Genomic DNA, 72089 nt, shown 5'->3' with positions numbered 1-72089 from the left:
TTTCCGCGTTATGAAGGGGTGGGCCGATATCCAAGGACATGGGTATACTTATTTTGTATTGTTCAATGTTGATGACAAAGAAGTTGAAATTGGAATCATGTCAGTCATTTGAAAATCTTCTAACGTAACGTGACAACCACCAAATTTTAGATGCCATTTTAGTAGACCCCAAAAGACTTATTACGGTGCCCCCGACAATGATCCCTTCATATTGTTGCCCATGTAAAATGATTCCTTCCCTCTTTCCCTTCACAGTGTTACCCATCAATTCATGGTTGAATTTGGAGCTCGTGGCTAATAGCAAGGTGAAATTCAAATATAGTTAGATTTGTAAGTGGTAATTGAAAAATAGTTACCGTTTCAAAAGTAATCGAAATTTAGTCACTTTTTATGTAAAGATAAATCTGAACGAAAACATTGTTCAAAATTTGAAAAATATTTTAGTATAATATACTGGAGTTCGAATTTTTTGCATGTGAACTTCCAGCATAATATACTGGAGTTCCAGCATAATATATTGGTCCAACATAATATGCTGGAAGTTCATACACAGGTGCTCCAATCTCCAGTATATTATGGTAGAACTTTCCGTGTGCTGGAGTTCCAGCATAATATGCTGGAAGTTCATACACAAGTGATCCAATCTCCAGTATATTATGCTGGAACTTTCCGTGTGTTGGAGTTTCAGCATAATATGCTATAAGTTCATACACAGGTGCACCAATCTCCAGTATATTATGCTGGAATTTTTCGTATTTCAGCAAAATAGTAGTTATTTTTCAATGAGTTTGCAAACACTGACTATTTTTTAACTACCAGTCTGAAAGCTGGCTAGCCCGTGCTATTTTCAGTAATAGCAGTTGCTGTTCTAACATTTTCAGTTGGGTCATGAGCTTGAAGACCATGTAAGGGAAAAGTGCACAAATAGTCACTTTTAGGACCCCTATTCAATACATAGCCAAAATTTGTAAAGTATTTAAAGTTTAGCCTTCTCAAAAAAACTTCAGATCACGGGTCTGAAGTTAGGCTTTAGCAGTTAAAAACTTCAAACATGTGGTATGAAGTTCAAAATGTCTCCAGTTTCTCCACCTTTCATTTATATGCATTTTACGCTTAATAATCAAACCTATGATCAATAAGTACTTACACTACTAAAGAAAAAGAAAAAATTAGAACTGAGAAACATTTATCAATTGACCTTCTTACGACAATCATATTAATAGTAGATAAGCAATATACCTCAACCATTGAACATGCATTAATCCATAAACTGTAAGCATCTAATAAACAAAAGACCTAACAATTCCAAACCACTAAGCACTTCTAAATATAGATTAATAAGAAGAAGAAGAAAAGGAGGAGGAGTAAGAAGTCGTAAGTTTGCCAAAACTGCCTAAACTTCAAATACCTTTGTATATGGTTAAAATCGAGCTCACTCAATTTTTCTATCTGAACGGGATCAGGGAGCTGCATCGAAGGTCGGCCCCGTAGTGGATCAGACTAAAGTACGAGGACAAGGTACCAAGTTCGGGATTTAAGGTACCTGTCTAGATCGATGACAGCAGCGATCGAGATCGAATGAAACATGCATCGAGCAAGATCGAAGATAACATAATAACAGAAAGGTGAAATATCCGTGACCGGTCGAAAATCATGGCGAAAATCTCGGAATGGATCAAATTAGGAACGGTTAATTAGCTAATCATGGGATTTCCTTATGTAATTAGAGTTATACTATAAGTAGAATTCCTCTACTATATAAAGGGGAGTATTAACCATTTGTAAGATATATTGTTCTCGCATAAAAAAGCCAATATAACGCTCTCTCTTTAGCTTATACTCTCTTGTTCATCAACTTGCTTTATTTTTAACTGTTTTGGTGTCAATCAGTTCGATGGCACCATAGCTCGAGGGTTGAATTCCGTTTCAACACTAGTTCGCTTTACTTTATAGTTCATTTCTGTTATTAATCTTCATATTTATCAATTGGTATTAGGTAAAATTACGTGTCCTTAAAATCACATAATAAGTTATAATTTTAAGGGTAAACAGTTTGGCGCCCACCGTGGGGCTAAGGATAATAGTGATTGCATAATACTGATTCCGATAACACACACTGATTTACATTTTTTCTTATAAGAATCTTTGTTTTCAAGATAAACATGTCAAACTCACAAGCAACGCCTATACATGGTGACAACGGCTTCGAATTTCACAGGAAAAATGACAATATAGCTGCCCCAGGGATCGAGGTGCCTCAGGCTGACCTCGAGGGAACACCAGCTGCAAATTTCGTCGATATTAGTTCACATGTCGCCCTAAATGCAAATTTGGGCGTTGATCCCGAAGGTAGCGTACGCAGGGAATTTCGATCAGGTGGTCGAGGTACGCAGGGCGAAGAAGATGGTGGAGTTAGCCTCCAATTGATATTCGAAATGTTACAGGCTCAACAAGCCGTTATAGCACAACTACAAAATCAGCATCGAACACCGAGTAGGATCGAACCAGAAGTCGTCCACAGGATCGAGCCTGTGCCGGAAAGGTCAAACGCCAACGAATCAGGGACTAACTCCGTCATTATGAAAATGCTCGAGGAGCTCACTAAACGGATTGAATCGGGAGAAAAGAAAATCGAGGCAAATAATAAAAAAGTAGAGACATACAATTCCCGGATTGACCAAATACCGGGGGCACCGCCGATTCTAAAGGGTATGGATTCAAAGAAATTCGTACAGAAGCCTTTTCCTCCAAGTGCGGCACCGAAACCCATTCCGAAGAAATTTTGAATGCCAGAAATTCCTAAGTACAATGAGACCACCGACCCTAATGAGCATGTCACTTCTTATACATGCGCATGGAACTACCATCGGTCACAAACGATTGGGCTGTTCAAGCCTTTACTCAAGGTTTGAATGAACGAAGTTTGGTGGCATCACGACAGCTAAAGCAGAATTTAATTGAATATCCAGTGGTAACCTGAGCCGATGTACATAATCGGTACCAGTCAAAGATTAGGGTCGAAGATGATCAATTGGAGACCCCTTCCGATTCCGTTTATCCAAACATGCCCGTCGGCAGAACTCAAAGGGATATCGACATAGAACCCCGGTCGAACATAGATCGGTATCAATGTAGATCGTAGAAACAACAGCCCATGACACAATCCCATTCGAAAGGGAGGATTATGGTATTGACTCTGATTATATGGTGGGATCAGGTTGCGCGCCACAATATATATTTAATTATTATTATTATTATTATTATTGATATTTACATGGTGGAATAAGGGAGGATAGTGTTGTACGGTGGGATCGGGTTGCACGCCGCAACATATATATATATTTATTGTTATTGATATTTACATGGTGGAATAAGGTAGGATAATATTATACGGTTGGATCGGGTTGCGCGCCGCAACAGTTTATGTATTTTATATTCCTTGTTGTATTGTGTTAGCTTTGGTTCTTTTGTACGAGACTTTGAGGATTGGTATTTCTGATTTTTTACTGTTTTCGAGGGTTGAGTTGGTTTTCATTAGTTTACTGCTTTGCCGTCATTTCCTGTTTTCCTTTCCTATTACTATTATTTTGGTGGATTGATTTTCAGGATGAATTTGCTACGCTGAGTCATTACCTCATACCCTGTTGAGTTGTTAGTAACACAATAATTTTAAATAAAATAATTAATAACATGCTTACCTTATGTGACTCTTAAGTTAAAAATCATCGTTTCATTCGGTACCTTACTATTTTTAATAGTCATCATATTTCACTTTAATCGATTTCTCAACTTAATCTCCTTACCCTATCTGATGTTTCTACTTTACTTAAAAAGGAATTGCTATTATGTTTTAATTTATTAAATTCTATATTCAAATCAGTAGTTTATTCGATACCTTATTTTATTTGAAAATGTTATTCTCTTCATCCAAATGTTTTCCAAATAAACTTATTTTCTCATTGATTTTCGGTTTGGTTCAAAAACTGTAATTTTACTTTATTATATATGAATAGATCCCTCGAATATTATTTATAGCATTTGACACGGATACTACGTATCTGGTAGCGCGTGAATTTTGCCGTGCGAAGTGATATGAAAAATGTGGGCACAAAGTGCCATGTGTGTTAAAGGTTTGGAAGTTGTGATTTATGATCCGAGATTACGAGAAGTGGGATTGTTAAAATTTGATATTAGGAATGGTTTGATTGGTTGAGTTGTCATCATTTTCCCTACTTGAACACATTCATACTTCATCCGTACCTCGACTATGTTGTTGCTTAATTACTTGGTTTTTTCTCGTTGCCATTCATGTTCTCCTTATCTTCACTGTTGATTGTAATTTGAATTCTTTCTGCTATTGGTCTTATATTGATAGTCCTTCCTTGTTAGCTTTATGTCATATCCGGCACATGTTTACATGTCTAGTAGGTGTCTTGACCTGGCCTCGTCACTACTCTACCAAGGTTAGGCTTGATACTTACTAGGTACCACTGTGGTGTACTCATGCTACGTTTCTGCATATTTTTGTATAGAACTAGGTACTTCGGATCGAGTTGGTTTTGAGACATATGCTTTGTGTGGCTAGAGACTTCAAGGTACACCTGCTGGACGTTCGCAAGCTCTGAAGTCACCTTCTGTTGTACTTATTTCTATTGTTTCTTATTATTCTGGAACAGTGATGTATTCATTATATGTAGTTACTCTTAGAAAGGCTTATGACTTGTACTACTGGTTTTGGGATACTGTATCATGTTGAGATTATTGGCTTATTTAGAAATTTTCGGTTTATGTTTAATAGCTGTTTAGTAGAACCTATTATCATTTCGGTATGTGTTAGGCTTACCTAATTTTAGAGACTAGATGCCATCACGACTTATTCGGAGGGATTTTGGGTCGTGACACCTACTCTCCAAAAAATGAGGGAACTATCTGTATACGGGTAAAATAGAGGATAGAGCATACCCCGATTTCCTGTTGAAAATAATGGAAGAAAGGCACGGACGCACGAGACAGAAATCGAGGCCGGGAACCTTTCGTATCGAGACCCACGAAGGAAGAACGATGTATTCATCACCGGGCATGATAAAGCAACGCTCCTCGGAACGAATTCTAAAGCATCGAAAAATACGGTAAACGATTACGCACGACGAATAAAGGGCTGTGATATTCGTACCTGGCCGGATATCACGGCACGGATCTTGCTCGATGTCGGTTATAGATCAGTAATTAATGGAAAAAGAAGATTTTTACCCTTTTTAGACTTGTACTAGAGATGAAATTCTCCTACTATATACAAGGAAGATTTTTTCTTTTGATGGACATTGTAACATGCAAACTAAGGTAATACAAATTTATTTTTCTGCTTTCTAGCTATTGCAAAGTTCTTACTTTACTGTTTGTTCTTCATTCACAATTGGCTTCGAACCAAGGGTCCGATCGAGGGTAAAACTATTGTTCAACCTAAGTTCAAGGTGGGCTGTAACATTATAATTGGTTTGATTATTCATTTTGTCTTTAACTCGTTTATCTAATATTCTTGATTATTGTGTTGAATCAATCCACATATCCTTAAAATTGCATACAAATTTAATTATTATTCGTTTTAAGGGTAAACAAATAGCACATACATTTTAGGAGAGAAAGAGTACTAAAATATAATTATAATTTGAAAATTAGCATTTCATTCAATTTGCAATCGCACTTTATCCCGGAGCGGGAAGCGTATCAATTTTAATTTGGAGCTTCTCTAGACCCCTCATCACTAAATATGTACTATAAAGTATTCTATTTTGAGAAAGATTGATCTTGACATATTTATTTTTGCCTCTTTAGGAAGGCATCATTATGTATTCGAAAATGAAACTTTACATGCCCATGGAAAGACAAAAGAGCGAAAAGATCGTATATCGTATACATTGTGTATACTAGTATATACTATACGTCCAAAAAAAGAAAAAGAGTTTTTCTTTAATTTTCTCTGATCAAATTATCATTATACTCATTTCTACTATATTATAAGTACCAAACTACAAATGATGGACATTCTACTACAGCTGAACTATTTGATTATATAGAATAAAATATTTGTTACAATCTATATATTGTGTCAACATTCATCTGATTTAATCAATTATTAAAAAATATTTACCTTAAAAACTTATATTTGTCCATGCAAGGGCAGGCTTATCTTCAGCATGTATAATGTATATTTGCTTTGAATGATTCTAGAAAGCTATCGAGGTCGCCAGACCTTCTGAGCGATGACGGCTATACCGGTCGGGGTCGGTTCCGATACCCCGAGTCTCGATCATAGCGTCCCAAGCGATTCGCTCGGGACCATGATAGTGAGTCATTTGCCTTCTCTTCCGACCTTTTCTGAGGAGGAGTTAAAGGAAGCTCGAGAATTGAAGACCCCCTGATATGGGCGGAGGCTCTAGTGTAGGGGACCCTTTTCGGGATTGCTTTACTGGAGTCGATGATACCTCCGGTATTAGTGATACTTCTCTTCTCCTAGAAGAGGCCCAACGTTTTATTTCTCGGGTAATGATTTTACTGCGCTTGGTTTCTTCGTTCTTTTCTAAACCTGACTTGTGTTTTTTCCATACTGTGTAGGCCATTAGCAAGTTTCGAGTCGACCTCAGCCAGTGTGAGGTCGAGCTTCAGAAGGTCTCGGGGGAGAGAGATGCTCTGCGGCTTCTTTGCAGCCAAAAGGACGAGGTTATAAAGGACCTCCAAGCAGATTTGGCTAAGGCTCGCGAAGAAGAGGCCGGACTAGATAAGCAGGTGAGCTTCGTTCTGTTAGAGTATGGGTTTGACCCAACTGTGGAAGCTAACCCTTCGTTATCTCAGCTGCAGCAAAAGGTTGAAAAAGATCGGGTTGCTTCGGGAAGAAGTCGATCAAATCAAGGCCGAATGTGACCGGTGGAAACAGACTATCGACCGCCTGGCTGCAGAGAAAGAAACCATCTTGGCCAAATTATTATCGGCCGATGTTCAGCTTCGAAGCATCAAGCAAAAAGGTTCGGCTCAGGCCAAGAGGATCAAGGAGCTTGAAACAAGGCTTGTTGAGGCTAAGGTGGAGATCGAGTCGTCGAAAGTCATGGAAGACAAGACCATTGCCGTGTATCGGGCCGATGCTGAGGCTGCTCAAATGGAGGCATGAGAGGCAGCAGATATTGCTGACACTCGAGCACATTGGGTTGCCGAACTTGCTAAGTGTCGGTCTCGGAGGGAGACCCTCGAGGAGATACACGCTCGAGGTTTCGACCTTGCTGAAGAGATAAAAAGGGCCAAAGAACTCGAAGCTGATGCTGAAGCCTTGGCTTCTGATGGCGATGATGATGATGACGGTAGCAAGAGCGGGTCTGAAAATGGGGGGGAGCCCGGTGGAGAAGAGACTGCTCTCGATGATAACCCAGAAGCTTAGCCCTTAGCTTCTTCTATGTTTCTTTTATTTATGTAAACCATCTTTGTATATCAATACAAATATCTTTTTCTTTTACTGACTTGCTTCGTGAAGATTTCATTCATGCCTTGCAGATGTTTTCATGAGGATTTAGGTGATTTCATTGAATTCAGCCTTCGTAGCCTTTATGGCCGAGTGAGTGTTTGCTCAAGCTCGAAATAAAAGTAGCCCACAGGCTTAGTGGTCGAGTGGGTGCTTGCCCGAACTTGAAAAATAAAAGTACCCTACAGTCTTAGTAGTTGAGTGAACATTTCGAGCTCGAAGTAACATAGCCCTTAGGCTTTGATAATTGAGTGAGTGATTATTTCGAACTCGAACTCAAAGTATATTAGCCCGTAGACTTTTATGATCGAGTGAGTGATTGCTCGAACTCGAAATAAAATAGCCCTCAGGCTTTAATAATTGAGTGAGTGATTGTTTTGAACTCGAACTCAAAATATCTTAGCCCGTAGGCTTTTTATGACCGAGTGAGCGATTGCTCAAACTCGAAGTAAGATAGCCCTTAGGCTTTAATAATTGAGTGAGTGATTGTTTCGAACTCGAACTCAAAATATCTTAGCTCGTAGGCTTTTTATGATCGAGTGAGTGATTGCTCGAACTCGAAATAAGATAGCCCTTAGTCTTTAATAATTGAGTGAGTGATTGTTTCAAACTCAAACTCAAAATATCTTAGCCCGTAGGCTTTTTATGACCGAGTGAGCGATTGCTCGAACTCGAAGTAAGATAGCCCTTAGGCTTTAATAATTGAGTGAGTGATTGTTTTCGAACTCGAACTCAAAGTATCTTAGCCCGTAGGCTCCTGTTTGAATCATGAAGCAGGAAGATCTTTTCAAAGTGTAAGATATCTGAGAAAAAAAAGAGTTCTCCTTTATAAGTCATTGTACATGTGTTTGTATCTTGTGCCAGAATTCGAGCCAAACTACGTGGGCATGGTTCGTCTTGACCATTTGGCCCTTAGACTTTTCTCTATCGAGACCTTGTTCGACATGAATTTTATATGAAACAACTTTCTTGTGCCAAACTTGATTTATTCCGATTGGTATCCCCCCAGTATTCGAGGATGATTATGAAGGAGCCTCGGATACTATTGATTTGTCCTCGGGTAGCACATAGTTGTTGTCTCGTTCAAAACTTTGCCGGAAAAATCCATTTGGGATAAAAGCCGAACTTAAGGGGAAAAGCGTACAATGCGTGCTTTGAAACCAGAGATTTGGATGTTTTTCATCGAATTCCTGCAATGAGTTAGTGTCGAATATACGTATATAGACGATAGAGAAGATAAAAGCATACCTTAACAGTAATATCGTTTGAGAAGTGATATGTTCCAATTATTTGGTAATGGTTTTCCATCCATTGCTCCAAGTTTATAAGACCCTTTCCCGATTATGTCGAGGACTTGATAGGGTCCTTCCCAATTTGGGCCGAGCTTCCCTTCATTAGGATCTCGAGTGTTGATGGTGACCTTCCTTAGGACCAAGTCCCCGGTCTTGAAATGGTGGAGGTTGGTTCTTCTGTTGTAGTTCCTTTCGATTCGTTATTTTTGTGCAGCCATTCAAACCAGTGCCGCTTCTCGTTTTTCATCTAATAATTCAAGGCTAGTATTCATTTCCTCGTAGTTCGATTCTTTCGATGTATGCCGGAACCTTGCGCTTAGTTCCTCGACTTTGACCGGAATTAAAGCTTCGGAGTCATACACTAAGAAAAATGGGGTCGCTCCTGTACTGGATTTAGATGTTTTCCGATATGCCCAAAGGACTTCGGGCAAAATTTCTCTCCACTTTCCTTTAGCTTCGTTCAATCTTTTCTTTATGTTTTGGATGATAATCTTGTTTGTTGATTCGACCTGTCCGTTCCCGCTAGGATGATATGGTGTAGACAATATTCATTTTATTTTATGGTCTTCGAGGAATTTTGTCACTTTACCGCCGATAAACTGTCTACCATTGTCGCATGTTATTTCTGCTGGTATCCCAAATTGACACACGATGTGGTCCCAGATGAAATCTATAACCTCTTTTTCTCTAACTTTTTTGAACGCCTATGCTTCAACCTATTTAGAGAAATAGTCAATCATAAACAAAATGAATTTAGCTTTACCTGGGGCCGATGGTAGAGGGCCGACGATATCCATTCCCCTTTTCATGAATGGCCATGGAGAAATAACCGAATGAAGCTGCTCTCCGGGTTGATGGATCATCGGTGCAAATCTTTGACATTTATCACATTTTCGAACGAACTCCTTAGTGTCCTTCTCCATGCTATCCCAGTAGTACCTTGCTCTGATGATTTTTTGAATTAATGGTTCAGCGCCAGAGTGGTTTCCACAAGTGCCTTCATGGACCTCTCGTAAAACATAATCGGTGTCTCCTAGTCCCAAACATACCGCCAGTGGTCCGTCGAACGTCCTTATATATAATGTTTCATCTTCAACCAGTGTGAATCGAGCAGCCTTGGTTCGTAGAACCCTCGATTCTTTAGGGTTCGATGGGAGTTTTTCGTTCTTTAAGTATTCAATATACTTATTCCTCCAATCCCAGGTTAAGCTCGTGGAATTTATTTCGGCATGTCCCTCCTCGATTACAGATCTCGAGAGTTAAACGACAGTCCCCGAGTTGATCTTATCTTCCTTGACCGACGACCCCAAATTTGCGAGTGCGTCGGCTTCACAATTTTGTTCTCGAGGCACATGTTGTAGGGTCCATTCTTTGAAACGATGTAGAGTTACCTGTAATTTGTCTAGATACCTTTGCATCCTATCTTCTTGAACCTTGAAAGTTTTGTTTACTTGGTTCACCACTAGTAAAGAGTCACATTTGGCTTCGATGACTTCTACTCCCAGGCTTTTAGCTAGCTCGAGACCTGCAATCATGGCCTCGTACTCGGCCTCATTGTTAGTTAATCTAGTGGTTTTGATGGATTTCCTAATAATGCCACACGTGGGAGGTTTCAGTATGATGCCAAGCCCGGACCCCTTCATAGTTGAAGCATCATCTGTGTAAAGGGTCCAAACCCCCCGACGACGTACCCGATTTTAACAAGAGTTCCTTTTCAACTTCGGGTACGAGGGTTGGCATGAAATCGGCCACGAAGTTCCTTAAAATTTGGGACTTGATGGTCGTATGGAGTTGATATTCGATATCGTACCCATTGAGTTCGACGACCCATTTGGCCAATCGACCCGATAATTCGGGCTTGTGCAAAATATTACGAAGTGGGTAAGTGGTTAAAACGTATATGGGGTGACATTAAAAGTATGGTCTTAACTTTCTAGAGACGCTTATTAGTGCAAGTGCTAATTTCTCTAAGTGAGGGTATCTAGTCTCTACTGCTCCTAAGGTTCGACTTACATAATAAACATAAAACTGTGTACCTTGCTCTTCTCGAATTAGGACGCCACTTAGAGCGATTTCCGATACCGCCAAGTATAAGTAAAACTTCTCATCTGTCCTCGGAGTGTGAAGTAGTGGTGGGCTCGATAGGTACCGCTTTAATTGTTCTAGTGCCTGTTGGCATTTCGGGGTCCAGGCGAAATTGTTCTTCCTTTTGAGTAGAGAGAAGAATTTGTGGCTTCGATCTGATGACCTCGAAATGAATCGGCCTAAGGCAGCTATCCGCCCGGTTAGCCTTTGCACTGCTTTCACTCTATCTACGACGGTGATGTCTTCGATGGCCTTAATTTTGTCGGGGTTGATCTCGATTCCCCGATTCGATACCATGAAACCAAGGAACTTGCCCGATCCAACCCCGAAAGCACATTTCTCGGGGTTGAGCTTCATGTTGTATTTCCTTAAGAACATGAACGTTTTCTGCAAATGAGTCAAATGGTCCTCTGCGCGCAGGGACTTAACTAACATGTCATCAATATAAACTTCCATCGACTTACCTATTTGTTCTTCGAATATTTTATTCACTAGGCGTTGGTAAGTAGATCCTGCGTTTTTTAGCCCGAATGGCATTACATTATAGCAATAGGTTCCGTACTTGGTGATAAATGAAGTCTTTTCCTGGTCCTCCAGGTTCATTCAAATTTGATTGTACCCGGAGTAGGCGTCGAGAAAAGTAAGGATCTCGTGGCCGGCTGTGGCATCGATCATGCGATCGATGCTAGGCAGTGGAAAAGAATCTTTGGGGCATGCGTTTTTTAGATCTTTATAATCTACGCACATTCTAAGTTTGTTCCTATTTTTAGGGACTACGACTACATTGGCTAATCACTCGGGATATTTTACTTCCCGAATTGACCCTATTTTGAGAAGTTTAGTTACCTCATCCTTTACAAATGCGTGTTTTACCTCGGACTGAGGTCTTCTTTTTTGCTTCACCGGTTTGAACCTAGGGTCCAAGCTTAGCTGGTGCATTGTTATCGATGGTGGGATTTCTGTCATGTCTAAATGGGACTAAGCAAAATCATCTATGTTATCAATAAAAATTTGAACAAATTTTTGCCGGAGATCGGGGGTCAGCCCCGTTCCCAGGTATACCTTTCTCTTGGGTAGATGTTCGATTAATATAACCTGCTCCAGTTCTTCGATCGTTGACTTGGTGCCGTCGGAGTCGTCAGGGATGATAAGAGCTCGAGGTGTCAAAAACTCTTCCTCGTCATCTTCTATTTCCAGCTTCACCGATTCGGTCGAGACTGGTTGCTGTGATTGCTACTTGGTTTCCCGCCTATCTTTTGTGCTTGACTTTTCTGAGGCCGATAACATTGGTATTGGTGTTATCTCATCAACCACAAATATTTCCTTCGCAGCATGTTGCTCCCCGTACACTATCTTCACGCTGTCCGACATAGGGAATTTTATCACTTGGTGTAAAGTCGAAGGCACTGCCCTCATATTGTGGATCCATGGTCTTCCGAGTAGGGCATTGTACCTCATATCGCCTTCGATTACGTGGAACTTGGTGTTTTGGATGGTTCCAGCTATATTTACGGGCAAAATAATTTCCCCTTTAGTTGTTTCACTGGCCATATTGAAGCCGTTTAAGACCCGAGCTGCGGGCATGACTTGATTCTGTAAACCGAGCTTCTCCACTACCCAAGATCGGATGATATTCATAGAGCTATCTAGATCCACTAAGACACGCTTAACTTGAACTTTATTTAATAGGATAGAAATTACCAGAGCATCGTAGTGAGGTTGAGAGATGCCCTCGGCTTCTTCAATTCCGAATGATAAAGTGCCCTCGGGTACATATCCTCGAGTTCATTTTTCCTCTGCGGCCGGTATCTTGCCATATTTGAGCACGGGTCCTTGTGGAGTATCGACCCCACCGATGATCATATGAATGATATGCAGAGGCTCCTCTTGTTTTTTTTTTGCTGGCGTCCCTTTCTCTGAAGTGATTCTTGGCTCGGTCACTGAGGAACTCTCGAAGGTGGCCCTCATTGAATAGACAGGCTACCTCTTCTCTCAATTGTCTGCAATCCTCGGTCCTGTGGCCATGCGTACCATGATACTTGCACATCGAATTCGGGTTCCTTTGTGAAGGGTCGATTTGCATAGGTCTGGGCCACCTAGTGTCTTTGATTCTTCTGATCGCCGATACAATGCCCGATGCGTCGACGCTGAAATTGTACTCCGATAGCCGAGGTGCTTCTATAGGATCGACATATTTATCAAATCCATTCTTGCTCATAAGCCCCCGAGAATTTTGTCCTTGATCATTCCTTCGATTGTTTCGAGCGGCATTAAGCGTTGAACTGTTGTTCATTCGATCTGCGACGTACGGTTGATATCAGTCTCTGTTCGACCTTTGCTCCCTATCGATGTCCCTCTGGTTTTTAATAGCTGTCCTGTTCTGATGCATGGATTCAGAAGGAGCTCCCAACTGGTCGTATTCGACCCTAATTTTTGACTGATATCGGTTGTGTACATCCGCCCAAGTTATCGCTGGATACTCGATTAAATTTTGCTTCAGCCGACATGATTCTACTGAACTTTGCTCATTCAACCCTTGGGTGAACGCTTGGACGGCCCTGTCGTCTGTGACCGATGGCAATTCCATGCGTTCCATTTGAAATCGGGACACGAACTCCCTCAGCATTTCATTACCCCTTTGCTTTACTTTGAAGAGGTCCAATTTTCTTGTTGCAACCTTTATGGCACCAGCATGTGCCTTTACAAACGAATCCGCTAACATGGCAAAAGAATCGATGGAATTTGGTGGCAGATTATGATACCAAATCATCGCTCCCTTCGAGAGGGTTTCTCCGAACTTTTTCAATAATACGGATTCGATCTCATCATCTTCCAAATCGTTATCCTTGATGGCACACGTGTAAGAGGTGACGTGTTCGTTGGGATCGGTCGTGCCATTACACTTGGGAATTTCGGGCATGCAGAATTTTTTGGGGATTGGTTTTGGGGCTGCGCTTGAGGGAAAAGGCTTTTGTACGAATATTTTCGAATCCAGCCCTTTTAAAATTGGTGGAGCTCCCGGGATTTGATCAACCCTGAAATTATATGTTTCTATTTTTTTATCGTTGGTTTCGACTCATTTTGTGAGTTCCTCGAGCAGTTTAGTAATTTTGGGAGTAGTCCCCGATTCTTGCTCGTTTGACTTCACTATGACTGGTTCCGTCCTGTGGGTGATTTCTCGAAGCGGATTGGGCTCCGGCCTGCTTTGTACCTGAGTTTGGCTCTGCAACTGAGCTATCGCTATTTGCTGGGCTTGTAACATCTCGAAGATCATCCGTAAGTTGACTCCGATCTCCTCCACGTTATGGGTGTCTCGAGCTACGGATCGAGTACCGCCCTGAATGCTTTTCTCCGGTTGGAAAGGTTGGTTTGCCTCAAGAGCCACTTGTGAATTGACATCTAGCGGTACTTCGACTCGAGCTTCGGTGACATCGTTAATTCGCCTTCCGGCCCTGGGTGCCAAGTTGTTGGTTTCATCTTAAAGGCCGGCTTCGTGGTCGATATGTAAAGCCATCAATCGAGGGTTTTCCATTGTTGATTTGAAGTTGTAAACTGGTGTGTATTGCAGATTTGTATCAAACAACCACTGTTACCCATAGCCCCACGGTGGGCGCCAAACTATTTACCCCGAAAATCGGATATAGTTGAATTTATTAGTAGTTCTAAGGATATGTGATATAGCTTGACATAAATCGTACTAGAAGTAAAAATATTTAGATTCCTGGCTGTAAAAACGGGATATGAATTATTGAATGAGGAGAGTGAGTATGCTGAGTGAAACAAGCTCAAGAGATTTATTTTTCAATAAATAGAAGTAGTCTTTTCTTACAATGTGTGAACCTGTCCTGTGCTTACAAGGATTCCCCCTTTCATAGTAGAGAGATTTTACTTTATTTACAATAAAAAATATACAGTGGAGAACCCATGATGAATTGTCTCTTCCTCGATTCCTGCCAAGATTCTCTCCTCTAGTGTGGTTGCAACAGCTCTTGTCTGCGAACTCGATATTGGCTCGATCTCATTATTGGGTCGAGCCCTCGACCTTGGTTCGAGTTCGACATTAAGGGTGAGTGTCAATCGGTCTGTGCGTCTCCGACTACCTTTATGTTGCCTTGCGGTTTGATTTGGTCATGGGTTCGATAATGATACCGGGCCGACTCCTCGATCGGTCTTGGAGCTTGAAGCTTGTTTGTACTATATTCGGAACTCATCTCGAAATCTCACTTCGGTCGCTTACCATTCGAACCCGATCAAACGTACGAGGGCCAAAATCTATTTCGACCGTATACACCTATCAATATGGCTGTATATATCTATTCTTATACTATAAATGGGAATAGCCAGGCAGCTCATGGTCAACATGTCTGCCTGGCCAAGGATAAAAATGTAATTGCAATTACAGCCTAACATGTGGAGTACAGTTTGATATCTCTTAAGTTAGCTGCATCCGGTTGTAAAATGGGTCAGGAGGGTATTATCATAATTGCATACACATTAGCCCTTATAGACACGTATTACCGCTTTCTTCTATGTTTGACACGTGGTTACTACAACATAAAATTTATATCGCTATACTGCTCTCTGCTTACTCTCATCGTTATCACTGCTTCTCCGTTGGGAAATTCTGACATCTCCGAGTTCAGTTTACCTCTCGCACATAAGTGGACTACCTTTTTCAAGTTTTTTCGATTTGGCGCATATACAATAAAGGTCTGACTATCAACGCTATTTAGGTTTAAGATTCAGCTTGTTTTCAATCTGACGAATGTTTCCTTCTCATATTTTGAACATGTATAGAAGATTTTGACTATTTTTGTCTAAAATGTTAAGCTAATTGGTGATATGTTATTGCGCTCGCTTTTGTGCGTCTTCAACTTGTTCTTTTTCGGGCTTAGTTTTAATTTTCATCTGTTTGACCTCTATCAAAGTGCAGTAAGAATGGATTTGAGTTTGTTATTATACAAACTGTATTTGGGTTTGCACTAGAAGTGTTTGAGAAATTGCCTGAAAGAAACTCCGTAATTTTTCTTGTTATGCAAGTTTCAATAAATGTTAGCTCACACCTTTAACTGATTTAAATATGTGGTCTAAATTTACCAAAACAACGTTTGCTGTCATTTCTTCTGATCAATTGTATATAAATAAGAATATCTAAACTTCATAACGGCCATAAAAAGTTGCAGACTGTAAGTTCTGTTCAATCCTTATGGCCTCACTTGATTGCTCAGGTAATTTTGAAACTTGACACAGGGCTATCAACTAAATATTGTTGTGAAATATGGATATTTTATTTATCTGTTAGTAGTTGAAGTAATAATTATCCAATTTTTATCGTTGTTCGTTTTTGCCCCTACAGACTTGGAAGAACTAAGAAGGCCTTTCTGCACAAAATTTAGTTCCAACAGATTTATAGATTTTCTATTCAATTGGCATTCAAAGTTTAATTTTTTATTTTTTTGTACAAGCATCCAAAGTTCAATTCGCCTACAAACAGAATACTTATTGGAGAGAGACTTCACCATATCTCTAAACTTCCCACCTTTATTGTCAATGGCTTCAATCCTATTAGATAAAAGTTACTTTTTGGCATTTGAATTAATTTTAAAATGTGTAGTGAAGAAATAGAAGAGTAAAAAAGAAGTTTCATTTAGTGTCTTACACCAAAATTAATGGTTAACGTGTTGTACTTCTTTGATCATGTGTACTTTGATTCTTAATGCCAAGGAAAAAAATTCTCCCGTGATATATGTCTGTCTTTCAAAATGATGTTTGGTTTTAGACTATACGTCATTTTAGTTTGTTTTCATTTAATAAAAGAAAAAGTTTGGTTAGTATATACACCAAAAAGAATTGTGCTGCAGATAGAAGATGCCTAAGCTGTTAAATGCATAGAAAGTCTGTTATATGCATAAATAGGTAATGCATTGTAATAATTTATTTTACATGATTATAGTATAAGAGTAAGTATGCTATTTAAAAGGGTATGTTATCTTTTTGTCGAAACTTCTTACGAAAGAACTCAAAGTGATTTAACTATTACATGTGTTAAATTTTTGAAGATTAAGTATGTTTCATACTGGTAACCATTTTATACTTTTACTTTGTGTTCCATATTTTTCCGAGCAAGTAAATAATATTTTCGTGGCCTTTGATCTCTTAAATTGGCTTTGGAACCTTATAATTTATATTTGCAGGTTGATGTTGTCATGGTAAGAAAATTGTGACTCTTTTCATCCTCAAGTTTTTATTATAAGTGTTTAGCTCGTAAAATTGTATTTAATTTTTATAGGCAGAATGCACCATGGATTACAACTTATGGAGATTTCATACCACATTGACAATGCATTATTAGGAGAACAGTCAAGTTGCAGATCCTGGATAAATTGACAAAATTAAGAAATTTTTTGGCTAGATCCAATATCACCTAAGTGGATTTGAAGGTAACAGTAGCTTGGAACAGACCATTTCTTGAAAATTATTTGACATACTTTAGCTAATAATTAGTTCTTCCTAAAGTCTCATGTGAATGTTTTTTTCATCATCATCGTGTAATTAGGATATTTTACCTGTCATTTGGGATTATAGCACTGGAGGTGCTCAGTATAGTAGTAAGATAGTTTTCTTCTGAACTTTCTGGCAAAACATGGGCAGTACGTGTTTCACCGCTTAACTTTTTTTAAATGATTTTTTCGTTTTCGTATATATATTCGATGAAGTTTATATTGGTGGACTTATTTGGTTTGCAAAGATTCGTTGAAGCTTTAGATTAATTAATTTTTATTTAAGCATTTAAGATTAATCTCGCAAATAGCTTATACTTCCTTTTATAACCACAGCTGATACCAAGTAGAGGTGCAGACCTGCAATTTAACTGCTTCCTTCACCTACATGGGATAAAGGTAAACTAACTTGCTGAGTGTTGTTGTATTTACCATAGATATAGTTGATATAATGGTTTTGCCAACTGAGATGGGTACGCATGCTATACCTGATATAACTTTACGTTCTCATAACGTTACATCAGAACATAAGGAATGAAACCAAAGACATAGTGTGCTTGGCTATGTGCTAACCTTTACATAGCCTACTTGATTTTGTTAAAGCAAGCTTAACCGAATTACATTAGTGATGTTGTTTACTGAGCATTGCATTTGCTGTCTTTAACTCTTTTTTTGGCTTTCGTCGCTCCGTGTATTTTTTTACTATGTTGGAGAATGATGAAATTTCAAAAACCATGCTAATTTCATTCGATGACATTGGAATAACATTGTTATGTAACATGAATCATGAATCTCTGGTTCTTCATTAGGGTACTATCATAATTTTAGCTAAATGTATTAGTTTTGCCAAGGTTATTGATACCTCAACTTGATATAAAAATTCATCAAATTATCTAATATGCTAAATCACTTCTCCTCCGTCTTAACAAGTATATCTGTATAATTTTTTGAAATACGCCTATTTTATCCAAATAGTAAATTTTGGCATCTAGGTTTCAGTAGGTACCTAAAGTTTTAAAAAATCTTTTGGAACCTATATGCCAAAAATATACTAGATTTCAAGATGCAGGAATTGAAGTGATCACAAGAATTTTATACATCAAATTGATGACTGAAAAGCTATTTTTTATACTAAGATATAAATTAGGTATTTTCACAATTGCTGCAATATACTATGCCATGATTTAGGACTCAGGAGCATATCATTTAGTAGGCTTATATCAGTTTCTCAATGCTTTCTCAGTTGATGGTGATTTCTCAAATTTGCTGGTAACCAAAGTCATGTAGTCTGGGTCATACTACTCAAAGCTATTACTACAAAGAATATGATGCAGTTGTTGTTTCTTGCTTCTTGCAGTCAGAGAATTACTCTGTAAAGGAATCTTCACTTTTTCGTCTTTGATAAATATTGTATACAAAACAATATATTTTATTGCAAAGTTATTATTTTACATCAAAAACTATTCTCTCTTACAAGATGTAATAGTTTAGTAGTGTTTTATTTCTCTACACAAGCTCAATCCTTGGAGATATCGTCACTATATCCTTTATTATAATAGTATAGCTTTGTTTACGTTAGGCCCGGGCAAAGCCCGGGCTACTCTCACCAGTATATCTGATAAGAAGGGATGGAACTAGATTATTAAATATGGGGTCGGCCGTTTTTGTTTAGATCATATAATATTAGTATTAAAAGATTAAATACGTATACATATTTAATTGCGAACTCTAAGCAGCTAAAACAAATTATGAATTCAATGAAAAGTTTAGAATTTATAAATTTAAAATTTTGGCTCCGCCTCTACGGATAAGTAGATTTTGTGTGGCTCAGAAGAAAGGATGAATCACAACCCGGAATTAAATTTTGGCTCCGCCTATCTGGCTAGCCAGCATGATCTCTTCTCTCAATATATATTTTCAGGACCCCAATATATATATATATATATATATATATATATATATATATATATATATATATATATATATATATATATATATATATATATATATATGAGAGAGAGAGAGAGAGAGAGAGAGAGAGAGAGAGAGAGAGAGAGAGAGAGAGAGTGGCGGAGCCAGAATTTTCATTAAGGGGAGTCAAAACATAAAGAAATAAACTCATCAAGAAGTCAAAGGGTGTCATTATATAGTATATATACATATTTATAAAAAGAATTACCTAGCTATACAGTGTAATTTTCCGGCGAAGGGGTGTCAGTTGATACCCCTATATATATATATATATATATATATATATATATATATATATATATATATATATATATATATATATATATGTATGTATGTATGTATCATGTATAGTAAGTAGTGATTAATTCCACTATATATTAATGTTTTATACTTCAATGCCACACAAGAGGGGGTAATTTGTGTGATGTCCAATTTTCGCGTGCACTGATTCTAGAAGGACCCGGTTTTTCTAAGTGTTCCTTATACAACTGTTGCGTAAATAGTAAATGCGAAAATAGTAAATGTGGCATGCGGAAAGTAAAGAACACAAGTATTTTTACGTAAAAAACACCCTACTCAAAAGGTGAAAAAATCACGACCTACTACTCAGTAGGATTTTTCCCAACACTTCACTAAATCACTGAGCCAAAATAACATTTACAAAACTCTTTGTAAACCTAAGGATTATGTAACGACCCGGCCATTTGTTTTGAGTATTACAACCTCGTCTCCCCATTTACTGCTTAAATTGTACTTTACGGTTGTTATTTGACTTGTTGAGGTAGTTGGTTCGGGCCCGGTGAGGTTTTAGAATAATTTAGTACACTTAGTTACAAGGTTTAGAACTTAAGTTGAAAAAGTTGACCGGATGTTGACTTATGTGTAACGACCCCAGAAAAATTTTGCTAAAGAAATTAAAGTTTCGTGGTGCCGAACTATGCTTACGTGTTTGAGAATTGAAGAACTCGAATATTTTGGGTTGAACAATGCGTCGGGGAGTAAAGGAAAATTTTTGCCGGAAAGAGGTCATTTCTGCAGCCCAATATGCGGTCGCATAATCACTCTGCGGACTGTATAAGGACCGAAGAGTGAATCAGAAGTGGGGAAAGTTTGGAGGAAGGTCTGCGGCATATTATGCGACCGCAGAACAGGTATGCGGACTGCATAACGGCCGCAGACTGAAACAGTGTTGTCCAGTTCCGGAGGGCCATTATGCGACCCATTTTGTGGGCCGCAGAAGCATTATGCGGTCGCATATGCGACCGCAAAGTGTATTTCAGAGCTTCATTTTTCTGGTTTTATAAACCCGACCCCATTCTTATAAAACACTATTAGGGGTCATTTTGAAGGGTTTTATCTGATATTTTAGAGAGAGGTGAGAGCATCTTAGAGAGAGAAAGTGAAGACCTAGCCATTTGTCCATCAATTCTTGTTCAAGGTTTAAAGATTTCACAAGGATCTTGCTAGGGTTTCAAAGAGGTAAGAATTTCTAACCCAAGTCTTCAATTTCGAGTTTGGGTAAAGATAGGTTATTGAGAGTATGATTCTTGAGTGTAAGAGTATTATTTATACATACACGTACCAATAAGGTTTGTGAAAATAATGTTGAGTTCAAATGGGTAAAGATTGGGTTGAAAATGGTAGAAATCTTCAAAGACTTTAATTGAGGATTTGAGGGTCGAGTTGTTGTCGGAAATTGGTGAAATTTATATGGTTGGACTCGTGGTTAGATGGACATTCATATTTTATAACTTTTGTCGGGTTTTGAGATGTGGGCCCCATGGGAAATTTTTGAGTTAAATTTCGGATTTTTATTGAAAAATTAGTATTTTCTTATGGAATTAATTTTAATAATTTGTATTGATTGAATCGAATTAATTGTGGCTAGATACGAGGCTTTTGGAGATCAATTCGCGAGGCAAGGGCATAACGGAGTAAGAAATTACGCGGGTTGAGGTAAGTAACACTTCTAAACTTTGTTCTGAGGGAATGAATCCCCGAATTGGTATTATATAAATTGTTTGGAGGTAACGCACACGATAGTGGACGAGCGTTTGGCCGTGCACCATATAAATTATGACTTGAATAAATCATGTGAAGTTGTAGAATTAAAGAATCATATTATTATCCGAACATGTTCCACGTGTTAGAGAAATTGAGCTGAGGCTCTTATTAAAGATCATGTTTAGGCTACATGCAGATATTTTAAGACCCATGGGGTCGTGTTGCTGTTGAATTAATTGTTTTAAAAATATACATTTTACACTCAGTCATATTCGTCCATTGAGAGGATATTTGTGGGATCGAGCTGTGTGCCGCAGTAGGCCACATTGGCTTTATATATATTATTATTATATGGATCGGGGTTGCTCGCCTGCAGCAGGCCTTATAGGCTTTATTACTATACGGATCGGGACTGCCCGTCTGCAGTAGGTCATATCAGCTTTGTATCACGCTTGGGCTGAAGGAGCCCCTCCGGAGTCTGTACACACCCCCAGTGAGTGTAGATGATTGTATATATTCGGGATGGACTTCCCAAGGCATGGACTTGCCTTACTTATTTATATTGTGATGAATTTTCCTATACATGGATCATGTCCCTATCATTTACATTTGGGGATAAATTTTCCAGGGCTGGATTGTCCTTATACAATACTGAGTGACTGACTGTTAGTCGATATGTATATATATGTATGGGATGAAATATCCCTGGGCTGAATTGACCATAAATAGTATCGAGTGACCGAATGAATTGTGACCATTAGTATATGAGGTCTTTCCACTGAGATGTCATATTGCTCATATCATGCAACATTGATCTATTTTTGCCTATACTAAGTTTAACTGTTGAACTTGAAAGCATGCCTACATTTATGCACCATTATTTATGTACTGGACTTTACTTGCGGAGCTCATCACTACTTTCAGCCCAGAGGTTAGTCTTGTTACTTATTGAATTGGTTGTACTCATACTATACTCTGCACCTCGTGTGTAGATCCAGGTACTTCCGGATACGACAGTTTCCAGCTTTGAGGATTTATCTGTTGGAGACTATCAAGGTAGCTACTTGGCGTCCGCAGACCTTGACTCTCTTTCCTTTCAGTTATTGTACTGTTCTATATTTTTAGACAATGTTCTTATCCGTCAGACTTTGCTATTATTTAGATGCTCATGTACTCACTGACACCGGCTTTTGGTAGTGTTTTGTATCTAAAATTGTGAGGTTTTCTATGGAATTCAAATATTATATTTTCAAACTTAAGAGATTATTGTGATTTATTAAGGTTATCGGCTTGCCTAGTATTGAGATAGGCGCCATCACGACAGGTTAGAATTTTGGGTCGTGACAGATTAACTCTAATCCCATTGTGGCAGCCAGCTTCTAACTGTTGCGACAACTTCAAGTTAACTCTAACTTGAACACTCAGAGTACCTAATACAATTGCTTCTAGATAAAGCAGAAAGGCATAAATTTAAAACACCTACTACAATTGAACTAGAATAAAAAATAGACGCTTGGAACTGGTTCTTCTATCTGGTTCATGTAGCTTCAGGTTCGCACACTTGAATCACACAAGAATTGCTTGCAAAATGCGTTGCTATTTTGCTCTCAACTCACGTATAACTTCAGCGTTTGTGCGTACCTGTAAAATGAGAACTTCTTGCACTTTATAGAGTTAGTAGAATAATAAATAACTAGAGTTCTAATGCTACTCTTCCTTGGTGGAAGAGTTCTAGTTATCTTCAACTTCTAACTCCTCCCTTATCTTGGATAAAGTTCTCTTCGAGTAAGGAGTCCTTCTCCTTATCATTTATGCAACCTTTTTGATCAGGAGATATAAGATATAACAACTTAAGCTTATCTTCTTCACGTGCATCCCTTATGCTCGAATCTGCCCGTGTCTGGGTACACTGTGTATGGACCTGGTTCATGCTGGAGTTCCTTTGTCAATCATCAAAACAAACTTTACTTGGGCCAACAAATTTTCCCTTTTTGATGATGACAAACTGTGTGCTTATCATAAACATAGGCCCTGTGTCAACTTAGGTCAACATCAATACAATGTTAGAACACTTTCCATTTTAAGGTCACAAGTCATCAAGGACCAGGTTCATTAGGTTATAAACATCACGGTCCAAGTAAAAGCACAACCTATCTTCCCCCTTTTGGAATCATCGAAAAGTTGAAGAGAAAATAATGTTAGATAACCATTTTTAATAGAAATTACTCATGGCCATTGGGGCTACTTCAAATGCAATCATGGAATAAAGTATCATTTATCAATATAATGGTATTAGCCATCTAAGAAGCATCAACAAACAATTAGAGCACAAAAGCAGTTGATTATCATTGATAATTAGTCATCCACAAAGCATAAAGAGAAATAAAAATACTGTATCATGAGTAAAAGAAAAAAAATTTAATCCGGGTCACTAGTTGGTCTAACTGGGCTAGGAAGTCTTAAGGCTGGGAAGGACCAGGTTCTTGGCTTGAAGCAGTTTCAACATATCCCAAAGAATGCCATCATTCTTCTCTTTCTCCTTTGCAAGCTCAGCCCTGAGAGCATCTCTCTCAGCTTTTACTTCTGCCAACCTCTTCTTCAGCCTTTTAATTTCAACATCCTTAGCCCCACTCTCTTGCACCAAGGCTTGCACTTTGCTGTTCACAGGTACCTTTTTGGATGAACCACGTTCTTTAGGAGTGGCGTGGACTTCATAGTCACAAGCAGTCAAAGTATTTGCCCCAAAGTGATCCTTGCTTGTACCAACTTCCCATTTCTTAATGGGTACCTTGAAGTGTGCAAGTACAGTCGTGAGAATAAAACCATAGGGTATGGCATGAGTTTTAGTGCCAGTTAGAACCCTATCAAGAAGCTGAATAATAAATCTAGGCCAATTGATTTGCCTCCTACTGTCCAAATATTCTATAAGGACCAGGTCCATAAATGTGGTAATGTGCCTCCTTTCCTGCCTAGGTAGGACAACTTTGTTAACAAATTCGAACAACACTTTGTGGGGTGGCTTCATCTCACTTTTATACACAACCTTGGGCACAAGCTCTTCATCATTATCACCAAACTTTCTTGTAATGATAAGGGCAGTAGGGAGATTCTCTAGACTTGGCCATTTGAGCGACTTATAATCATTGTACTCTTCAGTAGGTACACCTAAGATCTCTCCTAGTTCTTTATCATCAAAATTCATTGTCACCCCATTTACCACACTGGTGACCCTACCATCTTTGATCTCACAATTTTCCATGAACTCCACAATCTCAGTTCTGGCCTACTTTCCATCCATCTGAAGGACCATGTCCTTCCATCCTTGCAATTGTAACTTCTCCAGTAGCATTAACATACCTTCCTCTTCCAAGTCCCTGAGAAGTCTACCTTTGAAGATGGTTCTCTTCTCAAACTTAACCATCTTGTCCTTCTTAGCATCATATTTTTCTTCTTCTTCTCTAATCCATTCTTCTTCCTCCACTATTTTCACTTTTCTTGATTTCAATGCAGACCTGGTTCTTTTAGTCAAAGTAGATGGCTCCACAGAATTTGTTTTTGAAACAGACTTCTTTGTGGAAGTCTTAGCTTTCTTTGCCTTTGGAGTCAAAACCTTCATTTCTTCTATCTCCTCTTCATCCCGAAGGATCAGGTCCATCTCGTCAATTTCAACAGCTTCAACAGGCTCATCCACCTTCTTTTTTTCCTTTAGCAACAACTTTTCTCTTACTTTCTTCTAAGGCATTTTCCAGTTCAGCCTCACTCTGCTTCTTCTGACTCCTTGTAGCTCTTCCTCTTGTAGGAAGAATCTCTATAGGGATAGAAGAGGCAGTGTGGCTCTTCTTGTTTACTCTAGCAGTGCCATGAACTTTGACTCCTGAACTCTTTTTCCTTTTGGGATTGTAACTGTTAGTCACCTTTTTCAGTAGGTCTGCGAGGGTTTCCTGTTCAGATGGAACAGGTTCTTGAACATCCTTTCCTAATCAAACCAACCCCTTAGCAGCTTCTCCAGACCCACTTCCCTCTTTTTCTTTTACACTTTCTCCAGTAGATTCCTCACTCCACACTACCATTGCTCATGTTTCTTCAATTAAACTAGTAGGAGTGGGTGAACCTTTAGCCACTCCTTTTCCCGTACCCCCCACTACACCTTGAACACCCTTACTCTTTTCTCTTTTTATCTTTACCACCTATACTCCCAGACTCAGTAGTCTCAACCCCAGCCATAGATCCCACCAGAATGAACCTATTCTCCAAATTAGCTGTAACCTCATAGATGATTTCAGTAGTAGTATTTGGGCCAGATGTTACCTGTTTTGTTTTAGAAGAAATAGTTTCTTCTCCCTCAGTAGCAGATTTGAATGATTCGTCAGATTTCTGGGGTTCTACCTCTCGACTTGCTTTCAATTTTTCATTAATTTTCTTGATTTGTTCTCTTCCCGCAACAACCTTGCGAGCAAGCATCTTGACCCTGCTTTTCTTAAAGGTTGGCATGGTTGAAGGTGTGATAGATGGTGTGGGTGTGATTTCCTTGGGTGGTGATGAGGGATTCTCAGAAGGGTTTGCCATTTCTGTGTTTGGGAATTTGAGAAAATGAGTTTGTGTGTGTTTAGATTATGAGAGGAGAGAAATTTTTGACGGCTTGAAAATTGAGAAGTGAAGAAGCAACTAAGGCCTAATCAATTTAAAGTGGAAGTGTTTAATTGGGTAACGACAACCTTTTCAGAAGTCTAATCAAACTGGAATTTAGTTTGAAAAGACGTTGAAGAGTGTCCCTAGAATCTAGGCACTTAATGTGGTTTGGACTCTGTTTGAATGATACCGGTTCATTTCGTAACTAATAAGATCGAGGAGTTTAGGATTGAATGGGACTCTCCTCTTGATCATAATCCAATTATAATTATTTCACAATATGCAGAGTGGAGAGTATGTACCAAGTAATCTTTATGAACCAGGTTCTTCACTAAGAAATCTTGTGTAAGTCTGAATTTTTCAAGAAAATAGAGATAATATCATTAGAGATTAATGAGTCATTTTAGCACATGGCACAAGAGTATACTGATGAAAGTATGAGACTGAGCAAAATCTAATTAAATTATTTACAAGAATTCACAATTTCTCTAACTAATTTTTGAGTTAGAACTGGTTCCTTTTAAGTGATATTAATCATCCCTAATTCTAATCTGTTCCTTTCAAAGTGATCTCTACTTAGAGCTTTTGTGAAGATGTCAGATATTTGCTAGTCAGTAGCAAAAATTTCACAGTGATCAAACCTTTTTCATAGTTGTCCCTCAAAAAGTGATGCCTAACATCTATGTGCTTAGTTCTTTTGTGATAAACGGGATTCTTGGTCATACTAATCGCACTAGTGTTGTCACAAAAGATGGGGATACAACCTACGTCAATTCCAAAGTCCATAAATTATTGTTTCATCTACAACAATTGAGCACAACATGAGGCAACATCAATATACTCAGCTTCAACAGTAGATAAGGCCATATAATTTTGCTTTTTGGTAGCCCAAGACACAAGACATTAGCCAAGAAAGTGTGCCATACCTGAGGTGCTCTTTCTATCCACAAGAAAACCTGCATAATTAGCATCAACATATCCCACTAAGTTGAAATTACTACCTTTTGGATACCATAGACAAAGGTCAGTGGTTCCTTTTAGGTATCTCATGATCCTCTTGACAGCAGTCAAGTGAGACTCCTTTTGACTTGCCTGAAATCTAGCACAAAGTTCTACACTGAAAACAATGTCAGGTCTGCTAGCAGTAAGATACAACAAAGAGCCAATCATTCCCCTATACAACTTCTGATGAACAGATTAACTAGGTCCATCTACATCCAATTTTGTGGCTGTAGCTATAGGAGTGTCAATTTCTTTGAAACCTTCCATTTTAAACCTTTAAAGCAACTCTTTCACATACTTCTGCTGATGGATCATAGTTCCATTTGAATTTTGTTTTATTTGTAAGCCTAAAAAGAAATTAAGCTCACCCATCATACTCATTTCAAATTCACTCCCTATTAGTTTAACAAATTCTTTACTTAACTTATCAGTAGTTGCTCCAAAGATTATATCATCAACATATATCTGAACTACCAAGAGATCTTTACCTTTTTCTTTCAAGAATAAAGTATTGTCAATTTTACCTCTCTTGTAGCCATGCTTAAGCAAAATTTTTGATAATCTTTCATACCATGCTCTTGGAGCCTACTTAAGCCCATAAAGTGCCTTGTCAAGCTTGTACACATGATCAGGACATTCCTTGCTTTCAAAGCCCTGAGGTTGCTTGACAAAATACTTCTTCCTTTAGATAGCCATTGAGGAAGGCACTGTTGACATCCATCTGATGGAGAGTGAATTTCATATAAGCAGCAAAGGCTATAAGGAGTCTAATTGCTTCCAATCTTGCAACTGGAGCAAAAGTCTCATCATAGTCTATGCCCTCCCCTTGACTATATACTTGAACTACAAATCTTACCTTGTTCCTTGTAACTGTTCCATCTTCATCAAGTTTGTTTTTGAAGACCCACTTTGTGCCAATTACTGATCTGTCCTTGGATCTTGGTACCATATGCCAAACTTAACTTCTCTCAAATTGGTTGGGTTCATCTTGCATTTCATTCACCCAGTCTGTATCCTGCAAAGCCTCAACAACATTTTTAGGTTCAATTAGAGACAAAAAAAGCATCAAAAGCACAAAGATTCTTCAAAGAAGATCTGGTTTTGATTCCAGAGGTTGTATCAGTGATTATGTTCTCAATGGGATGAGAACTTTGATACTTGTAAGGTTTCACAACCAGCTGGTTTCCCCTAGATGTTCCTTCAATGTTTTTGTTGCTGAGGAACATGTTCCCTTGAGGTTTGAGGATCACTTTCTCTTTGTTCAGTTCCTACTTTCAAGTTGCCCTGGGTGGAAGGACTTGTTTCATCACCTGTTCCTACTTCTGGTGTAGCTTCAGTCTGTGCTGTGGTTTCATTTGATTTTCTCACCAGCCCAATTTCTTCATCATCATGTTCCTGCCTCTCAGAAAGAATGTTAGTTTCATCAAAAACTCCATGTACACTTTCTTCTGCACACATAGTTCTTTTGTTATAAATCTTATAAGCTTTGCTATGTGAAGAATATCCCAAGAATACTCCCTCATCGCTTCTGGGATCAAACTTACCTAGAGAGTCTTTACCATTATTGTGCACAAAGCACTTGCATCCAAATGCCCTAAGATGGGATATGTTTGGCTTTTTGCCTTTAAGTAACTCGTAGGGAGTCTTCTCCACAAGAGGTCTAGTCATGCATCTGTTTATGATGTAACATGCAGTGTTCACAGCTTCTGCCCAGAAGCTATGAGGCAGTTTACTAGAAAGAAGTATAGTCCTAGCCATATCTTCAAGTGTCCTATTCTTTCTTTCAACTACTCCATTTTGTTGTGGAGTTATAAGAGCAGAAAAATTATGATCTATGCCATGCTCATCACAAAATTCAGCAAATTTAGCATTCTCAAATTCAGTACCATGATAAAACCTAATTGATGCAAGTTGATTACCTAGTTATTTCTGAGTTTTTCTAACAAAACAAGTAAACATGCCAAATGCTTCATCTTTAAATATTAAAAATAATGTCCAAGTAAACCTAGAATAATCATCAATAAGCACCATCACATATCTCTTACCACATTTGCTTAATGTTCTCATTGGTCCACAAAGATCCATATGGACCAGTTCTACCGTCCTGGTGGTACCTACCACTTTCTTGATTTTAAAAGAGGACCTTACCCGCTTTTCCCTTGCACAAGTCTCACAAACTTTATCCTCCTTGAACTTAATGTTAGGCAATCCTATCACCAAATCCTTGGAGACTAATTTGTTTAGTTGACTTAGACTGGTATGTCCATGTCTCTTGTACCAAAGGAGGGGATCATTATCCAACACACTTAATCAAGTGAGTTCATTTTCTGAAAATATGGACAGATCTACAACATATATGTTGTTCACTCTTTTTCTCTGCAAAACTATCTTGTCAGTGGTAAGATTAATCACAAAGCATTTGGTAGATGTTAATGCTACCATGTTACCTATATCACACAATTGTGATACACTTATTAGACTGTTCTTCAGTCCATCTATCAAGTAAACGTTCTCAATAGAGTGAGAATCAGTCTTACCTACCTTTCCAACCCCAATGATCTCACCTTTCTTCCCATTTCCAAAGGAGACATTACCTCCTTTAAGGTCCTCAAGTAAAAGGAACTGGTTCTTGTTTTCTGTCATGTGCTTTGAACATCCACTATCCATGTATCATATTTGGCTTATCCCCTTCACTTGGACCTGCAAAAGGAAATTAGGGGTTAGTCTTAGGAACCCAAACTAGTTTGGGTATCTTTCTATAGGCAAAAGGATGAATCAAATTCTTTTTAGCCCAACTTGGTAACCTATTCTTCCCTTGAACAAATTCTTTGTTCTTTTGACTAGCCTTTTCTTTTGCAGTGCATTCACTTTTATAGTGACCTGTTTAACCACAATGTGTGCAAATCTTGTTCTCAGGAAGTGTGAGGTACTTGCTTTTGGGATCCCAATTAGGTGCGAGGTTCCCAAAGCCAAGTCATATTCTGTTGCTACTATGGTATTCCTGTAGCCATGAAAGTGCATCGGAGGACCTGTTCCATTTACAAGTTCTGTCTATCTCATGCTTGACCTTGCTTAGATCCTCCTTTAGGATTCTCACCTGCTCATCCCTTTTAAACAAATCATCTTTCATTTTTCCTACATTTTCTTCTAGAGTGAGTTGTGTGTGATTAGCTGTCTTTTTACATGTTCCTAATTTCAATTTTAAATTTTTAGATCTAAGTTCTAGAACAGTTGAATCAAGTGCATGAACCTGGTTCTTCAATACAATATTTTCACTTACAGTCTCACTAACCCTAAGTTCCAGGTTTTTGCACTTAGCCTTCAAAATCACACATTCTTTAGACAACTGTTCATTTTCATTGTTTACATCCTCAGATTCATCAAATAGTTCTAGAAGTAACTCAGATAACCTTTCTTTAGACAATAGTTTAATCTTATCTTTGAGATGAATTACACTTACCTCAGTTTATTCATCAGATTCTCCAATGGCCATAAGTGCTTGTTCATCCCTATTATCATCATTTGAGCTTTCTCCTCAAGCAGCGACCATAGCCTTGGTTGATCCTTTACTTTTCTTGGGTTGAACCTGTTCCTTCTTCCTATACCTTCGTTCAACCAGTGGATCATCGGTGACAATGTCACATAGCTCATAGTCCTCTCATATAATGTGATCTCCCATCCTGTTTTTCCATCAGGAGTAGTACTGGCCATTAAAGAGTGGTGACCTAGCAGTGGATTGCCCTTCCCAGTTTTCAGGTGGTGCACTCATCTTGATCTTCTCCTAAGGTGTTAGCCTCTTCAAGGATAACCTGCTCTGATACCAATTGATGTTTTATACTTCAATGCCACATAAGAGGAGGGGTGATTTGTGTGGTGTCCAATTTTTACGTGCACTAATTCTAGAATGACCTAGTTCTTCTAAGTGTTACTTATACTACTGTTGCGAAAATAGTAAATGCGAAAAGTAAAGAACACAAGTATTTTTATATGGAAAACACCCAGATCAAAAGGTAAAAAAACCACGGCCTACTACTCAGTAGGATTTTCCCCAACACTTCACTAAATCACTGAGCCAAAACAACATTTATAATACTCTTTGTAAACCTAAGGATTAACTCTAATCCCGTTGTGGCAGCCAACCTCAAACTGTTGCGACAACTTCAAGTTAACTCTAACTTGAACACTCACAGTACCTAATACAATTATTTCTAGATAAAGCTGAAAGGTATAAATTTAAAATACCTACTACAATTGAACTAGAATAAAAGACAGACGCTTGAAATTAGTTCTTCTATCTGGTTCAGGTAGCTTCAGATTCGCACACTTGAATCACACAAGAATTGCTTGCAAAATGCCTTGCTATTTTGCTCTCAACTCACGTTTAACTTCAGCGTTTGTGCGTACCTGTAGAGTGAGAACTTCTTGCAATTTATAGAGTTAATGGAATAAGAAATAACTAGAGTTCTAATGCTACTCTTCCTTGGTGGAAGAGTTCTAGTTATCTTCAACTTATAACTCCCCCCTTATCTTGGATAAAGTTCTCTTCGAGTAAGAGTCCTTCTCCTTATTATTTATGCAACCTTTTCGATCAGGAGATATCAGATATAAAAACTTAAGTTTATCTTCTTCACGTGCATCCCTTATGCTCGAATATGCCCGTGTCTGTGTACACTGTGTATAAACCTGGTTCATGCTGGAGTTCATTTGTCAATCATCAAAACAAACTTTACTTGCGCTAACATATATGATTTTAAAGGACATATATTGTCTTCCCCGCTCAACCCACTGAAGAAATTAAAGAGCCAGTTGCCTCTCTAGACCTTTCAAAATATGATCAGCTCAGGAAAACACTTGGAATCTGAATATTATTGTGTTTGAGCTTGTTTTCACTTATACCCGTTCTTTTCAACTCAGTGTAGCTCCGCTTCTGGGAGAGGGAAAACAAGGGAAATAATAGACGTGATTAAGTTTGAGACGTTCGGCAGAATACCAAGACTTTATCAGCAACAAACATTGCCGCCGTCTTCGCTTTAATTTGGTTAAAATATTTTTCAACACGAAACCCAGCAACCTCATGACTGTTCTTGCCATACATTAATTTGAGAAAATATTACATTCACACATGCTCATTACGCAAAATTAATATTCATAATGATGATTTATCACTTAATCATCATTAAATAATATAAACATGGTTCACTTCATCTTATCACAAATTCGAATATTAGAGGCTTCATGAATATCATGCCATCTGTTTAGTGAAGCAATTTTATTTCAAGCTCAGTTAGAAACTTCAATATTTAAATGAGAACTCAATATTTATTTAGAAAGTTTGAATTGAGACGTATACGCTATCAGTATTTATCCTACTTATTCTTATAAGGTTTTCCGTGCCGATTTCAGCCTTTTGAATTTTCAGGCACGTAATGCCAAATAAAACACGTGTGAGAATACTTAACAGGAACTGAAAATATATATACTTAATCATTAAAGACGACAAAAGCGAACCAACACATATTGTCGGATTTTGTCGTTATAGATGAATCATATTACCAATTGGCTCAATATTGAGCTAGTAAGGTTGACTTCATTGTCTCTACTAGAGCTGTTATGTTTATGAGTTTTGAGTTCGGTTTACTGATAACGTATAATGTTTCTTAAATTATTGGCTAGGCAAAATTTTATCTATAATATTTGTAACTCTTCATGTCAAATATGATATGGTATTTTTTTTTAATTATCAGTGTACATAAAATCCTGGTACGATATGCCAAAAAAACTCCTATACAGAATGTTAACACATACACTACGGTTAGTGGCGGAGCCACCTTCGACATCGGGAAAATTACACTATCGTAGCAAGGTAAATTTTATATATATATATATATATATATATATATATATATATATATATATAAAAAAATTAAATACTCTTGACTTTTTAAAGTATTTTTACTTTTTTATATTTTAGCATTCCTTAATGAAAACTCTAGCTAAGTATGTATAGGATCTCCGGAGCTATTCGCCAAACTAATTTTGTCTTCTTACACAGTTTGGTTTCTGAGACTGTTATTTAATTAAATCCAATTATATGTAACAACCTAATGTCATGTATCACGCATCCTCTTTATAGGAAAGCAAATCAAAATTTAAATCACATACTAACTCATTTATTGCAGAGAACGTAACCTTTCTTCTCTACGATGAAGGCCCACTTTTGACTGCATGGAGATGATATGGAAACTGTATCTGTGTGGGAACATGAATACCTAATGCACCTGGTTCAGAAATTAGAACAGGATCTTTTGTCCTAACTCCTAAACGAAGTTTTTAATTAAGCATCAGCTCATAATAATATTATCGACGCCAATAATCTCCTGTCTTTTATCTGTAGGTGAAAGTTAATAACTTAATAATGTTTGAATATCGTCAAGTAATTCTATAATAATAATTCTATAATAATAAGGTAAACCAGTAAGCTTATCGTCAAGTAATTCTATAATAATAATAAACAACAACAATAATAATAATGATGATGCTAGCTTTAGTTTGGTGTAAGCACTTCTTCAACGACGTTCTAATAATCTAATTAAGTTACTTTTGATGGTCAATTTTACCATCTCCTAGAGCAACATGTGACCTTAATTATATTCTTCAAAAACAAAAGTTAAAAGTAAACTTAGTAAAGTAGGTTAAAAATTACTAGTAATGATGATTGAGTTTTGTCTAAATTGACAAAGTACAGGAAGAGTATAATATCTGAACGTAAAAGATATAAAATGAATGTAATAATAATAATAATAAAATGAATGGGAGCCAGATCCTTGCTGTTTTACGTCTTATCTATTTAAATATATATACTCTAGTGCTTGTTACTACCCCAAATGAGCCTGCACCATAATTTAATATAAAGGAAGTAAAGAACTATAATTAGTAACATCTAACACATGACTCTCACCGTTTTTGGGATCCTAAAATAAGTATTTGATGCGTCTGATGTGTTCACATTTGCAAATAATGTCACCTATCATATAGCATCCAAAATAGTAGTAAGTGTAAAGTAACATATGAATATGATCAAGCTTTTCCAAATTAAACAACATTATTATTAACATACCAACAAAATGATCAAGTTATTAATTATCCTTTATGAGATCATCTCTCATTATTGTCTCCCATTTTGGGTCAAAAGTTTACATTTACTCCTTACTCGTGTACCATAGTTGAAATACTTTTTTAATCTAAAATATCACTAATGTCTGACATGAGATATAAAATCTTGCGAATTTGATCAAAAAAAGATAACTTAAAATCTTATTAAGATCGAATATCTCTGGAAAATTAAGAATCACTTGGTTATTGATATACTGCGGAACTACTAGCAGTTTAATGAATAAGTTGTGCTTCTGTCGATCAGGATATGCATTTTGGCCGTTAAAACGGACAAAATAAAGTTAAAAAACACAATTAAGTCTGAAATTCGCTTTGTGATGATTAGAAGCAAAGTTTGTACAGAATTGTTTACAAAATAGGAATGACATTTGAACCCACAAATTAGCTAAACACGTAATCTTTTTGAGTTTGAATTATTGAGTCAAATTTGACTATAAGGTCCGCGGCTGCCTACTTTTTGACGAAATATCAGACCCCATCTGCTAGGCACTATCTGGTCTCATTACTTAGAGTGATTCATTTTCATAACTTCTAGAGATATACATATTTAAATAAATTATATCACCAACTGATTGATACTACTAGAATATCCTACCAAACTGCGTAAACACGTAAGCATGCATTGATCATATATAGGCTTTTAAATAAAGAATACAGCCCCAAAAAAAAATCCACTCCAATAATAGTAACCAAGTGTCAAGCTGAGAGTGATTGAAATTATATATAGCCAATTGCCAAAGTGCACCACCATGAGAAAATATTGTGAAGTATACTCCCACTGACTTAGGCGCTTCTAATGTTTACATAACCAAAGTATTATAACAAATTAAACTAATGCCATGTATATGTCTGGAAAAAATGGATAATGTGCTCCATGGGATTAAGCAAACATTGAACTATGATGTTCGGATTTTTCAAAATTATTGTCGTCTCCGTATTGAATATTTAAAAAATACATTAATTTTGAAGGATTCAATACGCACCCGGCAAGAGTTCGAGTAACGTAGACATAAAGTGTGTAAATGTTTTTTTGAACAGAACTTAATTTACTTCAAGTAGAATCGTGAGCTACCAACGTTTGGTTCCTGATACCGGAAAAAGCCAAATGTTAAAATTGAACTCGGCTTTGTGGCAGTTAATGCTAAAATGGAAGTATCAAAATCAATCAAGAATTAGACAATTGGTCCCTGTTCGTTGCCCCTTGGCGTACTTCAAAAATTGTCGACAGTTCCTATTGTTCATTTTCTCTATATAAAGTACTCTCCCTTTAGTATCCAACAAATAATCCTTCCTTCAAAGCTTCAGCTCTAGACATTGCAAAACTCTTATCAATTCATTATTTTAGTACTGTTTACAAATAAAATTTAGAGTGTGGGAATGGGTAACAAGGACTATGAGTACCCATCATCAATGAATGGGGAGAGCAGAAAAACACACGCAGTGGAAATCCCACCACCACAACCTTTTTTCAAGTCTCTAAAGAACACAGTTAAAGAAACTTTGTTCCCTGATGATCCACTTAGGCAATTCAAGAATCAGCCACCTCGCAAGAAATTCATACTTGGACTTCAGTATATCTTTCCAATCTTTGAATGGGGTCCTCGTTACACCTTGGATTTCTTCAAGTCGGACCTTATTGCTGGGATCACTATAGCCAGTCTCGCCATTCCTCAGGGAATTAGCTATGCAAAACTTGCCAATTTGCCACCTATACTTGGCCTCTGTAAGTCACAGTATAACGTTATTCTGTGTTTTATTATAATGGTGGTGTACGTGAGTGAGTGCACCTCAATTAGTTCGTTGGATATCATTATGTAGACGAATTTAAAATTTAAATTTGGCGGGTTCAATTTTTACTTGCTCACCACTGAACCTGGTGCACTCTTGCAATTATGAACTATACATTACAATTTACATGTGCTTCCGCTTACCAGCACAAGTACATGATAACTATGTCAGGAATTTCCTTAATGTTTGTATCTTAATCTCCCAAAATCCTAACAAGCTTTCTAGTAGGGATTGAGCAGTGTGAGGCGTAGCTAGTTACGTGATAACTTATGGGTTTGTTGGTTATTCTGATGACAGATTCCAGCTTTGTTCCGCCACTAGTCTACGCAGTAATGGGGAGTTCAAGAGACTTAGCAGTTGGGACAGTTGCTGTTGCGTCACTTCTAATTAGTTCAATGCTAGGGGACGAAGTAAATCCAACTGATAATCCAACACTTTATCTTCATCTTGCCTTCACAGCCACATTCTTTTCCGGAATATTTGAAGCAGCTCTTGGAATTTTCAGGTTAGTATATACAGTAGAATATACTATAATTAAATGAAAGTGTGCTACATATATAAATTGGGTCAGATGAACTAGTATGTTTTAATCGTTTGATGATTATGACTGTCTTTTTGTTAGAATAAGTTGATGGTAATGCTAGTTGGGTAAATAATTTTTACATGCAGGCTGGGATTCATAGTGGATTTTCTATCACATGCAACAATAGTTGGGTTCATGGGTGGAGCAGCCACAGTTGTTATACTTCAGCAGCTAAAAGGGATACTTGGTCTTCACCATTTTACTCAGTCCACTGATGTCATTTCCGTCTTGCGTTCTGTTTTTACCCAAACGCATGAGGTATATATAAATGTGATTCGCTTTGTGTTAAGTTTGCACGATTTTTCCTTAAAGAAAATCCAACTCATTATAAGTAGTTTTTTTTTTACATTTTATGTTGGACTTTGTTCACATGTACGCCCAACAACCTGGCTCGTATACAGGCTAAGACAATAAGTCGGGCCCTCCACTTCATACCTCGTTATCTCCACATAGTATGATATTGTCGTTTTAGGTTAAGCCTTACAATTTTCACCCTATTAAAATTATTCAACTTTTTACAAGTAATTTTTTTCTACTTTTCTCATGTGAGACTTTGATTACATACACCAACAATAGCTTATCATGGATGTATTTTAATTTGTCGTAACATATAACTTATCTTATTTTTCACGTGTGCTCTCCGCCCCCAAGCCCCTACAATTCTGCGACTCTTTCGATAATGGATATGTATTTTTCCGTGCAAGACTATAGTCTTGTTTTCTTGAATATATTTATTTTTAAAAAGCAAATATTATTGTTCGATTCTCACTAACTTCTTTTCTTTTTTCCTTCCTTGAGAATAAAAATTCTACTGTTACCGTACAATTTTAGTTGAACCTTCACGAGGATTAGTTTATTCTATTTTATTTTATTTTAATTAATTAATGTGGTTTCTGACTTTGCTTATGGTTAATGATAAAAATAATTGCAGTGGCGATGGCAAAGTGCGGTGCTGGGTTTCTGTTTCCTTTTCTACCTGCTGGGGTCTAGATTCCTTGTAAGTTACAACCAACTTTGACCTATTCAAACATATATGAATAGTACCATGAAAGCAAATTTTTAAGGAGTATAAATTTTATGCATGGTGTTAAAAGAAATATTTATATGTTCGAGTTATAATTTATTATTAAAGTAATTAGGATTTGAGTTATATACCAATTTAAAGAATTTTTACACTATAACTATTGCTCGTTGTAATGGAAATGCATGCATGCAGAGCCAAAAAAGACCAAAGTTGTTTTGGATATCAGCAATGGCTCCATTGATGTCCGTCATACTGGGAACTATTTTTGTCTATTTCACGCACGCTGAAAAACACGGCGTTCAAGTGGTATGTCCTTTAATTAATTTTGTTTTCTTAATTTCTAGAAGGTGTATAATTAAATTACATCTATTTGGCTTAAAAGATTTCACTATGACTGGTGAGCTACTAAATTAGTCTACTGTTCACAACACAAACACTATGGTGGGGTGATGTGATATTTCTGCTATTTGGATTACTGCATTTGGAGTGTTTAATTTGGGTTTTGATTCTTGTGGTTTGAGTATTGCACACGTTTCGTTTGATATAGACGACCTACCAATGCCATGATTGACTGACAATTTAATGTTTCAAGGACACTGGCCCAGCAAATTTGCTGTTGGCATTATCTTTGCCCATTTAAGGAGACATTTCTAGGTGATAGTTTTCTTCGTCCTAGAAGTTACTCAATTTAACATTAAACAAATATGACAATGAAATTGAGATAGAACAAAGTTTGAATTATTGTAGTCGATGATTCATTTTGTTGAAATATATTATGGTAGTTTTAGACTGGGTTAAGTTATAGAAAATTTTTATTACTGAATACCATCTGGCATATATGTTACTTGTCACATATACTAAAAATATATTTTCACTTTTACTTGTTTACTATACCAAATCAAGACAAAGATAATCTTTTTTTCTTTTTTGTTTTACCCTTATCATTAATTACTCATTTCCTAAATTATTTCTCAAGACTTTTTGAAATGTTATTATTATTATGAGTAAAATTATAAAATACATACTTCATACATTTTTTCTTAAAGGAGGTACAAAATTAAAAGTGAACAACTAAAAATGAACAAATGGAATATTTCAAGTCCAAAAACATGATGTCGGAATTAAAAATGCAACCTAATGGTTACATATAACTTTATTCAACGTAACTTTAGTGTAGTTTCAATCCAATTAATGGTTTGATACAATCGAAAGTCGTCTTCTTTTTGTAATTTTTTCTTTCTACTATTATATATGAGCCATCCCCACCAAAATAGGCATGTGATAAGTTATTTGTGACTGCACATATAATTAGACATCATGTGAAAAACATGACTAAATGGATGGTTAATTATGTGGATTATGAACAGATTGGAGAGCTGAAGAAAGGGTTAAATCCAGTGTCAATAATGGATTTGTCATTTGGAGCACCTTATCTTTCAACAGCTATCAAAACTGGCATAGTCACGGGTGTTGTATCTCTTGCTGTAAGCTTTCACTATTCCCATACTTGACCTTTTGCGCAAAACTAATTTCTCTTTTACGGCTCTATAAGCAAGCACCTTAGACATGAAATTGTTTCAAGTAATGGAGATTTTCTTAGGTTCAAATCTAGTGATTTTAAATATGATTAATATGACTTATAATGTCCCGAGTTTATAATTCAATAATCTTTCAACTACATTACCATTCAATTACCATTCAACCGCCATTAACTACTAAGCTGATAAAGTTGAAGATTTTCTTAGACTTATCATGAAGATATCTCATGTCCAGTGACAATGTAAATGTATAAGTAGACAATTAGTGCAATTTAACCTACTGTAACTTAACTCATTCATAAAACTTTGATTTGGGGACGTGACAGGAAGGAATAGCAGTGGGGAGAAGCTTTGCAATGTTCAAGAACTACCATATAGATGGCAACAAAGAGATGATCGCTTTTGGAATGATGAACATCGTCGGCTCGTGCACTTCCTGCTACCTCACTACTGGTATATATTTTCCTTATTCTCTTTCAAATTTGTTTTTGAATTACCTGAAACAGCGGGAAAAACAATGCCCCATTAATTGGATTAATCAACATCTGTCCATCATGTCCGGAGCACCCAGTATACACACATAAAAGTAGCAAATAAAGTAGTGGTTAATACATGCAGATTAACAGCTTAAAAAAGAAAAAGAAAAAAAAAGGTTTCATGATTTGTTGTCAGATTAGACCAGCTACAGTGTTTAATTAACTAAAATATAATAATGTTAACTATACTATATTTCAGATAATTTATATACTAGGATTTAAATTATACACACTCAGTTTTATTTATTCTATCAATGTATTTTGGCTGTTTGGGCATGACATATCTACTCCAGCTTACAGAGGATATGATCCTTGATAGGCAGGTTTGTGGGTTGGGAATTAGGATAGAAGGTTAGTAGCTAGACATGCGTGTCTCCTTCTCATGCGGGTAGCATTAATATTAATCTCTTATCTTCGTAGCTTCTTATCCGCAGATTTCTTTTGCTATACTATGTTGTTTCTTTCGCTTTGATTATTCTATCACCTTATCCCTTTATCTGGCTGTTATTACTATTTGTTGTGTCTGCCTCTTTTAAATTTTCTTTGAGCCCGGGGTGATCTATCGAAAACAACCTCTCAACTTTCACAAAGGTCAGGGTAAGGTTTGCGTATATTCTACCTTCCCCAAACCCTACTTGGTGAGATTACACTGGGTATGTTGTCGTAGTATTTTGGCCGTTTGGTGTATTACTTGCCAATTGTTTCATGTTACTAATATAGACTTATCTTCAATTGTCTTTTTAAGTGATTTTATTGAGTAAATACTTTTACATTGCCATTATACAAAATTTAAGCTCATTTATATATCATGAACAAGCTGGTAATCAGAAAAGTGAAAGTGCAGGTCCATTTTCGCGATCGGCAGTGAACTTCAACGCAGGATGCAAAACAGCAGTATCAAACATAGTAATGGCGCTGGCAGTAATGGTGACACTGTTGGTGCTAACTCCATTGTTCCATTACACTCCATTAGTGGTCTTATCATCCATTATAATTTCTGCAATGTTCGGACTCATCGACTATAATGCTGCAATTCACCTCTGGCACGTCGACAAATTTGATTTCTTGGTCTGCATTAGTGCTTACTTTGGCGTCGTCTTTGCCAGTGTCGAAATTGGCTTAGTCATTGCTGTACGTATCCCTTAATTTCTAGTAACTAATATTTCATTCGATTCAGGTGGGGAGTCAGGAATTTATATGATGAGATTCAGAAAGATACTTAAATATTATACCTAGAATTTGACCCTGTGACCAAAATCAACTTTTGAACCCCCTTTGCCATTAATTATATTCCTTATATTAAGGGATTCAACCATTTATATATAACATAAAAACTCTTTTTAATTTGCACATCATAGTTTTGGGCAAAAGAAATTCAATTGAATCCCCTTATTTCTACCTAGCTCCACCCTTGTCAGTCCGTATTAACTGTCTTTTAAGGTTTTTGCACAATTCTTAAGAAAAGAATTTAATAGCCTTAATCATAACGTTTCATAATTTAATCAACACTCTACTAACTAGAGCAGAAGTGGTAGATTCCAAAAAAAAAAAAATACTTTTTGCGTTTCTAAAATATCAAACATTTTGAAGCAAATTCAGTTTGGATAGAACAATTAAAAATTATACATTGGAAAAATCCGTTCTGTTATTACTAATAGACTAGTAGTAACTAGGAAGGGGGAAGAAACGAGTACTTGTCAACTAAGCAGGTGGTTTCCAATTAATCAAGATTTAATAGCGTAAACTTTTAATGCAAATGCAGGTTGCTTTATCGTTGCTAAGGGTGTTGCTATTTGTAGCAAGACCAAGAATGTTAGTGCTTGGTAACATCCCCGATTCTAAGATCTACAGAAATGTTGAGCAATACACAAACACAGACACTGTTCCGGGCGTTCTCATACTTGACCTTGGTGCACCCATTTACTTTGCCAATGCAAGCTACTTAAGAGAGAGGTAATTTGAAACTGTACTACATATGTAACTACACATCTTCGAACATGTAGATGCAAAGTTAACACTAATTCTGAGTTCTGTTTCACTTTTTATAGGATCTCAAGATGGATCGACGACGAGGAAGACAAGTTAAATTCTTCAGGAGAGACGTTGCAATATGTTATACTTGATATGGGAGGTCAGTTAACTTGTCCTATATATGTTTATGATCTTGAAATTTGACAATTTCTTATCCAAGTAAAAAAGAAACAAGGATGTGCTAAAAAGATTTAAGTTATATATACGTATAAATAATGTTTACATTATCAGTGTTTATTACGTTCTCATTCTATTTTATAGGTTACCAATTGTTGTGTTGATTTTACCTGATAGTGCTAATATAGTACTTAGAACTTAAACTCAGTGCTAAAATTCTTTATATGATGGGCAGCCGTAGGCAACATTGATACTAGCGGAATTAGCATGCTAGAAGAGGTCAAGAAGAATCTTGATAGAAGAGATCTCAAGGTTTGACTCTTATTAATATCCTCAGTACATGTTAAAAATCTATTGGAAGTTATCAAGTGCTAATAAATTCTTTGCAACAAAACTGTAACATATATTATTGTGGGATTGTAGCTTGTGCTGGCAAATCCAGGGGCAGAGGTAATGAAGAAGCTGAACAAGTCCAATTTCATAGAGACAATAGGACAGGAATGGATATTTCTAACTGTGGGGGAGGCTGTGGAATCATGCAATTACATGCTTCACTCCTGCAAACCAAAGTCTTCCACAGATGGTTCATTTAGCAACAACGTTTGACAGCTCTTTTCAAGACTAAATTATTCGATCTGTATATGTTATAATTAGTATGACAAGCTACACATCGAATTTATAATGATGCTGTGTAACATGCATATTGGCTTTGAGCTTTGAGTTGTAGGCCAAATTCTAGACACATCTCTTCCACATAAGCAGTTGGAAGGGTCTTTTCTCAACATGTATTAATTAAGCCTAATTAAAGAGAGTGTTTTACCTGTACATTTATAGCTTGTCAAGATTGCCACAAATTTTAATTTACTTACGTGAAGGCTGCAACTGTTTTAATTTATTAAGGCCAGATTCTGCTTCTCCAAATATCTATTTGAGGCTATATCTATGATTGTATAATTTGATCCTTGCACGAATAGATGTGCGCACAAACTTTCATGTTTATTTGTAATTGTGACCAAGCACGTGAAAATTCTCAATCAATGGGTGACGTAGAGATTCAAACTCAAGATCTTTGCTTGCTCAAATATCATGTGATTGTGTAGTTTTAGTTGTTAGAGCATCGTGGAAATTTTACTTGTTCCTTTAGGTATACAACAATTAAGTTCTTGCTTGAAGTTATGCCTATGTTTTTTGTACTATCTGAGTGTACATGAACATCTGATGCATGTACTGATCGACTCGAGAGATGCTACACGTTGCTTCCTTATATTTCACTCGTGAAGTTGATGATCAAATATGAATGAATGCGTTAAACTAAACACATTAGACAGCGCGTAAATTGTAAAACTAGAACATACTTGTTCACGTAACAGAAATGGAAGGAACAAATAAACTGCGACCGGAATTACTGGTCGGTAGTGGTTGTCACTCTGTGTTGGATCAACTCCCAATTCTACAGTCTAAATCCTAGTCTGATTTTAGGAGAAGAGAGTGTAGAAAATACTATTGAGAGTCTGTTTTATTGTACACTGTAAGTGTACTTATATAGAGAATATTAGAGTTAACTAATAACCCTATTGGGCCTTAAAGTATCCCTTATGGGTGGACCCAAAAGTTTTTTCATCTCCCACTCATACATAATGGGAGTGCTCATCTAGTCTGAGAAACATATTCTCATCTCATCTCCTCAATCATTCATACAGGAAAGTAGACCGTGCGACCAATATACTGTGAGAGCTAAGTGCTATACATATGTTAGGAATATATAACATCTTGTCAAGCGCAAACTTGAAAGTAAATCATAAAGTATGCAGTACTCTAGATCATATGAATCATATTTGATATAATCTCAAAATCTCATATCACCATTTCTAATATTCACAATCATAACTCATAAGTTATAACTGGTGCACTAGTGAACACAAACAAATGAGATTCCATCAATGATCTTCCTCTTTTCTCGATCCTCTTTATATTAGTTTGATTATTTTTCTAGATATGTTTCGCTAGACCGAATCTGTGTTCATGGTCCTTTGGAAATTACACTAAGATAACTAACATCACACTAAGTTCAAGTATCTGACCGGAGTCTTTGAGGGTACAAAATCTTGAGCCACCATAAAAGCTCTCGGTCTCACACAACAATAAGTTGAGAATGGACTTATGCTAATCCAATTGGCCGACAATAGCATACATGATATGAAGCATGTGCTACAACATTTTTTTCCTTTTTCCAAGGAGTGTTTCTCTTTATTTCATAAAGAATGCTGTACAAATGATATTTAGACATCATAAATATCTAAATGTGAGTTTCATGATTTACAATATTATTTTTAACTCACATCTGGATCACAGAGTAGACTAGGTGAATGTTTTTCACCCTGATGACCTTATGTCATTGTTTAAGCGACATTCTGATATTAACCGAATAGCTCTCAAATTATCCTTCTAATAATTTTGCTTAAAATCATGTCTCATCTCCTGACATCACTAAGATAAGGAGGCAGTTGCATGTGTGAGAAGGCCAACCTCTTGTCTACTTGACATCAGTGTCTTAAAAGGTGTGAGCGCAAGGCAAGGCATTTTATATATGCCTCAGCGAGGCGTAAGCCCCGAGGCACGGGGCGTAAGCCCCATAAGTATTTAGTTTTTAATATTTTATAAAATAATATAATTACAGTAAATATTTATAAACAGGTAAAATTGCATAAAAATTAAAGAAAACTATAAATATGTAAAATATATATATATAGATGTGCTCCATCCCCACAAAAAATTAGCAGTCAAAATAATCAATTATACACTACTTAGAAGCACATGTAACTTGAGTCGAAAAAAATAAAGTTTTCTACGTGGAGGAACAAAAAGGATGACCAACCTGCAATTTGAAATTTGAACTTGCTGCTATGAAGGAGAATGTAGTTCTCTTTGTATTTATAAAAAAAATTGAATATTTGTTGCTTTTAGGAGATATTAGCAGACTAGCGGATAAGATAAAGAATTGGGAAAGACCATGAATTAGAGCTTTAATCAATAAAAAAGGTCTTGACTTTTAAATATAATACATTTCAGTTTCCTTTTTAAACCTTCTGAGTAATTACCAAGCTGACTTTTGAAAATTTGGGTATTATATAAAGGACTTATTCAAAAAAATTTGTTTTAATTTGAAAAAGTCTCCGGGGCTTACGCCTCACTACAAAAATACACCTCAAACGCTCGGGCGTACGCTCCTTGAGACTTTCGCCCCACACCATCGCCTCGGGATATTTTTGTTGCGCCTCTCCCCAGGGCTCGCCCCGAAAATACCTTTTAAAACACTGCTTGACATATATATCGAATATAAAATGAATTAAGAATGCACAAAACATTCAGCAATAAAAATACGTATGTACGTAAATCAACTTTATTGATAATCAAAGAACAACAGTTTTGTGAACATGGGAAAAATGAATTATCTTAAAGTCTGCGCAAGCCTTGAGGCCTAGTGTGTCTTACAAATGCATCTCTTGACAAGGGCTTGACTAATGGATATGCTTATATGTCTTTTGTAGAAACATACTTCACATTCATTATCTTGCATCTAACCATGTCTCTCACATAGTTATACTTGATATCTATATGTTTGGTTTTATAATGAAACTTAGGTCCTTGGTAGAGGATATTGCAGCCTCACTGTCACAGTAGACTAACATTGGTTCAGCATTTTCTGCGATATTCAACAAGTGTTCCAAGAACTTTTTCAACCAAACAACTTCTTGCGTTGCTGATGTGAGAGCCACGTATTCGGCTTCCATTGTAGATAGTGATATACATGATTGTGTCACGACCCAAACCGTAGGGCCGCGATGGGCACCCGGTGCCTAACTCAACCGAGTACCAACGTAACGTATCCTTCTTATCATATTATCATAGGTAAATGAACAAAAAAGGCCGTTATGAGATAACTAGAATTAAACATAAGAGAATACTCGACATGGGATGACCCAACATGATATAGAAGCTTATGCATGTGACATACGGACCTATAAGGCCGACATGATCATTTGTATACTCAAAACATAGGCCGGCAAGGCCATACAAGTATTCATATATATGACATCTGTCTACAAGCCTCTACGAGTACATAAATGTCATAGAGTTCGATATATGGCCCCGCCATACCAATCAATACATGCCCAAATCATATTGACCAAATAGGCAACTCTGGAGCAAGTGGAGTGCACCAACACCTTCCATTGAGCTGATAGCCTTCTAGGAGGATTCTCAACCTGTCTATCGGGACCTGCGGGCATGAAACGCAGCATCCCCAGGCAAAAGGGATATTAGTACAAATAAAGTATCGAGTATGTAAGGCATGAAAGCAGTATATAAAAGACGTGAAAGAAACATGGAGTAAAGAACTCAATATGTAAGACTGAATAGCTCTGTGAATCATGAAACATTTATAATGTCATGCATATGCGTATAAATGTCACATCATGCATAGGTATATACGTACATAACATCATTAAGCCTTTGAAGGTATCCTATCATATCATCTCGGTCTCTGTGGGCGAAATCATCAACGTAGATCAGCTGATCAGGTGGTGGTGTGTATATAACGCCGTTACCTTTCCCCATACCCTATATATACTATACGCGTATATAACGCCATCTGGTCATGTGTCAATATACATATATAAATGAATGCAATGCATAATGAAATAAGTCAATAAGATCTCACGAAAGATCAAGAGATTAATATGCCTTCGGTTAATATCATGAAATAAACTTTATCAACTTACGTATTTTCTAAGACCCATGAATAGACGATAGAATAATAGGACACATGGGGAATCAAGAACATAGGCACCCCAAGTACTTCTAAGAATAGAATCATTTGTGAAAGTTTCATGCTTGCTCGTTTCGTTGCATCATATGGATCATGCCAAAAGGAAAGAAGGGATAGCCTTAACATACCTGTATGATCTCTTCCTTATCACTCAACCAAGCTCAACACAACTTCTTGCATCTACAACAAGTGAAATGATATTGCTGTTAACATATAATGTCGTACCATCGTATTTGGCTAGTCGTATGGCTTAAGAAAAATCGGGCAGCAACTCTCCTATTTTTAATACATCCCAAAGACCACTAAGGGTCATAAACAACCCAACAACAATAACTATAACCAACAATAGCAACAACAATAATATAATCCAATATGAGTTTCTCCGATTATCTTAACAATCATATTGAGCAGCAAACTCGTTTTTACTCATATCAAGATATAAATTGAATCCAACTCTTATTCTATAAATTAGTTTACAACCTTCAGAACATCATAGTTATATGTACTATATTATTTCTAGTTCAAAGCATCCACAAAATGCCTTCCAAAATAGCCTCATAAGTCTAGCACCTTAATTTTTATCATCAATCACTTGTTTTTCATATTTTCTTCTTCAATCAACTTAATTAACACCTAGAAAAGCTTAACAACCACAGCCACAACATTATTAAAATATTTCTCATAATGTTCAGCCACACAAACTATATATTTAGCCACAAAACAGTCCAACCAAAAAGACAACCATATCTCATGTTCTTTCAAGTGCTATCTTATGAGTTTTCACTCAAACAACATAACCAACACAAGATTAACCTTAGGCACAATCAAAAAGATGTTATACATACCTTGGACAATAGCTACAACTCGAAACCCTGTCTCAACTTAGCTCACAATAGCCCTCAATGGCAATACAACACCATAGAAGTGACTTAAGATATTCTTCACTTCCAATCTCAAGTTTCGTATGCTTCTTTTACCAATTCACTTGATAAATATATAGACATGTATAACAATAGAAACCATATCATAATCAAGTTATTTTCCCTATTTTCCAGCTATTTATAGTTCATGAAAACAGCCTTTCCAAAACAGTCCATTAAAACCCATAACATCTCAAACTATTTCAAGTTTCCTATTATAGTATTTTTCTCAAATAATGCAACCAAAACACAAACAACTTCAAGTACATGTAGTAGGATTTTATACTCGCCTTAAATAGTAGAAACAACACAAAATTTCAGCCAAGCACAGCCTACAACTATCCTCAATAACACCACAACACTATAGGTATTGTATTCTCTTCTTGAATCAACTTTTGGTGTTCCAGTTGGTGTGTAAACATTTGTAGTTCACCTTACAAATATAATATATATGAAGGAGGGACTGATTATTATCTTAATCAACAAGAACAACACGAAATCTGAGGTTACTTACCTTTGAAGAACCCTCCAAAACAGCCACAAGACGAAGAACTACGATCTAGCAAGCACTACAGGTTTTTTAGCAGTGGTTTCATGTTTTCATCTTAGGTTCTCACCCTAGAATCATGGAGGAACCATTGGATAGAATTTAGGAACTTCTTTGGACCAGAAAAATGAGTTAAGACGACGAAGAATTGACTTCAATACAAGCTGGAAGTTTTCCCCGACTTTGTGGGTCCCATGGGTGCTACTTGCGCAGTCTCGTAAAAATGCGATATATCTCTACTCTGATATCATATCGATGAATGGTTAAATGTTTTAGAAACTAGACTGAAAGACCTTCAATTTGGTATATAATATGTCCGAAAAAAATATCATAAAGTTTATGAGATGTATTGCTCAAAAAGCTTCATTACAAGGCAATTCCTTAGTCGGTTTGTTTTTCCGCAACTTAAATCCGATTTTTCCCAAACTTTATATTTCATATCCAAACATCATATATAGTCATATCATGACTTTAAAATCATTTAAATTATGATTAACAAGTCTCATATTCATCTTAACTTACTTAAGACTTCAGTAAACCTTTCTTATCCTTGTAGAAGGATTTCGTCCTTTTTGAGCTTACATTAGATAATTCTATAATGACAGTGAAGTCTGAAGTACGGGGTATAATAACATGTCCCCTTAAAAATATTTTTCCCCGAATGATAACTCTTAAAGGCTTGCAAAAATGGGACGTAATATCATTAAATCACTTTATATACTTTCAAAGAGGATCTCATTTTCAAGCTTACATCAATTGACTTACGACGTACTTTCACGTATAAACACATGGGGTGTAACATAATTCCTCCTCAAATGTTGACTGATGGGCTTATCATTCTCATAACCTATGGCTCTTATGAATACTTAAATATTGTCCTTTGCCAACTAGGCAATTGTTCTATGAATAAATTCAAAGGCCAAGGCATTCCACCCTTTAGGTCTCTTTCTCCCGCCATGACTCGTGGTCAGAATTATTCAAATCTCGTAACTATTACTGCCTTCTATCATGCAGTCCGTACGACTTTGTCCTTGTATGCGCGCCTAAGAGACTCTTCTCTCATTTTTCTCCAGCTTTTAGCCAATCTCTAAGCCTCACTTTGTGAACATATACAAGACTACAATAGGCTGTCCCTCTGGGCATCTATAGGTATACTGAAGTTCTTCACTTGGTACTTTGTTGAATGTACCACTATTGCTATATTTTGTTTCCTAGCCTTGGTTATCTGTCATTTTGGCTTTAGTGTATCTAGGTAGGTCATACCATACTATAACACTTACTTCGGTTTATTATTACCGAGGTTTGCTAGCCAACTCCAGGTTACTTTCTCACTGCTTATCCCATATGTATAAATCTAAGTCCTTTAATGCTTCCTTATTACTGTTCATCTAAAGAATGGCATTATAACCTCCTCTTATACTTTGGAATTATTTATCTATTGTTGATTCACCTTAATGTTGATCTATATCTACCACTGATAACTTGAGACCTCTTACGTAATACATTGTCACTAGGGCTCACGTCTCATCGAGGAACATCTGAAGTTATTTTGCTGATCCACCTAGGGGTGATACTATACTTCGATTACCGTATTTCATAGCATCCCGGCGTGATTCATCTTAGATGGGTATTCTAATCCCATGCAATTCCTGAAATCCCTTTTCTTAAAATCATTACTCATTCAAAATCTTAAACGTCATCCTCTTATCTATCACCATTACACCCTTATTCTACTACCAGGGAAGTATTTCATCTCTTCTAATTGCTCATATTCTTAGACTCCTCTGAGTTCCTTTAGACTGTACCGAGCTTTCTTTAACTTATGGAAACTATCAGCTCTCTTATTTTGATAGGCTTAATCTCGAGGCCTTACCTGTTCTCGTCACCTTCTCACTCATATTTTCATAACCTTACTCTTGTCTACCTAAAACCTTGTCGCTCTATCATACTTTAGATTGCGACCTACACATATCTATCGCAATCTTCCTTTAAATTGCTAGCACCATAGATTTCCTTTCGTGCCTTCTCAGTTGTCTTTAAATGTAAGAAATTACTTATTCCTAGCCGTTCTGCCACTTGTTGCATGAATACTTGGATTATCTTATTGCCCACAAATACTAGAATTTCCTGTAACTCATATGATCTCAAATATCACCTTTGATTTTTACTTCCCGTTCATTAGCCACAATGATGCCACTTTCTTATGGAGTGTATACAATATTATAGTGAAACTTTTGTTACAAGACCATTTCTTATTTATGTCACTATGCTTAGGTTGAAGCCTTCTTCCTTATTTTCAAAGCTAGTCTTTCGGGGTAGTACATAGTGGAGACCCTCTGACTCCTGTAAATCTACAAGCTTATTACATCGCATACCCGAAGGAATAATTGATGTTCTTACTCACCTATAATTATCCTTAGTTACATACCTCCGCGCCCTTGTGCTTGTAGGGTTACTTCTGAACTGAAATTTTGAATGTCTCCCCAGTGGCACTCTCTTTTATTTCTGGAAAACTTATACAGTACCTTTAACTATCCCAACTCCTATCTGAAATTTGTTCAACAATTGCGATCTCGTATCTGCGAGACTGGATTCCCTATGTTGGGGTTCACTCTATTTATCTTGCACGATCTGTTGATTTTAATTGTATCCTCTGGTCTAGCCATAACAAGACTCTTCCTGAATCCACTACAGACTACTCGTTGGTCCATTCTCATATCTATATTCTGTGTAACCCCTCTTGGGTTATGTCCTTTGTCTTAACTTACCTCTCGTACTGGCTCTTTATGTATCGAGTGTTCATTCCCACTTATTTATCAGTATCATCTAGTGTAGAACCTTTACTGCCTCTCCCCAGCATCATGCTTGCAGAATATTCTGGAGTCGTATCATATCTGTAGGATCTGAATAAATACAATCTCATTCCTTTCACCTTTTTTACCGCATTCTTTCTTTACTATTCTATAGTTACCTCTTCATCTTTGGCATCATTTCATATCTTTACTGACATCTTACTCGCATTGCGGTAACACTTCTGTACCAATGATAACTAAAGTTCTTACGCACGAGAGTGACACCTAGTGTACCTGGCACACTTAGTCCCTTAAGCTTAACTTTGCTCACAGAGCTCGCTTTAGGGAAGCGTCTTCCTGAATGATCTTTAAAGGTTATTCTTCTGTTGTCCATTCTATTATCACCGAAATGCGATCTCTAAAATTCACATGATGTCGGATATTGTCAAATCATTCGGTCCCTAATTCACATTTATTTTATCTTGTTCACTAGCTCATACTAATTTCTATTACTCCAGGGTCTAACGTTTCCTTATGATAATCACGTTGGAGTCACCAACTTATTTCTCGAAAGAAGGATATGCCTTTATGGTTTATACTCTTCTATTGTTTCAAGGCATGTCTCCTCTTGTTTCCTTCACTTGACTATAGACTCTATCATCGTGTCATATTTGGATTTACCGTTATCACCTATATATCACAACTTACGCATGATGCTTCATTTACTCTCTTCTTATTCTCCGGATAATATTTTTTTCTGTCACTTTATTCTGAAAATTTCAACAAAACGTTCTTTCACTTTTAGCTCCCATTGCTTCATCTCACTGGCACTTTGGAATGCCTAACATTCTCTTTTTTTTTAGTCCAGGCTGGAGTCATACTAAGGTAAATATTTATCCCTTCTAGGATTCCGCTGCCTATCTTCTAAAATTTCTGAACATTCTAGTATTCATATTTGACTGTACTATTCTAGAATTCATCATCTCGGTATCTCACATGGAGATCTATTACCATATTTTCACTATCTTCGGAAATGTTAGCTAATGATAACAATCCATCCACTATATTTGGGTGACTCTAACCCCAGCTGGATCCTGATATCCTATCGTTCTCTTAAACTATATCTGCTGGCTCCCATAGGGCATAATTAAGATGAGTGTGGCCAGTTGTATATAACTCTATTACTATTGAAAGTAACTCTTAATGCTTGTATTTCTCTGTCTGAATTGCAAATACTGATAATCTTCATTAACTAGGTACCTCGTGCCCTTCTTCATCTTGCTTATTTTACTTGCCGAAACTTGTATCTACCTTCTACTTCTCTTATTTCTTTTTACCATATAGATGGATAGATGTTTTTCCCTTAGGGCTCTTTATCAAGAAGCTTACACATCTTAGTACACACATGATCTGCTGAAGACCTCACATTTACTCATCATAAGCATGATGCAAAATTGAGTTCCTCTGACTCAACTCTTCCACAGCCACATTCAATCTTTTACCAACTGTCTTTCTGGATGTAGGTATCGATGTATTACGAATAAAATAAAATTTAGGAGTTTGAATTCTTACAACTGAGCTCTACCATACGATCTAGAATAAGAAGAAAGAGTGACAGTCCTAAATGCCCTATAGCCTTCTGCTTATAAGTGTGGTGCACAACACACCCATAAACAAGACTCTACTAGACACGGCTTGTAGACTCAACCGAGTACCAACGTAACGTATCTTTATTATCATACTATCATTGGTAAATGAACCGGAAAGGCTGTCATGAGATAACTAGAATTAAACATAAGGGAATACTCGACATGGGATGACCCAACATAATATAGAAGCTTATTCATGCAACATACGGGCCTATAAGGCCGACATGATCATTTGTATACTCAAAACATAGGTCGACAAGGCCATACAAGTATTCATATACATGACATCTATCTACAAGCCTCTACTAGTACATAAATGTTATAATGTTCGAGATATGGCCCCGTTATACCAATCAATACATGCCCAAATCATACTGACGAGATAGGAAACTCTGGAGCAAGTGGAGTGCACCAACACCTTCCGCTGAGCTGATAGCCTTCTAGGAGGATTCTCAACCTGTCTATCGGGACCTGCGGGCATAAAACGCAGCATCCCCAGGCAAAAGAGACGTTAGTACAAATAAAGTACCGAGTATATAAGGCATGAAAGCAGTATATAAAAGACATGAAAGAAACATGGAATAAAGAACTCAACTTGTAAGTTTGAATAGCTCTGTGAATCATGAAACATTTATAATGTCATCCTTATGCGTATAAATGTCACATCATGTATAGGTATGTGCGTACATAACATCATTAAGCCTCTGAAGGCATCCCATCATATCATCTCGGCCTCTGTGGACGAAATTATCAATGTAGACCAGCTGATCAGGTGGCGGTGCGTATATAACGCCATAACCTTTCCCCATGCCCTATATACATATACTATAGTAGTATATAATGCCATCTAGTCATGGGTTAATATACATGTATAAATGAATGAATTACATAATGAAATAAGTCAATAAGATCTCTCGGAATGTCATGAGATCAATATGCCTTCGGTTAATATCATGAAATAAACTTTATCAATTTACGTATTTTCTGATACCCATGAACAAACAATAGAATAATAAGACACATGGGTAATCAAGAACATAGGCACCCCTAGTACTTCTAAGAATAGAATCATTTGTGAAAGTTACGTGCTTGCTCGTTTCGTTGCATCATATGGATCATGCCAAAAGGAAAGAAGGGATAGCCTTAACATACATATATGATCACTTCCTTATTACTCAACCAAGCTCAACACAACTTCTTGCATCTACAACAAGTGAAATGATATTGCCGTTAACATATAATGTCGTACCATCGTATTTGGCTAATTGTATGGCTTAAGAAAAATCGGGAAGCAACTCCCCTATTTTTAATACATCCCAAAGACCACTAAGGGTCATCAACATCCTGACAACAACAACTATAACCAACAATAGCAACAATAACAATATAATCCAATATGAGTTTCTCCGATTATCTTAACAATCATATTGAGTGGCAAGCTCATTTTTACTCATAACAAGATATAAATTGAATCCAAATATTATTCCATAAATTATTTTACAACCTTCAGAACATCATACTTATAGGTACTATATTATTTCTAGTTCAAAACAACCACAAAATGCCTTCCAAAACAGCCCCATACATCTAGCACCTTATCTTTTATCGTCAATCACTTGTTTTTCATATTTTCTTCTTCAATCAACTTAATTAACACCTAGAAAAGCTTAACAACAGCATACACAACATTATCAAATTATTTCTCACAATTTCCAGCCACCACAAACTATATATTTAGCCACAAAACAGTCCAACCAAAAAGACAACCATATCCCATATTTTTTCAAGTGCTATCTTATGGTTTTTCACTCAAACAACACAATCAACACAAGATTAACCTTAGGCACAATCAAGAAGATGTTATGCATATCTTGTATAGCAGCTACAACTCGAAACCCTATCTCAACTTAGCTCACAATAGCCCTCAATGGCAACACCATAGAAGTGACTTAAGCTAATCTTCACTTCCAATCTCAAGTTTCGTATGCTTTTTTTACCAATTCACTTGATAAACATATAGACATGCATAACAACAGAAACCTGTATGATCTCTTCCTTATCACTCAACCAAGCTCAACACAACTTCTTGCATCTACAACAAGTGAAATGATATTGCTGTTAACATATAATGTCGTACCATCGTATTTGGCTAGTCGTATGGCTTAAGAAAAATCGGGCAGCAACTCCCCTATTTTTAATACATCCCAAAGACCACTAAGGGTCATAAACAACCCAACAACAATAACTATAACCAACAATAGCAACAACAATAATATAATCCAATATGAGTTTCTCCGATTATCTTAACAATCATATTGAGCAGCAAACTCGTTTTTACTCATATCAAGATATAAATTGAATCCAACTCTTATTTTGTAAATTAGTTTACAACCTTCAGAATATCATAGTTATATGTACTATATTATTTCTAGTTCAAAGCATCCACAAAATGCCTTCCAAAATAGCCTCATAAGTCTAGCACCTTAATTTTTATCATCAATCACTTGTTTTTCATATTTTCTTCTTCAATCAACTTAATTAACACCTAGAAAAGCTTAACAACCACAGCCACAACATTATTAAAATATTTCTCATAATGTTCAGCCACCACAAACCATATATTTAGCCACAAAACAGTCCAACCAAAAAGACAATCATATCTCATGTTCTTTCAAGTGCTATCTTATGAGTTTTCACTCAAACAACATAACCAACACAAGATTAACCTTAGGCACAATCAAGAAGATGTTATACATACCTTGGACAATAGCTACAACTCGAAACTCTGTCTCAACTTAGCTCACAATAGCCCTTAATGGCAATACAACACCATAGAAGTGACTTAAGATATTCTTCACTTCCAATCTCAAGTTTCGTATGCTTCTTTTACCAATTCACTTGATAAATATATAGACATGTATAACAACAGAAACCATATCATAATCAAGTTATTTTCCCTATTTTCCAGCTATTTATAGTTCATGAAAACAGCCTTTCCAAAATAGTCCATTAAAACCCATAACATCTCAAACTATTTCAAGTTTCCTATTATAGTATTTTTCTCAAATAATGCAACCAAAACACAAACAACTTCAAGTACATGTAGTAGGATTTTATACTCGCCTTAAACAGTAGAAATAACACAAAATTTCAGCCAAGCACAGCCTACAACTATCCTCAATAACACCATAACACTATAGGTGTTGTATTTTCTTCTTGAATCAACTTTTGGTGTTCAAGTTGGTGTGTAAACACTTGTAGTTCGCCTTGAAAATCTAATATATATGAAGGAGGGAATGATTATTTCCTTAATCAAAAAGAACAATACGAAATCTGAGGTTACTTACCTTTGAAGAACAATCCAAAACAGCCATAAGATGAAGAACTACGATCTAGCAAGCACCACGGGATTTCTAGCAGTGGTTTCATGTTTTCATCTTAGGTTCTCACCTTAGAATCATGGAGGAACCATTGGAGAGAATTTAGAAGGATTTAGGAACTGTTTTGGATCACAAAAATGAGTTAAAAAGACGGAGAATTGACTTTAATACAAGCTGGAAGTTTTCCCCGACTTTATGGGTCGCATGGGTGCTGCTTGCGTAGTCTCGCAAAAATACAAATTTATCTCTACTCTGATATCATATCAATGAATGGTTAAATGCGTTAGAAACTAAACTTAAATATCTTCAATTTGGTATATAATATGTCCCAAAAAGACATCATAAAGCTTATGAAATGTATTGCTCAAAAAGCTTCATTACAAGGCAATTCCTTAGTCGGTTTGTTTTTCCGCAACTTAAATACGATTTTTCCCAAACTTTATATTTCATATCCAAACATAATATATATTCATATAATGATTTTAAAATCATTTAAATCATGATTAACAAGTCTCATATTCATCTTAACTTACTTAAGACTTCGGTAAACCTTTCTTATCCTTGTAGAAGGATTTCGTCCTTTTTGAGCTTACATTAGATAATCCTATAATGACAGTGACGTCTGAAGTACGGGGTGTAACAACATGTCCCCTTAGAAACATTTGTCCCCGAATAATAACTCTTAAAGGCTTGCGAAAATGGGAAGTAACATCATTAAATCATTTTATATACTTTCAAAGAGGATCTCATTTTCAAGCTTACATCAATTGACTTACGACGTACTTTCACATACAAAAACATGGGGTGTAACATCATTCCCCCATTTGGGACATTCGTCCTCGAATGTTGACTGATGCGCTTATCATTCTCATAACATATGACTCTTATGAATACTTTAATATTGTCCTTTGCCATCTAGGCAACTGTTCTATGAATAAATTCAAAGGCCAAGGCATTCCCCCCTTTAGACCTCTTTCTCACGCCACGACTCGTGGTCAGAATTCTTCCAATCTCGTAACTATTGCTACCTTCTATCATGCAGTCCGTATGACTTTGTCCTCGTATGTGCGCCTATACGACTCTTCTCTCATTTTCCTCCATCTTTTAGCCAATCTCTAGGCCTCACTTTGTAAACATATACAGGACTACGACAAGCTGTCCCTCTGGGCATCTATAGGTATACTGAAGTTCTTCGCTTGGTACTTTGTTGAATGTACCACTATTGCTATATTTTATTTCCTAGCCTTGGTTATCTGTCATTGTGGCTTTAGTGAATCTAGGTAGGTCATACCGTACTATAACACTTACTTCGGTTTATTATTACCAAGGTCTGCTACCCAACTTCAGGTTACTCTTTCATTGCTTATCCCATATGTATAAATCTAAGTCCTTTAATGCTTTCTTATTACTGTTCATCTAAAGAATGACATCATAACCTCCTCTTATACTTTGGTATTTTTATCCATCTATTGTCTATTCACCTTAATGTTGATCTATATCTACCACTGATAACTTGAGACCTCTTATGTAATACATTATCACTAGGGCTCACTTCTCATAGGGGAACATCTGAAGTGATTTTCCTGATCCACCTAGGGGTGATACTATACTTCAATAACCATATTTCATAACATTCTGGCGTGATTCATCTTATATAGGTATTCTAATCCCATTCAATTCAAGAAATCCCTTTTCTTAAAATCATTACTCATTCAAAATCCTAAATGTCATCCTCTTATCTATCACCATTACACCCTTATTCTACTACCACAGCAGTATTTCATCTCTTCTAATTGCTCATATTCTTAGACTCCTCTGAGTTACTTTAGATTGTACCGAGCTTTCTATAACTAATGGAAACCATCAGCTCTCTTGTTTTGATAGGCTTAATTTAGAGGCCTTACCTGTTCTTGTCACCTTCTCACTCACCTTTTCATAACCTTACTCTTGTCTACCTAAAACCTTGTGCTCTATTATACTTTAGCTTATGACCTACACATATCTATTTATGCTACTCGCAATCTTCCTTTAAATTGCTAGCACCATAGATTTCCTTTCGTGCCTTCTCAATTGTCTTTAAATATAAGTAATTACTTTTTTCTTGGCCGTTCTGCCACTTGTTACATGAATACTTGGCTTATCTTGTTGCCCACAAATACTGGAATTACCTGTAACTCATATGATCTCAAATATCACCTTTGATTTTTACTTCCCGTTCATTAGCCACGATGGTGCCACTTTCTTATGGAGTGTATACAATATTGTAGTGAGACTATTGTTACAAGACCATTTCTGCCTTATGTCACTATGCTTAGGTTGAAGCCTTCTTCCTTATTTCCTCAGCTAGTCTTTCGGGGTAGTACATTGTGAAGACCCTCTGACACCTGTAAATCTACGAGCTTATTACATCGCATACCCGAAGGAATATTTGATGTTCTTACTCGCTTTGAATGTCTCACAGTGGCACTCTCTTTTGTTTCTGGAACACTTATACAGTACCTTTAACTACCCCAACTCCTATCTGAAATGTTTTCAACACTTGCGATATCGTATCTACGAGCCTGGATTCCCTATGTTGTGGTTCACTCTATTTATCTTGCACGATCTGTTGATTTTAATTGTATCCTCTAGTCTATCCATAACTAAACTCTTCTTGAATCCACTATAGACTACTCGTTGCTCCATTCTCATATTAATATTCTACGTAGGGTTACGTCCTTTGACTTAACTTACCTTTTGTATTGGCTCCTTATATATCGAGTGTTCATTCCCACTTATTTATCAGTATCATCTGGTGCGGAACCTTTACTACCTCTCCCTGGCGTCATGCTTGCATAATGTTCTGGAGTCGTATCATATCTATAGGATCTGAATAAATGCAATTTCATTCCTTTCACCTTTTTTACCGTCTTTATATTCCATAGTTACCTCTTCATATTTGGCATCTTTTCACATCTTTACTAATATCTTACCGGCCTTGCGGTAACCCTACTGTACCAAGGATAACTAAAGTTCTTACGCACGAGGGTGACACCTAGTGTAACTAGCACACTTAGTCCCTTAAGCGTCTTCCTGAATGACCTTCAAAGGTTATTCTTCTATTGTCCATTCTATTATCGCCGGAATGTGATCTCTAAAATTCTCATGATGCCGGCTATTGTCAAATTATTCGGTCCCTAATTCATATTCATTTTATCTTGTTCACCAACTCATACTAATTTCTATTACTCCGGGGTCTAACGTTTCCTTCTGGTAATCACGTTGGAGTCACCAACTTATTTCTCGAAAGAAGGATATGACTTTATGGTTTATACTTTTCTATTGTCTCAAGGCATGTCTCCTCTTGTGTTTTCCTTCACTTGACTATAGACTCTGTCATCGTGTCATATTTTTATTTACCGTTATCACCCATATATCACAACTTACTCATGATGCTTCATTTACTCTCTTCTTATTCTCCAGATAATATTTTTGTCTATCACTTTATTCTGAAAACTTCAACAAAACATTCTTTCACTTTTAGCTCCCCTTGCTTTATCTCACTGGCTCTTCGGAATGCCTAATATTCTCCTTTTCTTTTACTCGGGGCTGGAGTCATACTAAGGTAAATATTTATCCCTTCTAGGATTTCACTGCCTATCTTCTGAAATTTCTGAATATTCTAGTATTCATATCTGACTATACTATTCTAGAGTTCACCATCTGGGTATCTCACAAGGAGATCTATTACCACATTTGAACTATCTTCGGAAATGTTAGCTAATGATAATAATCCATCCACCATTTTTGGGTTACTCTAACCCCAGGTGGATCCTGATATCCTATCGTTCTCTTAAACTATATTTGCTTGCTCCCATAGGGCATAATTAAGATGAGTGTGGCCAATTGTATATAACTCTATTAGTATTGAAAGTAACTCATAATGCTTGTATTTCTCTGTCTGAATTGCAAATACTAATAATCTTCATTAACTAGGTACCTCGTGCCCTTCTTCATCTTGCTTCTTTTACTTGCCGAAACTTGTATCTACCTTCTGATTCTCTTATTTCTTTTTACAATATGGGTGGATAGATATTCTTGCCTTAGGGCTCCTCATCAAGAAGCTTACACATCTTAGTACACACATGATCTGCTGAAGACCTCACATTTACTCATCATAAGCATGATGCAAAATTGAGTTCCTCTGACTCAACTCCTCCACAGCCACATTCAATCTCTTACCAACTGTCTTTCTAGATGTAGGTATTATTGTATTACGAATAAAATAAAATTTAGGAGTTTGAATTCTTAAAACTGAGCTCTACCACACGATCTATAGTAAGAAGAAAGAGTGACAGTTCTAAATGCCCTATAGCCTCCTGCTTATAAGTGTGGTGCACAACACACCCATAAACAAGAATCTACTAGACACAACTTGTAGACTCCCTAGGACATAACTGCTCTGATACTAGTTTTGTCACGACCCAAACAGTAGGGCCGCGACGGGTACCCGGTGCCTAACTCAATCGAGTATAATTGTAATGTATCCTTCTTATCATACTATCATAGGTAAATGAACCGGAAATGCCGTCATGAGATAACTAGAATTAAACATAAAAGAATAGTCGACGTGGGTGACCCAATATGATATAGAAGCTTTTGTATGTGACATACGGGCCTATAAGGCCGACATGATCATTTGTATACTCAAAACATAGGCCGACAAGGCCATACAAGTAACCATATACATGACACCTGTCTACAAGCCTCTACGAGTACATAAATGTCATAGAGTTTGATATATGGCCCCGCCATACCAATCAATACATGCCCAAATCATATTGACCAAATAGGCAACTCTGGAGCAAGTGGAGTGCACCAACACCTTCCGTTGAGCTGATAGCCTTCTAGGAGGATTCTCAGCCTGTCAATCAGGACCTGCGGGTATGAAACGCAGCGTCCCCAGACAAAAGGGACGTTAGTACAAATAAAGTACCGAGTATGTAAGGCATGAAAGCAGTATATAAAAGACATGAAAGAAACATGGAGTAAAGAACTCAATCGGTAAGTCTGAATAGCTCTGTGAATCATGAAACATTTATAATATCATGCATATGTGTATAAATGTTACATCATACATAGGTATGTGCGTACATAACATCATTAAGCCTTTGAGGGCATCCCATCATATCATCTCGGCCTCTGTGGGCGAAATCATCAACGTAGACCAGCTGATCAGGTGGCGGTGAGTATATAACGTCATAACCTTTCCCCATACCCTATATACATATATTATACGCGTATATAACACCATCTAGTCATGGGTCAATATACATGTATAAATGAATGCAATGCATAATGAAATAAGTCAATAAGATCTCTCGGAATGTCATGAGATCAATATGCCTTCGGTTAATATCATGAAATAAACTTTATCAACTTACGTATTTTCTGAGACCCATGAACAGACGATAGAATAATAAGACACATGGGGAATCAAGAACATAGGCACCCCTAGTACTTCTAAGAATAGAATCATTTATGAAAATTGTGTGCTTGCACGTTTCGTTGCATCATATGGATAATGCCTAAAGGAAAGAAGGGATAGCCTTAACATACCTATATGATCTCTTCCTTATTACTCAACCACGCTCAACACAATTTCTTGCATCTACAACAAGTGAAATGATATTGCCGATAACATATAATGTCGTACCATCGTATTTGGCTAGTCGTATGGCTTAAGAAAAATCGGGAAGCAACTACCCTACTCTTAATACATCCCAAAGAACACTAAGGGTCATCAACAACCCAACAACAACAATTATAACCAACAATAGCAACAACAACAATATAATCCAATATGAGTTTCTTCGATTATCTTAACAATCATATTGAGCGACAAGCTCGTTTTTACTCATAACAAGATATAAACTGAATCCAACTCTTATTCCATAAATTAGTTTACAACATTCAGAACATCATACTTATATGTACTATATTATTTCTAGTTCAAAACATCCACAAAATGCCTTCCAAAACAGCCCCATACGTCTAGCACGTTAATTTTTATCGTCAATCACTTGTTTTTCATCTTTTCTTCTTCAATCAACTTAATTAACACCTAGAAAATCTTTACAACAGCATCCACAACATTATCAAATTATTTCTCACAATTTACAGCCACCACAAACCATATATTTAGCCATAAAACAGTCCAACCAAAAAGACAACTATATCCCATGTTCTTTCAAGTGCTATCTTATGTTTTTTCACTCAAACAACACAACCAACACAAGATTAACCTTAGGCACAATCAAGAAGATGTTATACATACCTTGGACAACAACTATAACTCGAAACCCTATCTCAACTTAGCTCACAATAGCCCTCAATGGCAATACAACACCATAGAAGTGACTTAAGAAAATCTTCACTTCCAATCTCAAGTTTCGTATGCTTCTTTCACCAATTCACTTGACAAACATATAGACATGCATAAAAACAGAAACCATATCATAATCAAGTTATTTTTCCCATTTTCCAGACATTTATAGTTCATGGAAACAACCTTTCCAAAACAGTCCATTAAAACCCATAACATCTCAAACTATTTCAAGTCTTCTCTTGTAGTATTTTGCTCAAATAATGCAACCAACACGCAAACAACTTCAAGTACATGTAGTAAGATTTTATACTCACCTTAAACATTAAAAACAACATGAAATTTCAGCCAAGCACAACCCACAACTATCCTCAATAACACCACAACACTATAGGTGTTGTGTTTTCTTCTTGAATCAACTTTTGGTATTCAAGTTGGTGTGTAAACACTTGTAGTTCGTCTGAAAATCTAATATATATGAAGGAGGGACTGATTATTACCTTAATAAACAAGAAAAATACAAAATCTGAGGTTACTTACCTTTGAAGAACCCTCCAAAATAATCACAAGATGAAGAACTACGATCTAGCAAGCACCACGGTATTTCTAGCGTTGGTATCATGTTTTCATCTTAGGTTCTCACCCTAGAATCACGGATGAACCATTGGAGAGCATTTAGGTGGATTTAGGAACTGTTTTGGACCAAAAAAATGAGTTTAAACGATGGAGAATTGACTTTAGTACAAGCTGAAATTTTTCCCCGACTTTGTGGGTCCCATGGGTGCTCCTTGTGCAGTCTCACAAAAATACGAATATCTCTCTGTTCCGATATCATATAGATGAACGGTTAAATGTGTTAGAAACTAGACTCAAAAACCTTCAATTTTGTATATAATATGTCCCAAAAAGACATCATAATTCTTACAAAATGTATTCCTCAAAAAGCTTTATTACAAGGCAATTCCTTAGTCGGGTTTTTTTTCCGCAACTTAAATCCGATTTTTTTCAAACTTTATATTTCATATCCAAACATCATATATAGTCATATCATGACTTAAAACTTATTTAAATCATGATTAACAAGTTTTATATTCATTTTAACTTACTTAAGACTTTGGTAAACCTTTCTTATCCTTATAGAAGGATTTCGTCCTTTTTGAGCTTACATTAGATAATCCTATAATGACAGTAACGTCTGAAGTATGGGTGTAACAACATGTCCCCTTAGAAATATTTTTCCCCGAATGATAACTCTTAAAGGCTTGCAAAAATGGGACGTAACATCATTAAATCACTTTATATACTTTCAAAGGGGATCTCATTTTCAAGCTTACATCAATTGAATTATGGCGTACTTTCACGTACAAAAACATGGGGTGTAGTTTCTTACTACTCCATGATATGGCTCCATCACTGAGTAAAAAAATATATCCTGAGGTAGAATTTTTTCGTCTAGATCTCCTCCATGATCAGCATCATTGTATCCAACTAATCGCAGATCCTTGCCACTTTTGCAAAAAAGTGCATAATCAGCAGTTCTCTTCAGATATCTTCTGATCCTCTTTACTGCTTGCCAATGTGCTAAACTTGAGTCGGTTTGATATCTACTAACCAAGACAACTTCATGATAAATATAAGGTCTAGTGCACACCATAGCATATATTAGACTTCTGACTGCGCTCCTATAAGGAACTCAACTCATTCTTTTTGTCTTTTCAGGAGTCTTAGGACAGATCTGACTTCCCACGGCATGGACTTTACTGATAGAAGTGTCAACTAGGCTACTATTTTGCATGTTGAATCGTCCAAGAACTTTTCTAATGTAATTCTCTTGTGAGAGATACAATAGTTTCTTTGGACGATCTCTTGATATCTTAACTCCAAGAATATATGCAGCTTCACTCATATCTTTCATCTCAAATTTAGATGATAACCAAAATTTTATCTCGGTTATAAACTTCTTATCTTTTTCAGATATAATTATGTCATCTACATACAATGTTAAAATCACAAGCTTGTTCCTTGATCTTTTGGTATAAACGCAATGGTATTCATCCATCATGGTAAAATCATTGGATACAACATTCTGAAAGCGTATATACCATTGCCTTGAAGATTGTTTGAGGATATAAATAGACTTCAAAACTTTTGTTTGTGGCCTTTTTCAATGAATACTCAGGTTGTTACAAATAAATCACTTCATCTAATTCTCCATTGATAAAGGTAGTCTTTACATCCATCTGATGTATCAAGATCCAAGCTTGCAACAATAGCTAGAACCAGGCGAACAAAGGTAAATCGTACAGCAGGCGAGAAAGTCTCTTTGTAGTCTATTCCTTTCTGTTGTGTATACCTTTTCGCCACTAATCGAGCTTTATATCTCTCAACTCTTCCATCAGCTTTAAGCTTTATTTTGAGAACCCATTTGCTCTCAATTGCTTTGGGTCCTTCAGGGAGGTCTACTAGTTCCCAAACCTTTTTGACTCTCATATACTCCTATTCATCTTCCATTGCTTTTGTCCATTTATCCTTAGAATGGCATGAGAGAGCTTGTTTTACATTTTTAGGCTCGTTTTCTTCTTGTAGGAGCATCATAATTAGTTCACCGCCTTCAATATCAAATCGTCGGCGGGGAGTCTTTTTACGAGTTCCTATTTTGGATCAATGTTGTTCCCACTCGGGTCAAGAATATTCATCCTACTCCCACTTGAAATAAGATCTGTGACCATCTCACTCCCACTTGGAACGAGATCCATTAGGTCACTTCCACTAAATGTATAAGGATTATTTCATTCGCTTCTGATAATAAGGCGGTCGTTGATGAGAAACTAATTCATCATCTGCTAAAATTTTCTCACTCAAATAAAGTGATCCTTGTGCTTCTTGATCCATTATCTCAAACAAGGATATGTCTTGACCTATCTCTTCCTTCTTAGGAAACTCATCCTTTAAGAATGTGACATCTCGTGATTCAAACTCAGTTACACTCCCACTGTCTTGCTGACCTATAAATATATAACTATTGAGGTTTTATAGTATCTTATAAAGATACTTTTCTTTCCCCTCGGGCCCAATTTACCATATTTATGAGAGGAATTATGTGTATAGGCAGTTGTCTTCCAGTCCATAACTCATATGGAGTGATAGTAACTGAATTTGTAGGCACTCGATTAAGTACATAGGTGGCAGTAAGCAACGCATCACCCCAATAATTAATTGGGAGGTTAGCTTGTGTCATCATTGATCTAACCATTTCTAAGAGCGTTCTATTTCTTCTCTATGCAGTACCATTTTGTTATAGAGTATTTGGGATAGTCAACTGATGAACTATTCATTTTTATCACATATACCATTAAATTGGGTTGATAAGTATTCACGACCATGGTCAGTTCGAAAAGCTTTTATCTTCTTGTCTAATTAATTTTTCACTAAATTCATATAGCGTTTGAAGCAACTTATTGCTTCAAATTTGTAGGAAATTAAATAGACATAACTGAAACGAGTAAAATCATCAATAAATGTGATGAAATAACTTGCTCTATGCCTAACCCTAACATTCATAGGCCCACAAATGTCGAAATGGACTAATTGCAAGAGATATTCAGCACTAGTCGCCTTACCAAAAGGCTTTCTTACAGATTTTCCTGCTAGACAACTTTCACACGTGAATAATTCTACATGTTTAATGCTAGAAAGCAAGCCTTATTTTGCTAGATTTTGCATTCTTTGTCGGCCAATATGACCAAGTCTAGCATGTCATATGATTACATCACTATCATATTTGTGTTAATCGATCTGTAGCCCCTAATTTCGCCATAAATAGCCGCCTCAAAACCACCGCGCCACTATCACGAGCACTGTCAAATGGATGTTGCTGATTTAAAAAAAAAAAGGAAAGAAGAAATTAGAGTTTCTCTATGGTAGTGGCAGAATAATTAAAGAAAGAAGAGAAATAAAGGTTTCTTTGTTCCAAAAATTCACGAAGCTAGCGGTGCAAGAGACAAAGAGGGAAGAGAAAAGAAACATGAAGGTTTTACTTTTTACCCCTAATATTTTTTTTTTTAAAAGAATGAAAATTTCAGAAGAAAAAGTCCTCTGAAAAATGTTGGCGGCGGCGGCTAATGCATGTTGCATATGAAGAAGAAAGTAGTTTGTCTTTCTAAAACCCTACACTTCAATAAATTAAAAATAAAAAGAGGTTTTTTTTAGGAAGTTGGGCTCAGAAGTTGCTGGCAGCACTACCAAATTGGGCTGAAGGCCCATAATTTTCTTGTAAAAAAAGACCTAGTTTCTGTAATTTCTTTAATAGGCAAATTCAAGAATTGGGTTAAAGGCCCATTAAAGATTGCTTTGTAATTTAAGGCTAATGGCCGAAGAACCTTGGATGAATTAAGAAAATGGGGTTTTAGCCCCCTTTTAAACTGTCTTGATATTTGTTTGGGCTTATGGCCTAATTAAACAAAATTACAAAAGGTTCTGTTTTTTTCTAATTTCATATTTTCAAAATTAGTTATATGGACTTAATTTTTAGAATATAAATTTGGTATTTATATTCTTTTATAAAAGCTATAATTTGTTTTAAATTTGCTTTTGTTAATTTGTTTAACATGTTCAAAATATTAGTTTGTTTAACATATTGTTAATTTGTTTAACATGTTTGAAATGTTAATTTATTTGACACTAAATTTATTTGTCAACTTATTTAACATGCTTGAAATGTTAATTTGTTTATCATTATATTTATCTGTTAATTTGTTTAATATGTATAATATGTTAATTAGTTTAGCATTAAAAAAATTTATGTGAATTTGTATAGCATGTAATAAATATTAATTAGTTTGGCATTAATTTTATTTGCATGCTAATATAAGTTATTTGTTAACTTATGATCCATATGGGATTATAAAATCATGATAGATAATAATATTATATTAAACATGATTAAGACGCTTAGCTAGATAATTGAATAGGTTAATTTTTATAATATTTAAATTTTTGAATGATGATTGGGTACATAGTGAACTTTTGACTCCATAATTATTATATATGTTTATTATCTTAATTAATTATTGCTTAGTGTCATAATATGTATGTTTGTTCAATATAGTGTCTTGCGTCATTTTTATTTTATTTTATATTATCCTCATAATATTTTTATTTTGTTAAAGAATGACTACTGCTTCAGAAAACATTGTTGCTGAGCTCAAAAAAGGGTTGAAACTCAATGGTTATAACTATGAAATCTGGAGCTTGAAAGTCCAGTATGTGCTAGAGGAGCAAAGCCTCTGGAGGCCATTAACAATGTCATGAATCAGCCTGAGGATGGCAACACTGCTCAGCATAGGCGCGAGCGTGAAGCCCATGACGGTTGAAAGATGTAACGACCCAATTTGTCGCTTTAAGAATTAGCGTCTCGTTCAGTGACTTAAGGTCACAAGCAGCTTTATGGTGTATATTATGACTTGCATGTGTGGCCGAGTTTGGTTTTTCGGATGATTCAGGATTTAATTGAAAGAATAATTCTTATTTTTTGAAGCTTAAACAAAAAGAGTTGATCGGAGTTGACTTATGTGTAAATGACCCCGGAATAGAGTTTTTATAATTTCAATAACTTTGTATGGTTATTTTGGACTTAGGAGTGTGTCCGAAAAATTATTTGGAAGTTCGTAGTTCAATTAGGCTTGAAATGGCTAAAATAGAAACTTAAGTTTGAAAATTTGACCGGGGAGTTGACTTTTTGATATCGGGGTCAGAATCTGATTCTGAAAATTTGAATAGGCCTGTTATGTCATTTATGACTTGTGTGCAAAATTTGAGGTCAATCGGGCGTGATTTGATAGGTTTCGGTATTGAATGTAGAAGTTAAAATTTTTTAGTTTCATTAAGCTTGAATTGGGGTATGATTCATGGTTCTAGCATTGTTCGATGTAATTTGAAGTTTCGACTAAGTTTGTATGATATTTTAGGACTTATTGGTATAATTTGACGGGTCCCGAGGGGCTTGGGTGTATTTTTTGATAATTGATTGAGAGACTAGTAAAGTTAAGAAATTTGGGAGTTTGACCATGGTCAATATCGAGTCAAGACGATCTCTTTTCAGTATTTTGAGTGCGCGAGCAGGTCCATATCATGTTTTATGATTGAAATTCATATATAGTTTGTGTCCGGAAGGTTCCGGATGAGTTTCAGGGTGGTTTTGGATCATTTCAGAGAAGTTTAAGTTTGCTGGTTTCTGGTGAGGTACGCAATTGCGAACCATTTATCGCAATTACGAAAACACTGTTCATTCGCAATTGCGAACCATTTATCGCAATTTGCGAAAACACTGTTCACTCGCAATTGCGAACACTGTTCATGGGAGGTACTGTTCATTCGCAAATGCGAAATTTTTGTCTGCAAATGCGAACCTGGGCAGAAACTTAAGGATTGAAAATCTGTCATTTCTTCATTTTCGATTGGTATTTTTGGAGCTCGGTTTTTGGGCGATTTTGAGGATTTCTTCACGACTTCGACTGGGGTAAGTATTCTATATCCTAAAGTGATTATATTTCATGAATCTATGGTTATATTCATCGTTTAATTCAGATTTAAACGGAAGAAATCAATATTTTTGAAAAATCTTCCAAAAATAAAAATTCAAGATTTGGAAGACGAGTTGTTGTTGGAATTTGATAAAATTGGTATGGTTGAACTCATATCGGAATGAGTGTTTAAATTTTGTGAAAATTATGTCGGGTTCCGAGAGGCGGGCCCCGCGTTGACTTTTATTAACATTTTAGAATAAATTTTTAAGTCGACGTTTTATTATCTGGAATTATTTTTGATAAATTTTAATGAAGTTATACAATTAATTTGGATAGATTTGAGCTGTCCGGAGATCAATTCAAGCAAGAAGGCGATTTTGGAATATCGGCATAACTTCAAAAAGGTAAGTATCTTGCTAATCTTGAGTGGGGGAAATTTCCCTTAGGCATTGAGTCTTATGTGCAATTTGTGTAATTGAAAACCATGTACGCGAGGTGACGAGTACGTACTTGGTTTATATGTGCAAATTATATTGGTTAAGATCCTTAAACGCCCTTATGTATTAAATTAGAAATTATTGGCACTTATTAAATCCTTTAATTTGTCTTGCCTAAATTCTTGTTTTGTTGGATTTGTTTTTATATGATGATTTAGTGTGATTGCCACCTTGATTTTTATGTGAAATATTATTTTGTTGAGTTGTTCACTCCCGGATATATTTGTTAAGATTTTGTGCATATTATGGTCGAGTCATGGGCTCCTTATTGTGAAAAATAATGTGTTGTTGAATTTGGTGGCGAGTTGTAATATTTGAACACTTGATATTCAATCTGTGATAAATTATAATATTTGAACACTTGATGTACAAATCTGTGATATGTTGTAATATTTGAGCACTTGAGATGCAATTTATGAGATGTGATATTGGTACGTTATATTGTTGGAAAGTTTTGTCCGGATATTTGTACAAGGTTTCTGCCGTGCTATTATTACTATTTATTTATGTACATGCGGCGTGACAAGGCGGGCTATATATATATATATATATATATATATATATATATATATATATATATATATATGGGTTTGCGCATGTGACGAGACAAGGTGAAAATATTATTATGCGCGTGTGGCGAGATAAGGCGGGCATTTACTTTATTATTGCGCACGTGGCGAGACAAGGCGGGCTATGTCAGGAATTAAATTGTGATGACTTGTGATAGCCTGAGGGCATTGTTGTTGTTGCATATTTACTTTGGGACTACGAGGCGGTACCTCGGGAGATCCCCTATTGAGCATTTACTTTTGGGACTACGAAACAATATCTCAGGAGTGCCCTTTTGTTGACATCTCTCTATGGTTGCACTTGTGTTTGGTTATTTTATATTTCCGTGATAGGTCAATCCTTGTGATCTATCATGATGTATTATTTGATTTTACTATGTATTTGTATTCTTTGTTGTATTGTGTTGGCTTGGGTTTTTTAGTACGAGACTCTGAAGATTTATATTCCTGATTTTTGTCGGTTTTTTATGACTGAGTTATTTTAAATAAAAGAAGTTACTATTATGTTTTAAACTAATAAGTTTTACATCCGAAGCAATGGATTATCTGATGTTTTATTTAAATTGAAATGCCAATTTTCTTTACTCAAACTATTTCTAAAATAAGCTCATTTCTTTGTTGAATTCTTACTTGGTTTAAAATAATTGTAGCCTTACTTTATTGAAAATAAATTAATCGTGCGGATCTTATGTATTGAAATATTTGGCACGAGAGTTGTTCGTGCGGTTGTGATTAGAGATATGGGCACGAGGTGCCGTGAGAATATGAAAGGGGGTCAAGAACCGTATTTTATGATTATGATATGAGATATTTATTTGGAAGAGTTTTATATTTGAAGGATATTTATTTGAAGAAATATATTTAGAGGGTATTTATTTGAAGAGATTATATGTGAAAGACTTGTTTAATTGGTTGTTCTTGTATTTTTTATTCATCTGAGTAATAATTATGGTGTTCTTGCTGCCTTACTGTTTATAGCACTAGTGGATTATTGTTGCTATCATTACTATTTTTTTTTGATTATTTTAGTATGGCACAGGTTATTTGACTAGTGAGTATCTTGACTGTACCTCGTCACTATTCCACTGAGGTTAGTCTTGATACTTATTGGGTACCGACTGTGGTGTACTCATACTACACTTCTGCACATTTTTGTGCAGATCCAGGTAAATGTGGAGTCAGTTGACCGATCGCTAGCAATACGGATCTTGCTGTGGAGACTCAAGGTAAACCTGTTGCTGCGTTCGTAGGCTTCGGAGTCACCTTTTGATATTGTACTTGCACTGTTTTACCTCTAATTCAAAACAATTGTATTTATAGGCTTTCTAGTAACTCAGTAGAGCTTATGACTCATACTACCGATTTTCGAAATTGTAAATTTTATAGAGATTTCCATTTCAAAAATTGTTAGATGTTATTTAATTATTGTTGTTATTCAGTAAATGTTAGGCTTACCTAGTCCCTAAGACTAAGTGCCATCACCATACCTAACGGAGGGAAAAATTGGGTCGTGACAAAAGAAAAAGAACCCCACTGCTCGCATTACATTACCGAGCACCTTGGATGATGACATCCTAAGGGATTTCAAGGATCACCAAAGAGCTATGGATCTTTGGAATGCTTTGGGGAATAGGTTTGAAACATGTTCCACCGCAAAGCTGCTATCCTTAACGATCAAATTTGACTCATATAACAAACGCCCAAAACATTCAATGAAAACATATCTGAGGCAAATGACAAATATGATTGGGGAGTTGAAAGATGTTGCTCATGTATTGATTACTTTCAACGTTTTGCACCTCTCAAGCATAACGAAGAGAAAAAAAAAAGCACCCGGCTAAAGTTTTTCACAAAACTAGCGGAAGCATTCTTCAAAGTCACTTTAGAAGAATGTAAGAGGAAAAGAAACCTCACCCACACGTTCTTCAATCCCGCAAGATTACAAGAAGCGTTGAATAAATGAAGAATAGTTAAATAAAAAGTAAATTACGTTTTTGAAGCAAGAGCTTAGAAATACTAATCACTCATCTTTATTTTCAGCATATTAAGCATTTTAAATAGGCCTTACAATGAGTAAAATTGATAAGATTAAGGAAAACTAATCCTAATCAAACTAGAATAAGAATAAAGTTAAGAAAACCTATTCTAACTGTAACAACCCGGATGCACCCCTATTTATTGCTTCCTCTATTTCATTCTGTGGTTACGTGACTTGCCGGGAGGTTGGTTTTTGGTTTTG

General features: G+C 36.4%; 2 protein-coding genes and 1 long non-coding RNA gene across 4 annotated transcripts in view; all 3 read left to right on the top strand.

Annotated features, from left to right (window-relative positions):
• The window catches only part of LOC117278596 (uncharacterized), a 6358-nt gene extending 1784 nt beyond the window's left edge, over positions 1-4574 (top strand). Inside the window, exon 3 of one of the 2 annotated variants that reach the window (XR_004508956.2) lies at positions 4533-4574. This is a non-coding gene — a long non-coding RNA (uncharacterized lncRNA). Of the gene's footprint in view, positions 1-1463; positions 1808-4532 lie in introns of those variants that run through there. The other variant, XR_011408030.1, reaches the window with a different exon arrangement.
• Positions 4575-6420: 1846 nt separating this feature from the next.
• Positions 6421-7162, top strand: LOC138908060 (uncharacterized). Its single transcript, XM_070198698.1, has 3 exons — positions 6421-6540; positions 6613-6783; positions 6830-7162. The coding sequence occupies exons 1-3, from the start codon at positions 6421-6423 to the stop codon at positions 7160-7162; spliced, it is 624 nt and encodes a 207-aa protein (XP_070054799.1).
• Positions 7163-35310: 28148 nt separating this feature from the next.
• Positions 35311-42605, top strand: LOC104103756 (sulfate transporter 3.1-like). The gene is made up of 12 exons (XM_009611685.4): positions 35311-35886; positions 36249-36456; positions 36621-36792; positions 37466-37531; positions 37751-37864; positions 38926-39042; positions 39423-39549; positions 40477-40763; positions 41395-41585; positions 41681-41763; positions 42016-42092; positions 42204-42605. Exons 1-12 carry the CDS (start codon positions 35541-35543, stop codon positions 42384-42386), a joined length of 1971 nt encoding a protein of 656 aa, XP_009609980.1. The 5' UTR covers positions 35311-35540; the 3' UTR covers positions 42387-42605.
• Positions 42606-72089: the final 29484 nt, after the last annotated feature.

The sequence above is a fragment of the Nicotiana tomentosiformis genome, chromosome 1, assembly GCF_000390325.3.
Source record: "Nicotiana tomentosiformis chromosome 1, ASM39032v3, whole genome shotgun sequence".
NCBI classification, from domain to species: domain Eukaryota; kingdom Viridiplantae; phylum Streptophyta; class Magnoliopsida; order Solanales; family Solanaceae; genus Nicotiana; species Nicotiana tomentosiformis.
Note: the sequence above shows the minus strand (reverse complement) of the source record. Positions and strands in the feature narration are given on the sequence as shown.

Coding starts and splice junctions, on each gene's coding strand:
- LOC138908060 (XM_070198698.1), top strand. CDS start 6,421: ATGGGCGGAGGCTCTAGTGTAGGGGACCCTTTTCGGGATTGCTTTACT. Junction 6,541..6,612: donor CCCAACGTTTTATTTCTCGG/GTAATGATTTTA, acceptor CATACTGTGTAG/GCCATTAGCAAGTTTCGAGT. Junction 6,784..6,829: donor AGGCCGGACTAGATAAGCAG/GTGAGCTTCGTT, acceptor CAACTGTGGAAG/CTAACCCTTCGTTATCTCAG.
- LOC104103756 (XM_009611685.4), top strand. CDS start 35,541: ATGGGTAACAAGGACTATGAGTACCCATCATCAATGAATGGGGAGAGC. Junction 39,043..39,422: donor CGGGTGTTGTATCTCTTGCT/GTAAGCTTTCAC, acceptor GGGACGTGACAG/GAAGGAATAGCAGTGGGGAG. Junction 39,550..40,476: donor TTCCTGCTACCTCACTACTG/GTATATATTTTC, acceptor GTGAAAGTGCAG/GTCCATTTTCGCGATCGGCA.